This window comes from Medicago sativa, chromosome 7 (genome assembly GCF_051527215.1).
Source record: "Medicago sativa cultivar Bolivia chromosome 7, Bolivia_mono, whole genome shotgun sequence".
NCBI lineage: Eukaryota > Viridiplantae > Streptophyta > Magnoliopsida > Fabales > Fabaceae > Medicago > Medicago sativa.
In genome coordinates, this window is record NC_140755.1 from 34,182,405 (window position 1) to 34,253,703 (window position 71,299).

Below are 71,299 nucleotides of genomic sequence, written 5' to 3' on the forward strand. Positions count from 1 at the left end.
TGGGATTGTTTTTCTTTAAAAGTTTACTATCTCTCTTATCCCTTCTTCCTTGTCTCTCTCCTCTCTTTTCTCCCTCCTCTCTCTCTCCCTTCTCTCTTCGTCTCTCTCTCTCTCTTCTCCCTTCTCTCTCTCCTCTCTTTTCTCCCTTCTCTCTCTCTCTCTCTCTCTCTCTCCCTCTCCCTCCCTTCTCTCTCGTCGCTCTCTCTCCCTCTCTTCTCTCTCGTCGCTCTCTCTCTCCCTCTCTCTCTCTCTCTCTCTCTCTCTCTCCTCTCTTCCCCCCTCTCTCTATCTCTCATATAAATAAAATAAAAAATAAGAGTATGTATTGAAAATATTATGAGAGAGAGTGTGTTTTAATCATTCTCCTTTCTTTTCTCCCTTCTCTCCCTCCTCTCTTCCCCCTCTCTCTATCTCTCATAAAAATAAAATAAAAAATAAGAGTATGTATTACAAATATTATAATAGAGAGTGTGTTTTAATCATTTCTTTTCAATGAGTCCTTAAAATTCATAAAATCTTTTGAAATCTTGTAAATCCATAAAATCTTTTAAAATCCTTTAAAATCCTGTGATTTAAATCCATCGAAATCCAAATTGAAAATCCTAATTGTCTTTTAAAATCATGAAAGTCATTAAAATCCTACAAAATCTTTTAAAATCTTTGAGACTTTTTTAAGCAAAAATTGTCCTTTAAAATCCCAATCCAATACACCCCCCTAATATTACCAAATTGTCCTTTGTTTGTATGTGTATTAAATTTGACTATTCATATTTCAAGACAAGTTAATAGTATTAATTAGGGGTATGTTTAGGAAAAAAGTAATAAATGCATCTAGTAATTTGAAAAGGGGGTTACATTTAGGGACAAAAACAAAATCAAATGAGTGGTTACATTAAGGGACGGAGGGAGTAGTAGGTAGTTCCTATTATCAGCTTAACTGGTAGGGATATTGCATTTTATATGCAAGTGTCCGGGTTCAAACCTGGACACCCCACTTCTCCACAATTAATTTGTGTGAGTTCTAGCCACTAGGCTACTTGACAAAAAAAAAAAGAGTTGTTCCTATTATAGTCCATGTGAGCTTAGCTCACTTGGTGAAGAATAATGCATATTATATGTAGGGGTCGGGGTTCAAATCTCGGACACCCTACTTATTCACCTTAAAGGTGAATTTCTCTGGCCGTTAGACTACTTGACATTAAAAAAAAAAAAAGAGTTGTTCCTATTATATGGATAAAAATCTGTAAAATAATTGAATCAAGTGGGTTGGGAATTTTACTTATATTTCATCAGTTCATAATACTTATCGTTTTTTTAGAAACTAGTAAAAGGCCCGTGCTTTCGCATGGGTCACGTAACATTGCAAAAATTATATAAAAAATAAGTATTTTGTTAATATTGCATAATGTTTATAAATACTTTTCTTCTATATATACAAAAACAAAACTTGTTAAATAGTTGATTCACACCAATTATGATTTTTATTTGCTTATATATGAAAAAAATAAAATTTTATGTAGATATATGAGAAAGTTGATAGGATAAAATTTTGAAACTTGTGACTATTTTCAAAATCAAAATTAATGTAGTGTTTATATTTAATAACTTTTTGTTTTATATGCAAAATATTGTTCAATGTTTGCACCGCACCCGTTGCAGATTTTATGTATTTACTACATAAACAAATTTTTATATTCATATATGAGAAAATGGATATGATAAAATTTTAAAAACTCGTTACTATTTTCAAAATAAAGATTATTCTAGTGTTTCTGTTAAATAAGTTTTTATTTTATGTGTAAACGACTGTTCAAAGTTTGCACCACGCTCGTTGCAGCTTTTAGGTACTTATATCTGCATAAACACATTTTTATATACATATATGACAAAGTCGATATGATAACTCATGACTATTTTTAAAATATCAACATTAATGTAGTGTATCTATTAAATAAAATTTTAGATTATATTTATATTTAAAACATCATTAAATACTTAAACCGCACTCGTTGAAGATTTTATATGCTTATATGTAGAACAATATTTTTATGCACCGATATGTAATAGTAGATATGATACAGTTTTGAAAAATCATGACTATTTTCAAAATATCAACATTATTAAAGGGTTTCTATTAATTTAATCTTTATTTTATATGTGAAACATCGTTCAATGTTTGCATCGATCCCGTTGAAGATTTTAAATATTTATATTTGTAGAAACAAATTTTATATACATATATGAGAAAGTCGATATGATGAAATTTTGAAAACTCATGACTAATTTCAAAATATCAACATTATAATGTAGTGTGTCTATTAAACAAATTTTTATTTTATATTTAAAACACCGTTAAATATTTAAACCACACTCGTTGAACATTTATATACTTATATATACAGAAAAAAAAAATTATGTATCGATATGTGATAGTCGAAATGATAAAATTTTGAAAACTCATAATATCAACATTAATGCATTGTTTGTATTACATTTTTATTTTATATGTACACCAGCGTTCAATGTTTGCACCACCCCCATTGCTGATTTTAAATGTTTATATTTGCATAAGCAAATTTTATATACACATATAAGGAAGTCTATGTGATGAAAAATTTGAAACTCATGACTATTTTCAAAATATCAACATTAATATAGTGTGTCTATTAAATAAATTTTTAATTTATATTTAAAACACTGTTAAATATTTAAACCGCACTCGTTGAAGATTTAACATGCTTTATATATGCAGAAGAAATTTTTTATGTACCGATATATGATGCTCGATATGATAAAATTTTGAAAACTCTTGACCATTTTTCATATATAAACATCAATGTTGAGTTTCTATTAAATATTTTTTTTATTTTATATACAAAACATCATTCAATGTTTGTTGAACAATTATAAAATTAAGGAGATCATGGGTTTAAATAAGAATGCTTATGAAATTTTGTTAGACCTCGATTTTTATATATTGTTAATTGATTCTTAAAAAAATAATATTGTCAGCAGATGAAATCAAATAAATTGCTGATATATCCAAACCGATTTAACATTGATTTGATCTTAGCTTTTGTGGAGAATTGGAACAACATTGAATTAGATATATGTGTGTGGTAGGCATGGCAATGGGGCGGGGTGGGGACGGGTTTTACATTCCCCGTCCCCATACCCGATTCTCATATACTTACCCGTTACCCTACCCATACCCAACGGGGATGGGAAATTGAACCCCATCCCCGTCCCCAACGGGTTCGGGTATCCCCGTCCCCAACGGGTTCGGGTATCCCCGCCCCATCCCCGTCCCCGCATTGAATAAATTTTTTTAGTAAAAAATAGAAGATTTTTTGCAACCCCTAGAGAAATATTGTAATGCATTATCCAACAATATGTCCACTTTAACATTTGTTAGACCGATTGATTTAGTTGCTCCTTTAAATATCAATGGTAGTTTTTATAACACGACAATTATCAAATAAAATAACATGACATATCAACATAAAATAGTTTTATGCATTCGGGATGGGTTTGGGTATGGGTTCGGGGTGGGTACCTATATACCCGTTACCCGTCCCATACCCGTGTTTTGAAATTGGGGAAAACCCAAACTCATACCCAAACCCAGTCAAAACGGGGAAAACCCGTCAAATTGGGTTTGGTTCGGGTGGGTAACCACGAGTATGGGTTTTGTTGCCATGCCTAGTGTGTGGTTATCCACAAGGCTTATGTGTAGCCAAAGAATTTGCTACTATTTTGCTACGTAGTTATGAAATTGGCACTTCAAAATTTAATTTAAAATAGATTATTATTTTAAATTAATTAAATTAAAATTTTTATTTTTTGCAAAATGACGATTTAGCACTTAAATTTAAGAAAAACATGGATTTAGAGAAGGACATTAATGAAATTTTGTTGGACTTCATTTTTTATATATTGTTAGTAGAAATTTTTGTATATTGTTAGTAGATATATATTGTTAGTAGATTACACGTACCAAAAAATTAAATAAATTTTGTTGTTTTTGATGAAATCCTTTGTGTTTTTTTCTATAATACTCTTACTCATTTATTATTTCTATTTTTTATCTCTTTACAATAAATAGATAAGAGTATTAATGACAAACAGATAACTAATGTTTCATTGAAACTTGAAAGTGACAAGTAAAGTGAAACAAAATAATTCTTCAAAAGCGACATGTATTGTAAAACGGATGGAGTATATGTGAAAATAAATTTTTTATGTACATCTATGCTATATGTACTATTGAAAAGACGGGCACTAACGTGCTCGCCTTTTTGCTCTTTTTATTATGCTTACGTTTGAGAATTATGAACGATCTTGTTTTTATTTATGAAATTTTGATTTTGATTAAAACTTAAAATAGAAATGTTTGTTGCTTTCAAGTTATAACAAATCAAACTAACAATGATTATATATTTCATTGACACCAACATTATAAAAAAAATAATTTAAATTCATTTTTTAAAGATACCAACAACAATTTTTATTATAAAAAAAAATTGTTTAAGGGTATAATTCGGACAATGGAAAAGTAAGTAAAAATATATTCATTTAGTTTGTTACACTTTTTAAATGATAAAGGGAAAAAATCTAACGTATATATATTCATATCGTGTTTGTTACATGCATTCTTGGAAAGAAAAAGTCAGCACAAAAGAGCTGAAATGGGTAATTTTCTTTATATACAGTATAGATAAGAAAATAACCTCTCAGTATATTTTGGGCTAACATTTTCTCTTTTAAAAAATGCTCTCAATTTTCAATACAAATAAATAACACATTTAACAAATAGATAAGAATAAATTAAAATATTAAAAAAATGTAACAAACACGATGTGAAATATATGTGTCTAAATTTTTTCTTCCTTTATCATTTAAAAAGTGTAACAAATTAAATGAGTATATTTTCCCTCAAAAATAAGTATATTTATACTTCCTTTTTCGTTATCCCAATTCTACTTTTAAACAATTTTTTCTATAATAAAGATTGTTGTTGGTGTCATTAAAAAAATAGATTATATTTTTTTGTTATATTATTGATGTCATTGATAGATAATAAATATTAGCACCGTTAAATATTTCAATCGCGCTCGTTGAGGATTTCATATGCTTGTATATGTAGGAAAAAATTATGCATCAATATGCAATAGTCGATAATAAAATTTTGAAAACTCTTGATTATTTTCAAAAAATTTTTTTTTTTGATAAGCCAAGAGCAAGATGACATCAAAAAGAATAGTGTCCAACTAAGTTGGTACCCTATTCTAATTTGTTGCCAATTGCTCATATATATTATTAAAAAAAAAAGGAAAAATAACATAAAAACTGGGGGGACATAAAACCTGACCCAGTCAGCAACCCTAACGGGCAAATAAAAGAAAAAATAAAAATCCACAAGGTGGATCCAACCCTAAACAATTCTAACATTAAGCGCGGGTCTAAGTTTGGCGAATGAACCGCTCGTCAACACGAATCAGATCACGTACCAGCAACTCCCTGCAACAACGACAGCAAGCATTGACAACTCTTTCGAGTCCATACAGTCCCATGTCAATTGGTAGGTAGATAACCACCGACTAATGCTTGAAAATGGGGTGAATTCGACCGCCAACACGGTAAGTAGCGAATCCACGTGCACCAACTGATCAGCAAATCAACCATTTCTGGCCTACAACAAGAGATCATACAAGCACAACCGAGGCAAAATTCAACCTTATACCAGTGGAACTTTTGTTTTTATTATGTATGGTGTATGATACTACCGCCAACACGGAAAAGTTCACGAACCATGTAAGCCCCCTGGATAAATCACAGCAAGCATTAAAAGCCCTTTCGAGCCTATCGAACCCCACACGAAGCAACACTGGATCTGGAAAAATAGAAACGGTGCAACCACGACGAGTTTTGGAGCGGAACTTGAACAGCACCACTGTGTACCAATCTTGCAGCGGCGCAGTGAAAGGACCCGCCGTAACAGACGCAAAGATGGTGGTTTAACCCAACCATCAACACGTTTCGGAAACCATACGCAAAACCACCGGAAAGCCGTCGGCAGTTCTCGAATCTCTAATTCTCTGCACCCGAATTCACCAAGACTGGAGAGAAACGGGGTCTAGCCGGCGATGCGGAGGCGTAGCTCGTCGTACCACCAAGATTTGTAGCTACATCGTAAAGGATTTGGAGGGTGAGGGAGGGCGGCGGATCTGAGTGTAAGAGAGAAAGCAAAGGGGTCAGAGAGTAATAATACGATGTAGTAGGAGAGGTGAGTGGTTATGGAGGTTGGCGGCGGCTAGGGTAGCAGGAGAGAGAACAGAGAAAACGTCAGGAAGAAGAGGAATTTTTCTTCAAAATATTAACATTAATATAAAATTTCTATAAATATTTTTATTTTAAATATAAATTTCGTTGAATATTTGCACCGCAATCGTTGCAGATTTTATGCCCTTATATCTCAAAAATCAAATTTTATATCTACTGCTATAGAAAGTTGATATTTAATTTTTAAAAGTAATGATTATTTTAAAAATATCAACATTAATGTAGTGTTATATTGATTTTTTTAAATGAAAATTAGTTTATTTTCTTTGAAGGAAAAATGAAAATTAGTGAAATTAAGAGATTGAAATTGATGAAAATAAACTATTTTTCTATATTTATTGCATAAAATAGTAGAATAAACTTTTTTCTTACATTTATGCCATAATATATTTTTTTTTCTATATTTAAGGGAATTGGATAACAGGGAGAAGAAAAATTAAACAAATTGGTTTTATATTTTGCAAAAACCATTAGGCATTTAAAATCAAGAAAATCATGAATTTTAAAAAAATAATTATGAAATTTTGTTGGGAGTACGATTTTTATACATTGTCGATGTCAATAGATATTTTCAAAATAACAAAAATACTTGTTTTTAGTTTATGTTGTTATTTACTAAAAAAAAATGTTTATGTTGTTATCTTTGAGTCCAATATTCTAAAATTTCTCAAAAAGATTATGGTTTAATTTTGATTTTTATTTTGTTTTATTGAGGGAATTTTGTTTTACTCTTTTTTTTTGTTTGTTTTAGGGAATTTTGTTTTACTCTTATTTCTAAGTCAAATATTTTTTTAGGGAATTTCTAAGGGTGTGTTTGTTTCAAGTTATATTGGTTGATTTCCAGGAATAAAATGCTAGGAATATATATGCCTATGTTTGTTTTAAGTTTACTAAATTTTATTACCAGGTATGTTCTTGGGAATAGAAAAAATTTCCTAAGGAAAAGGGTGGGAATAAAGTTCCCATGGAGATGAGAATAAATTCATAAATAGTTACCTATTATAATCCCTATTTTTATGGTTCCTAGGAATATTATAAAGTTAACTAAACATATTTTTTCTAAATACCTTAGAATAAAATTCTCATCTTTATATTCCATAGAATGTTATTCATAGGAATAAATTTGGTAAACTTGAAACAAAATAAGTCAATTATTTCTAATCTTTTAAAATTTTGATTGAATACCTCAAGATTTTTCTATAACCAAAAAGTCTTTTAAAATCCTTCCAAATCTCAATCCAATACACCCTTCTAGGGGTGGACTGATACATCCGGCCCGTCCGCAGACCGAGTAAACCGTGGTCTTTTTCTGTCTTTTGGGTGTGTCAGTCCGGGGGTCGGGTACAAAAAGTAGAAATATCCGGTTAACAATGGGTCTTACGGATTGGTTCGGTCTGCAACAATGTATCCATTAGTACCCGTCGTATCTAGGGCTGGCAATGAACCGAACCAACTCGAAAATAGTTCGAAACTCGATTCGATAATTAACTCGTTGAACTTGGTTCATGAACCAAATGAGCTGAACTTGAGCGAAAAATTAAGTTCGTTAACTAAATGAGCTGAACATGATTTATGTATAGTTCGGCTCGTTTGGTTCATGAACTAACTCGATTATATATATACCTTAAACTTTACTTTTAATTTTAAAAAAGAAAAATATATATCAACTTTTTCCAAAGTAACTTAAATTTATTCCTTCTTGACTCTTTGACTTTCATTTTAAAAAAATAACTTTAAAATTTAGCATTTAGTATACCATACACCACTTTCCAACGTGCAGAAATTTTCATTAAGATGTTAACATTTAACCTTTACTTTACTCTCATTCCCAAAATATTAATTTACTCTCCTTTCCACTAAGATGGAAAAGATACTCTCATCTCTCTCTCCCTCTGTATTGTTCCAAACCTTTCATCTCCTTTTCTCCAAATTTAGATACTCACCATCTCTTTGTAAATCCTTCAGAATCATCATCTAAATTACTTTTGTAATTATAGGATCAACATTATTTCTTCTTCATTTTATGGTTTCGATCACTCAACTTTATGGATAATTTTTTTTCTCTACCTATAATTTATAATCTACTAATAATTTGTGTTCATTTCATTACTTTCCTCATTTTGTTTTGAATGATCTAGGATAATCGTTGATGTTCGAACAAAAGAGGGCAGAAATAATATTGGTGGAAATAATCAATGGTTCTTGTTGAAATTGAATCCAAGTATAAAATTGATCAATACATGATAATATGGCTTTGTAGAAATCGATATAGGATAATCATATATGTTGGATCAAAAATATGCTTGTTTACTCAAAATGTTGTGCTGGTGTAGAACTTGTTCAGTCAAAGATCTATAAATTTTTATCTTTCTTTGACAAAAAAAAATAACATTTTGAGTTATGTGATTTGAACAAACGAACTGAACCTAACGAGCCGAACCGGACTATTCGTAAACTTTAAACGAGCCGAACTCGAGCTGAAAAAAGAGTTCGTATCGAACTCGAACCGAGTTTCGAGCTGAACCAATCCTTATCGAGTCGAGTCGAGCTCAGATAGGTTCTACTCGACTCATTTCCAACCCTAGTCGTATCCGTCCGAAATTAACAAACAAAAGAACAATAAATAAATATACGTGCTCTGGCTGTTGTTATTATAGCTGTGTAATATACTATGACTTGCTTTTTTTATTGATAAAAAGTTGTGTATCCAGCTGTACCACACAAGTTCTTTTCTTATTTTATTTGTTTTTTTTTGTTCCGTCTCAGTTTGTGCTACAGTCCTCCTTCTTCTTGGTTAGCTACGCTTCGTCTCTCCCTTCTCAACTTTCCAGATCTGCGAAATCTCCACCTTATTTTCTTTCAGCTCTGGAAAACCGTATAAACCGAACCGTTAGAATCACAGCGTTCCATATCTCACGGCTAAAGCTGAAACGCTGAAACGCTTTTGTCTCCAAACCCTTACTTTTCATATCTCAATTACGATGTCATCCCAGCGTTCAATTACATCTGTCGATAGAATCAGCAACCTGCCGGACTCCGTTATCTGCCATATCCTCTCCTTTCTCCCTACCAAAACATCTTTAGCCACAAGCATCCTCTCCAAAAGATGGAACCCTTTGTGGCGTTCAGTCCTTACCCTCTACTTCATCGACAACGAGTTTGCTGACTTCAACACTTTTCGGCTTTTCGTCTACTCAGTCATGCTCACCCGTGACCCCACCTTGCCCATCCGATTGTTCCACCTCAAATATGGTACCTCCCCCGGGTGTGATCCACATGATATCAATCAATTTGTTCCTGTTGCTGTCAATAAAGGAATTGAGAATCTCATCTTAGATTTTACTGGCGCTGATTACGATTTTCTAATTGGATTAGGTCCTACACTTTCCAGTATTTTCAATTGCAAGAACCTTGTCGTTCTTAAGTTGAAGAGACTGTTACTCAATGTTGATCCTCAATTCGATTTTCCACTGCTCAAAACTCTCCATTTAGATAACATTTACCATTTGGGAGATTATAATGAATTTTTTAACAAGATTGTCGAAGGATGTCCCGTTCTAGAGGAATTACGAACAAATGTTCAAGTTCCCTTAACCTTAAGGGTTCCAAATGATATTGATGGAGGAGAGTTTAAATGCTTCTCCAATTTGGTTAGAGCTAACATTTCTAATTGTAATTGGAATATTCCATTTTCTTGGATTTGTAATGCAAAGTTTCTGCGTCTGGAACTGGTATGACTATCATTGCTCTTCACTATAGCTTAAGTTACACGAATTGTTGAACATAATTTGAATGATTTATAATGTTTGTCTTTGTAATTCACGCAGAGGAATGAGCTAAAAGTTCACACTCTTCATAACTTAACTCACATGGAGCTTATATTTGCATCAAATTGGCAGAGGAAATGGAAGTGGCTGGTAGAAGTGCTCGAACATTGTCCTAAGCTTCAAAATCTTACTCTTGATCAGGTTTTACTTATGCCAATGATCATAATTTTTAAAATTGTAGTTTTAACTATATTTTAGGTATTTCTTTTCTGATTTTTGTATGTGGATTTTGATAGCTTTATGGACATGGAAAGGACGAGGATGATTGGAAGAAACCAGAAATTGTTCCAAAATGCATTTCCTCTCAACTTAGAACATGCTCACTTACATCTTATATAGGCAAGAAGTGCGAGCTTCAATTTGCAAAGTATATTATGAAGAATGCAAAAGTAATGCGCATCATGACAATTAGTACTTGGGTGGTTGATATAAATATAAAGCACCAAATGCTACTGAAATTATCTTCATGTCCAAGGGGCTCTCCTGCGTGCAAATTTTCATTTTATTGCGAAGGTTAGGGCATGTGTACATTAGTTACATTAGATTCTAAATACATGCAATAGTAGCATGGGATGGTTTGAAATTCATCAACTCTGTTTTATTAGGTCCTTTATGTCATGTATTTTCAAATATATATTTTGATTATTGCTCCTTCAAACATTTGTGAACTTTCCTTTCTTACTGTTAATTGTTTATGTTTTGAATTATATTGATGCTTATCAAATCATTATCTTGCATTTATTCAAAAATATTGATATGATACATAACCACGACCAACAAAGTGTTTAAATTTTGAATTTGTGTTTCTTAAGTGTTTTAAGGGGGTTGGGTGTTAAAAATTTGAGTGCTTTTAATCTAGATTTATTGGAAAAATTGGTTTGGAGATTGAAGACCAAGAGGAATGAACTGCAGTGCAAATGTTTAACATTCAAATATGGTGAGTTCCAAGGTGAAATTCGAGAGGGAGGTTGAGGGGTATCAGCATGGTGGGGTAATTTGGGAAAGTTGGACAAAGAATGTTGGGGGTTCAAACAAAATTGGTAGGGGAGATACACTTTTTTGGGAGGAAAATTGGGTAGGTAGAGGAGCATGAAGAAATAGAGGTTTAGATTGTTGTTCTCTTTATCTTTGGATATAAAGGCGAGAGTGTTGTACTTTAGAAGGGTGGTAGATGGGAGTTGAGAGAGTCGGTATCTCAGTTACTGGTGGAGATTGAAAGGGGAGATTTAGAGACATTGTTAGATATAGAGTGGTTTGGAAGGACGATTTGTCAGGTTTTTATACTATTAGGTTGGCAAATAAGAGTTTGATGAGGGAGGCAGATGAGCGTTTAGAGCAATTTAACACTTCAGTGTGGCATAATATCATGCTACTGAAAGTGGTTATGTTTGTTTGGCAATTAATTCAACATTAGATTCCAACCAAAGATAACCTTCTTGCGTATGGGATATCGTTGGGAGTGACATTCATTAGTGTATATGAGGGTGGTGAAAATCAGTCAATCAACCATTTATTCTTTGAACGTTTGGTATTTTCAAAGGTTTAGCTAGTCTTAGCAATTTGGTTGGGATTGGAGTATGATGGAAAAATTCAAAACAGTTTACTTAATTTGTCCATTTGCAAAAGAAGAGATCTTAAAAAAATTCAACATAAAGTAATTTCAGTTGAAACTATGGTAGAATGGTCATGGTTTTTTTGGGTGAATTACCATTGCATCTGTGGGTGTGGCTAGAAGTTTAGTTGATCTTTGTGCATAATTCATGATTTCGGTTTCAATAATTTCTGTTGGAGTATGTATCATCACTTAGTGCATAATTCTGCAGTTGGAGTGTTGTCCAGCTAATGTTTTACTGTATTATGGTTTTGAAATGTTTTGTTCTATCTCGACGTGCATTCAATTGTTTCCTGATAAGCCATAGCCTCTTCTCAGTTTCTAATTTGTGTTATATTAAAGTTACCAAGCAATTTTAGTTGGTATTTCAGTTACTGCTAAATTCTTGTAAATCTAATTCAAAATAATCTGCCACAATTTGATGAAACAAGGAACGTAAAGAAACAATCAGGGTGCAATGAATTGGTACTGGTTTCAACTTTCATACATGAAACAAATTGAAAGTAGAAATTACTATTGTTTTTTTTTTCTCTCTCTGACTATGGTGCATTCAAGAGGAAATGGTGAACAATATTCGGATTTGGATCCTCTCATATGTGTATGAGATTTACACGAGAGGATAATGCTTATTCTCCTACCAAACATAAAAAATTTAAATATGTTTCTCTCTTATTTTGAATGATGGAAAATTACACACTAATCTCTCGCGTGTAAATCACACATAAGAGGATCCAAATCCAAAATTTTCTGATCAATCGTCTAGCTAGCATGATATCACATGCATTATAGTTTAGGGTGTTATGTGTTTTTCGTATGATTTTTAACTAAAAATATTTTTTTTGTTATAACAAACTTTGAGAAAATCATGGTTAATTTAGTTAAGTGCAATATGAAAGGCACCTATGCAGATAATTCCTATTGATTGTTTGATGAACCCGATTTCTTCCATGAAAATTGACTTTGTTATTGGGAAGTAAATAATGAGACTTCTAAATTGACTTTACCAAAACCACTATGCACACCAAGCCTTAATCGAAGGAATGTTACCACCAAACTTTAGCAAAGTCCTTTCCAGACAGCATTGCAATAATGCCATAAACGTGTTAACTAGTACGCATAGTGCTAAATTACGGCGGTGGTGTAAATGTTTTAGAGGTCCCCACACAGCATCACAACCACAAGTGCGGAAGCATCGCATCGACCACATTTTGCCATAGTATAATCATCGCGCAAGTAATTTGGTGTCCACAGGTCTTTTGAAATAACATCCATCAAAGTATGATCATTGTGCTAACATGTACTCATTTTAATTTGAAAATTGCAAAATCACGCTTTTAGCAAATGAAGTGGATAGACCAAACCTTGAAAAGATAAAGTGAGAAAGAAAAAAAATTGTTGAAAGAACTATCAAACTTGGTCCTGTTATATATTCATTCAAAAATTTGAGTGAGTTCCTGTGAAACTACTTGAAGTCTCAATTTTAAGAAGACGGCATATCCATTTCATATATCAGTAACATCAAAATAACCAGTACAACTCAAAAAAGAAAATATGCATACAAGATTAATTCAATAGACTTGGAAGTTATATGGTCAGTTCCACCACCTCCCTTCATGCATATTTTGAAAATAATTCTCCATACAACTCATTCAATAGATTATGAAGGCATCTTCATAAAGTGCATATAGTTACCATGGTTTCCTTCCATATTCCTGCTGTGTACTAATGAGGTGAAAAATGCCACTGGAATGAACTTTGATTGTGATCATTTTTCTACATGTTCTCTGAAATCAATAGGTAAGAAAAAACAAGTGAAAATCTAATAGAAATTTCTTCCGTCATTTTTCTTCATATCAAGAACCATGATGACTTTAGTCATCGAACTCATGGAAAAAGACAAGTGAAAATCTAACATGATCTTGCTTATCAACAAAGAAGGTAAGGAAATCTAACATAGAATTCATTATGCTGCAAAAGATAAAAGCTGAAAATAGAATATAATGCAAGATACATAAAACAATAACAAGAACATATGCTGAACATAAAAACAAATGAAAGATAGTGCAAAAGAAATAGATGTGTTTTTTCCCCTTATGGTCTAAATATGAGCAGAAAAGCTTTGGTGACTTTCTGCCTTTCCTAATTTAGGTTCATTACAACCTTGCTTTGATCCATCATATAATGAGTTTAGCAGAATGTTTGCAATGAAACATGGATCACTACAATTCATCACGTGTAAGTTATTTTGGAGAACTATCTCCTTCCTCGTAGCAAGTATTTTTCATCTTTTGATCAACAATCTGCAGTTGCAAAAGTAGATCAAACCTTTTCTACACGTAACTCTTCTATCACTTGTCTTCTGAAGTTGGAGGAGCAGAAGAAGATTCAGGAAAGAGAAAAATATTGGACAAGTTTTAATTCATGGTGCAAAAAGTACTTAATATATTACAATATCTGTTTTTTGGAATGAAATATAGGAACAGGGTGGTTAAGAAGAAAGTAGAGACGGAACAGAAGAAACCATGGTTTACTTTCATGACTAAAAGTGAGATTGATCAACTAAAAGATGGATACAAATGGAGAAAATAAGGACATAAAGCTGTCAAGAATAGTTGATACCCTAGGTAATTATAAACATTTGCATTCAATGGAAGATCCACCAATATGAACCAAGTCAACCAATATAGCTAGCTATTACAGTACTGCACCCATGTTCCCAAGAGAAAGCAAAGTGAAATGAAAGGACTCTAAACTCTATTAAAATCGACTGATAATGATTTTTAGATTCTACACTAGGGATTACACATATGGGGTTTTCAACGGCCCTACTCTCACAAAAACACAACTTCATATCTTGCAGAACAGCTCCCCTATTCACTAGACTGTCTTTTGTTGGTAACCTATTTTAAAACAACTTCCACAACATACAGATATTTTTGGAGGAACATCTTTGTGCCGAACAAACTTATCCTAATTAAAAGGGTTTTGGATGTGCGGCTTCCCCTTTTGAACACCGTATATGCTCCTCACATAGAAAATACTCCTCCAGCAACACCATTCCAGCTCTAGTATTCACGTTCAGCCCCATTGAAACGCTCTTCTTTTATCACTATGCGGCATGTAGCCAACAGACTCATTCTCACAATTAAAAGGTTCTCTTCTCTAGTTCCAATTTCAACTTCTCTCCGCCCTACCCTCTCGTTCCCAACACAAATCCACTACTTTGACCTCTTTTTTCAGTTATGATGAGAAATAATCTCTCAAACCTATCTTTTAGTACCACACCCTCACCAATCCATGGATCTCTCCGAAACAATGTGCCCTGCCCGTGTGTCAATTGCTACAGTTAGACATGCAATTAGGCTCATTCTTTGTAATTATAATATTTAAGATTTTAGACTGCCTACAATCCTTTATTACCTGTAAATACAATACTATCTCAATTAAGAAATTAATTTCTGGTCAAAATTGGTTAAGACACGGATATATGCAATCGGAACGTAATACCAACAGAAAAACGTTATGCTGTTGGTCAAGGTCAACTACACGCATCAAGAAGTCTTCAAAAACATCATTTAGATCCAAGTCCCTTTTTGTATGACAATCAAAACATTAATACACTATCAAAACACAGATAAATAAAGAATCCTTTGAGAATATAACTAATTCGTTTAATCTTTGTCCATGCTTATTAAAAAGAAAAACGAAGGTACATGGCAAAAAAAAAAAATCCTTTTTTTTTACGGAACAATTGCACCCTCCTACCATATGTTTATGCATCAAACCAGAATTTAGCATACAACCACTTACAAAATGTATCAATGTGGATGTGAAGTCAAACAGATAAAAATAAAAATAGGTAAGCAAATAAAAGATTATTTAAGGAACACTTTATCATGACCAATGAATCAGAATTAAGCATAAAACTACTCACAAAATGGATATGAAGTCATAAAGAATAAAACTACTTACTCAGAAAATGGATCAACATGGATATGAAGACTAAAAAAAATAAAAATAAAAAAATAAAAACAGGTAAGCCAGTACTAGATGATTTTAGGAACACTTTTCCTTGACTTAAGCACCAAAGACAAAGTTAATGACAATCAGAGTTCTAGTTCGAACTACCAAATCTAGGAATTGCATGGTAGAACTAGAAGCTAATTAGCTAATTAAATGACAGGAATGATTAGAGTATCTACTACTTACATGGATCATGAAGCATGATAAACTGTGAGTTTGCATGTTGAAGAGGCCCTTGGGAATGAAGATAATTTTCTTCTAATTTTAGGCTGTCCACGGTTCCAGATTTTCATGCTTTGTAAAACACTAGCATTCTTCAAAATATACCTTGCTAGCAGAAGCTCACTTTGTAGGCCTAAGAAATTGAAGAGATTGCAGGTTCGAAGGTGTAATGAAAGGCATTGTGGAACAACATTTGGGTCTACCCAATTTTCTTTTCTATCTTCGTTGCCGTCTATGTCGCCCTGTTAATAATGCACATAAAATAAAATAAATAACATAACAGTGTTCTAAAAGTCCCACACCGGATGAGACAAGGAAGTTTACCAACACATACGCCAATTTTGTAGGGTTGAGTTATACCGAACCCAAATCCTAAGAGTGTGCAATGAAAAAATAAATCAGACACGATCTATAACAAACCTGGTCAATGTCAAGCTTTTGAAGCTTGGGGCAATGCTTGAGAACTTCCACTATGAATTCACAAGTATAATAATCCATACAAATAAGCTCCAATTGGGTCAGATTATGAAATGTAGGAATCAAATCATCAAGGTAATAATACACCTATTTCAAATATGTAGAAACATAAATTGATAGAAATGAAGGTAAAAATCATCGCACACAGAAAATAAAAAGAAAAACCAAATACATTACACATCAATGACATTTTTCTTTTTCCATGCCAACATCAGTAAGTATCATAAACAAACCTCTTTAACTTCGAAGCGCAGAGAAGATACATTGTGAACTACGTTCAACGGAAAATAAGCAGGAAAGGAATCAATATCAGCTGTCGTCAAGTTACTTAAGAAAAAGCTCTTCCACTCATCAGTTAGGGATTCACCATCGGATTCTTCAGAATCATAAGACAGAAAACATGTATGTAAATCCTCAAGATTAGGACATCCCCTTAGAAAGATCATAAAATCTTCAAGTTTAGGTAACGAAATATGTTTCAAATGAAGGGTTCTGAGAGACGGAAGTAGAACAGAAGAAAAACCCTCTTCCACACTGAAACCCGAAAGCTTGAGAACCACAAGAGTTGTGCAATTGAGAATACTGATGGGTAAAGACACCGTAGACACATCGAGATGAAGGTATTCAACTCCACGTTGTAGCACAAAGTTGATCCATTTGGAAACACTGCTATTGGGGTTGTGGCGGTCACGTGGATTAAAAACGTATAGAACCTCGAGACCGAAAGTCTTAATGGGAAGTGCGGGATCTCGGGACAGTAAAACAGAGTAGACAAAGTCGTTAAAGCGAAAATGGGTGCTTTCGTCTGCCCCCATCGTGTTGGTGAAGTGTAGAGTGGTAACTGAGAGCCATAGATACTTCCATCTTTTGGAAAGAATACTTGTGGCAACGGATTGTTTGGTTTCGAGAAAAGAGAGAATGTGGCATAGAATTGGATCTGGTAAAGTGCTTATTATATCTTCCGCCATTCAGATTAGTAGCAGGAAGAGTCGGAAGTGAAAGGGTTGGGGGCATTCAAGGCGTGAAGGAATTTAAGAAGAAAGGAAAAGATGTAAACAAGTGAGGAGACAATACCACTTTTATGTAACAAAAAAAAAAATACATTTTTTTTTTGAAAGGAAAAAGAAAAAAAGACATGACCACTTTTATTTTAGAGTGAATATTTTGGTCTTTATGCACCTTAGTCTCGTAAAGGTTCATTAATGTACATTTTCGTTGTCAATTTAATCTTCGACTTTGATTATAAAATTATAAAATTTTATTTCAAAATGAATGTCATTTACACCTACATTATGTTTCTTACTATTTGTGTAAAAACTTTAAACTACACTCATTTTAAAATTGAGAAATATTACGCTTTCATCCAATGATGTATTTCCACATCATTTAATGTATTTGAAAACACATTATTGTCATATTACTAATTGACGTGGTTACACATCATCGTTGGATTGGATGCATTTGTAAAATGATTTTACATAGTTGAAGTCAAACTCTATTTTTTTTTATCAGTTTTAGACATCTCACTTCACACCGGACAAGTAGGGATGGAAATGGGCTAGGCCGGGCCGGGCTTTGTAAGGCCTAAGCCTGGCCTGCTTCAAAAATTATAGGCCTGAGCCTGGCCTATTACCCGTCATAGGCTTATTTTTAAGGCCTGGCCTGGCCTTTTTAAAGGCCTGATGAAGCCTGAAAGCCTATTTAAAAGCCTATTTTCCACTAAAGTCTAGCAACATTATAAGCCTGCTACTAAATAGGCCAAAACATATGAAGGCCAAAAACACACGAATATGTCTGCTACTAAATAACGAAATCTTACGAATGTCTAATCACACAACTATAGGTGGTACTAAATAACCAAATCATAAGAAGGGTTGAGTTGATAAAAAAATCTTCAACAATATCAATAATGAAACACATATTATATATAAAAAGCTTAATAGGCCGGCCTGACGGGCTTAATTGGCTTTTTTCTAAGCCTTAGCCTGGCCTATTTAAGTAAATAGGCTTTATATAAAGCTTGAGCCTGGCCTTTTTATTAAACGAGCTGGGCCGAGCTAGGCTTTAAATAGGCTAGGCCGTAGGCCCCTGTCGGGCGGCCTGGCCTGTTCCCACCCCTACGGACAAGGATTATCTAAAGTTAGTAAACTGTAAAGTGAGAAAATCAGAGTTCTTATTGTAATAAACTAATTATGATTTGTTAATATGTATCTAATCTTTAATTTGTTAACTAATACTTCCACCGTCCCAAGTTGTATGTCACTTAAGAAAAAAGTTTGTCCTAAATTATATGTCGCTTTACAAAATCATTAAAACAATAATGTTATTTTTCCTATTATATCCGTAACTATTTATTACCCTCTCTTCTTTCAATTCTTAATTTATATTTTTCATATCATTTATTAAGGACAATTTCGTAGAACAACTTATAATATCTTTTTCTCGCACAATATTAATTAATTTCTTAATACGTGTAAAATATCCAAAATGTCATACAATTTGGGACTGAGAGAGTACTTGGAAGTTAATTATTTTAATTAATGGTGGTTTTTGGTGAGGATTAATGGTGGTTTTTGTGGTGGTTAATGGTAGTTTTGGTGGTGGTGGTTGTTGAGGCAAAATCCCTAATTAATTTTAAAGATAATAAACTTTAAATGATTAAAGGATTAAATGGACTTTGATTAATTCCTTGGTATTTAACTTGTGCTCTTGAGTGTTTTACTAAGACAGGAACATGTTTAAATCATACCAAATCAAAGGACATTTAAAATCATGAACTAAATCTGAGTTCAGAAAGTTAGTTCAGAAAGTTGTTCAGAATGTTGATCAGAAAGCTGAACGTTCTGATGAAAACCCAGAAGGGTGTTCATAAGCAAACCCAGATTCATCAAGAACGTGAAGAACATGCTAGTACATTTGACATAAATGAAAGGTCCAGAAAAGTACATTTGCATGGGTCTATCAACAAATAAAGGCATGAACAAGGAATCATGTGTAAAGGATCTTTAATGTTCATCCAAGACTATTAGGATTGATTACATTAAAAGCTAGTCTTACAAATCATCCTAAAGTAAGCACAAATGGAACATTCTGATGGTCAGAATGTTCATGTCTGCGCATGCTTCAACCAATGAACAGTGTAGTTGGTGAAAAGTTAGCAAGCAAAGCAAAAGAGATCTTGCATCAGAGATAACCTGACCTCTGAGCTGGAAACAAGCAGATTTCTTTGAAGCATGGGCCTGAAGCTGCAGATCCACTGCTCTCTCTCCTACACAAAGTCCAAGACAGATTTGGTTTACTTTATCCCACCTTTTCCAGCAAAACTGGATGCATATGGAAAGGCTACTTTTTGGAGGATAAAACTCATACAAATCTCATACCACGTGCTGGGCAAGCCCAGAAATTCATCCAACATTCATCAATGATGAACCCAGATGAAGATCATCATGAATATTCAACATTCTGATGAAGAACACAGCAACATTCTGATGTTCATCCTGGGAACTCAACAACATTCTGATGGTCAGAATGTTCACCCAGATTTTCAAGTAAAAGCTTGTGGGGCCCAGGACACGTGGCATAACACCATTGGTCACCTTACAACGGCTATATGAGCCCAAAAACTCTATAAATAGAGATCAAAGGCTCAGCATTACTTGCACCATTGCAAAGCATACAAGAAAACAACTTAATTTGTTTGAAGCTCTTGCAATTCAATTGATCATCACTGAAGGCTTTCTTCTTACCTTCTTTATAGTGTAAATCAATTTTCTTTCTCCCTCTCTGTTATCTTATTCACAGATAACTTCTTCCTTCCTCTCTTCTTCTGTTTGTCTGATTCACAAACATTCAAACTTCACACAAATTGTAACAAAGTCTCATCTAGCTTTAGGGGTGCTAAAGTGTTAGCTTGAGCAAGAATTGTAAAAGTCTAAGTGGTTAACTTAGCAACAAGGTGCAAGCCTGCTGAGGCTTAGAGAATACAGGTTGTAAGTTTTCAGGTGAACACAGATTGTAAGGTGCAGGATTTGAGAGGCTATCTCAAGCATCATAGTGGAAAAATCTCACAAAAACTATGAGGAGTAGACTAGCCCACATTGGGTGAACTACTATAAATCTCTGTGTGTTCTTTCCTTCTTCCTTATACTCTTTTACTTACTGCAAACACAAACACACACAAACACAGTTACTTTGCTGAAACTGTTTCTTACACTCAGACATCAGAACGTTCTGAAGTCTGTTGTTAACTTAACCATTCCAAGTTTTCTCTTGAGAATATTTTTAAAGTTGCAGGTTAATTTTTAAAGGGTCACAATTCAAACCCCCCTTCCTTGTGACTATTTTATCTACTTCAGTGGTGCTTCTGGTGGCTAGTGGTGGTTATGCTTTTTGTGGGTTTTTCTTCTATGAGTTTGTTGTTGATGGAGTTTTCAAATACATGGATGCTAGACGGTGTGGCTTGTTTAAAGTGCGGTTACATGTGTTTGTGGTAGGTTTGATGGTTATTTTGGGGAAGTTTTTCAACGGTTTCGTACAAGATTTGTTTCTGCTATTGCGCAGACGTTTAGACTTTGGTTTTTGGAGATAACTTATTGGTTTGGTGTCTAGTTTTTATTGGTTTCGAGGGCCTCAGTGGTGAGTGTTTTTGGTTTGTTTGTGGAAGTTTGTATTTGATACATGGGTGTTTGGTGTGATGTTCTGCATATATACGGAACACTTTTCCTTTGTATGTTGCTTTTTAAGTCTCCTAGCCTAGCATTCCTTGTGCTTACTAGGATTCTCTGTGTTTTAAATAAATTTCATTTTATCTTTTTAAAAAAAATTAATTAATGATTAATATTTATAAAATTGTATTATCATTTATAAAAATAAAAAGACTAATACATTTGTTCAAAAAAAAAGACTAATACATCAAATCTTTGAATTATTTTGACATAAAATGTTCATTAATCAAAAATGCTAACCAATGTCCAAGACACTGGTTAAGGAAATCAATATATTTAGAAGAATGCTAACCATTGTCCTTGGAGCATTGGTTAAAGTACTAAAATATGTAAGTTTGCATGGAAAAATGGTGTAATTATTGCTAAGAAAAAAAGTAAAGACTTGTATTTCCAAAACAAAGTTTCTATAAATGGAATCCTTAACCATTGGTCTTAGGGCACTGATTAGCAAGACGGTGTATTTAACTATTAGCATCTCCATTCCATATATAATTATCTTAAAAATAAGTGCAGTGTCGCTTTAATTCCAACAAGCACGAAAGAAATTTCCTTCAAAAAGGGTAAATAAACAAGCATGAAAAAAAATGGTTCGCACAACATAATTTCAAAAGTCAAGTTACATGATTTCACTTCTACCACAATGCCTCTTCATGCATTTTATAAAGAGTCATGCTATTGATGAAAAATCACGAACTCTTCACTAATAGCATCTAGCCGTTTGATCTGATTATTATTGGAAAACATGGATGGTTGGCAAATAAAGAGGTGGAAGAGTATTGGAAAACTAGCTATTTTTATTTGAAAAGTGCCTTTTACACTTCACACAATGCTAAGAAACACCATGGAATGACAAATTCAACCCCAACATCAGTAGTTTTAGACTCAGCCACCTAAATTGACTTGGCCCATCACATCCCATTCTGTTTTAGACGTGCTTAAATGTGGCGGTTGTAAACGGTGCACCTGAACCAAATCAATAACTGAACCTATTTAAAAAACCACACCAATTTCTAGAATAAAACTGAACCGAACTTCAAAACACAATACCTGGTTTGGAATTTCAGATTGTTATGCCTCAAACACTACTAGATCACCTAGTCTGTTTTCCTTTTTGTTTTTATTTTTTATTTTTTTTTTGATGAAAAATCTGACACCAATCATTATTCTCTAACACCTCCAAACACACAATTCCCTTTATTGAGCTTGGAGGCTTGGAGCAATAACTACACCTGCAGGCTTGAAAAACAAAAATGTAGCATGCACAGTTTCTATTTTTCTAAACACCAAACTACTAACACATGGGTGACTGAGTTCGATGACTTTGATGACTTTGTCTCTATCTCTCTGCTAACCAAGAATTCTCTCTCATCAAAATAATTTATTTTAATCAGTCATCTATCATTCTCTATCATATCAAATACATCAAAGTCACTCAAGTATTTCCCGATAACCGGGGTGATAAACATATACACAGAATACAATCATGAGTATCAATTATCACTCAATACAACTACTTGTTATGCTCTTTATCACACATCCGAAGGCAAATTCAAGGCTAAAACTTCCAAGTGTGGACTGTGCATACTCGAAACTGTTTCGTGTCTTGAGAAGAAAATTAAAATCCACTAGAAATAGGGTAAAACTTGTTATCAAGGGTCACATGTAAATTAGTCCACAATGGGCAGATCAACCCATTTGACCACCGTAAAAGTCAGCATTCAGAATCATCAAACTTCGAAATAAGTGCAGCATAACTTTAATTCCAACAAGCATGAAAAAAATTGTTCAGACAAGACAATTTCAAAAGACCTAAAGTTACATGATCTACCTGGAGTTCAGTTCTACCACACCCCTCTTCATGCATTTTATAAAACATTAGTAGCTTACAACTCACAATTATTCATCTCCTGCATACTTGCAAGTGATTATCAAAGCATCTTCATAAAGTGCATATACCTGCCCAGTAATACAGTATGAAACTGGTAGCAAACACCACTGGAACATACCCTTCCAACATGTCAAACTATATGAAATCAACTTTCACCGTGAAAAGTAAGCATGTCATCATTTTTCTCCCTGTTTTCTGAAATCAATAGTAAAAGGAAAAAAGGTAAAAACCTAATTGAAATTTATTCCAACTTGTTCTTTTCTATATCAAGAACCGTTATGATTTCAATCATAGAACTCATCAACTCAGGAAAAATGCATGATCTTCTTGGATTATAAAGACAGGAAATAAAAAATAATATTAACAATTAATGCTATATGGATGGGCTGTTGCAAGTGCAACTTGCACAAACTAGGAAAATACTATTGTAGTATTAGCCCATGTATAAACATAGTACTAATATCATTGCCTTATCTCATTTATAAGTAATAAAAATTATTACCCAAAGTTTAGCCTTCCACCAACTCATTTATACCCCTTCAGTAGGTATCACCACGCGCCATGGCTTTGCCTTTTGCTTGAATTTGAAATTCATATAGCAAGAAGATCAAAGTAGCACAAAATTTTATTTCAAAGGATTCTAAGATACGAGGACAAACCATTTAACACAATGGTGTTTAGGAGTTTTCAACAATAGTTTGGAGAGAAAATAAAATGGGCAAGAGTATCATAGACCATCCAAAACATAAGGTTCTTCATGAGGAGAAGCGTAGGAAATTCTTCCTTTCTCCACGATCTTATTGCTTTTTTATTGCTTTTCCAAAACAAATATTTAGCATTCTGCTATGACTTCATACATGAGCAAAATTCTGAACTAAGCTTTTCTTTCTTCCTAAAGTCCCATAGTAATGCTTTATTCACCGGTAAAACTTTGTAGTACTTGTAAAATTTGAAGTTAGAATTTTATTTGTTAGTTGTAGCAGAAAAACACATGTCAAACAAAACTAGCTACACATCATCCAATATGAACCCATACTTCATCAACCCTGTCCCACCAACAAAACTCAGCCTGAAGCCAATTCTTAACGACATTATAAACAAGCATGGGATAGAGGAGCGCTTGAGTGCCTGCTCTAACAATCAAAAATATCCTCTTACTAACAAACTATTGTCCCTAACAAGTTTCCCTTCAGAATGATGTCTAAGCCCATTAGCTTGTTTGGGCGAGATGAATTGACGTAGGAAGAATTTTCTAGTTTGACCAATGCATGGCAGATACTATCCTCTTCCGTTTGGCAGAAGGGGAGTGCATGGCACTCTGTTTGAAGTTGTTTACAAGAATGAGAAAGAAGTTGAGAGCGGAGTGGTTGTAGTATTGATGCAAATGTATGATAAAATTAGGAGTGGAAAAGGTAACTGCAAACAAATTCTAGTTTTTGTTGGTGATACAATGCTGGCTTATTTGTGTTTAAATGTTACATATATTTGTCAGGTACAAGGGATTAACATGGATATGAAGTCTTTATTTACAAATAAGAAAAAGGAAAGCAATTACTGGATCATTTAAAAATATACCAAGTTAATGATCTCAAAGTTCTAATTCAAAGCACCAAATCTAGCAGTTGCATAGTAGAAGTTAAGTAAACTAGAGGAAGGATAGAGTAAATGCTACTTACATTGAAACGTAAGTTTACACGCTGCAGAGGCCCTTGGGCATGAGGATAATAGACTTTTTATTTCAGGCTGTCCTCTGTTCGAGATTGTCATGGTTTGTAAAACTCTTGCATTCTTCAAAATATACCTTGCTAGCGTAAGCTTACTTTTTAGGCTTATGTTGAGTAGATTGCATGTTCGAAGGTGTAATGAAAGGCAATGCGGAACATTATCCGCAACTATCACATAATCTTCGTCATCTTCATCTGATGTTTCTTCGTCTGGGTCGATCTGTTGATAACGCAAACAAAATAAAATAAAATAAAATAAAATAAAAAACTCAAACTCTAAGAGTGTGATGTGAAAAGATAAGTGAGATATGATCTTTAACAAACCTGATCAACGTCAAACTTTTGAAGCTTAGGACAATGGTTGAGAAGTTCTACCAAGAATTGCCAACCACGACGGAGAGAATGCCAATCACAGTAAGTAGCAAGCACTAGTTGTGTCAAATTATGAAAAATAGGAATTGAATCAATACAGTGACGCACCTAGAATATGCAGAACCATAAACTATTAGAAATAAGGTCAAAAGTTGCATATCAATCACATTTTTTTTTTTTTTTGCATTCTACAGTAAGTAAGAAAGTCATAAACAAACCTGTTCGTCATCAATTACCAAGCGCAGAGACCGTACATATTGAACTGCTTTCAACAGAAGATAAGAACATGAGAAATCAATATCAGCTTTAGTCAAGTTACTTAAACAAAAGCTTTTCGACTCTTCAGAGGTAAGAGATTGGTTGGAAGGCATAGAGTACAAATAAGATGCCAATAAGTCCTCAAGAATTGGGCATCCCCTTATAATTAACATGAAATCTCGATCTTTTGGGATCCAAATATGTTTCAAACGAAGGGTTTTAAGAGAAGGAAGTAGAACAGAAGAAAACCCCACTTGCACAATAAAACCCGAAAGCTTGAGAACCACGAGGGTTCTGCAATTGAGAATATTGATGGGTAAAGACACCGTATACGCATGGAGCTGAAGGTATTCAACTCCACGTTGCAGCACAAGGTTGACCCAATTGGAAACACTGTTACTGGGGGGGGGGTGAGGTAGATTAAAATGGTACACAAGACGGAAAGTCTTAATGGGAAGTGCGGGATCACGGGACAGTAAAACAGAGTACACGAAGTCGTTAAAGCGAAAAAGGGTGCTTTCGTCTGCCCCCATCGTGTTTCTGAAGTACAGAGTGGTGACTGAGAGCCATAGATACTTCCATCTCTTGGAAAGAATACTTGTGGCAACTGATTGTTTGGTTTTGAGAAAAGAAAGAATGTGGCAGAGAATTGGATCTGGTAAAGTGCTTATAATATCTTCCGCCATTGAAATCAGTAGCAGAACAAGAGTCGGAAGTGAAAGGGTATGGGGCAATGTATCCTCTGAGATCCCTAAAATATGCGACCTTTCCCTATTTAAATTTTTTTATATTTTTCATCCCCAACATTTTTTCCGTTTGCAAGTTTGGTCCCTACCGTCAAATTCTTGCTGATTGGGCAAACGGAGAAAGCCACGTAGATACCAGATGGGTGCCACTTGGATATAGTTAATGACATGGCAAATTTTTTTTTAGAGAAACATTATATTATTATTTTTGTAGGAAAAAGAAATAGAAATAAAAAATCTTAAGGGGTGTATTGAATTAAGATATCGAAGAATTTTAAAAGACTTTTTAAAATCTTGAGGTATTCAATCAAGATTTTAAAAGATTAGAAATAATTCCGGTGATATTCAATTAAGATTTTCAGAATTTTTTAAAGAGTCTAACAAAATTCAGTGGTATTCAATCAAGATTTTTCACAACTTAAAAATTGTCTCTAGGTATTCAAAAGTCTATAGATTTCAATGAAATATTTGGTTTAATGGATTTTGTGAGACATTTTAGTTAAAAATTTAAAAACTAACAATCTCATACAAAGACCTGAGATTTCTTAAGATTGTTTTTTCTCCTGAATCCTGATATATACTCATCAACGTGTCTTACCGTTGATACCTCCCCTCCTTCATGTTTTTATTTCTCTTTGAGCATCATTGTTTAAGTTTGTTTTCTTTTGCCTTTTCCAGATTTTTTTTTTTTATTCTCGTCGATTTTTGGTTGTTGTCGTTGATCACATTCTTTTTTTTTTTTTGTTGGTACACGTCGTTGATCACATTCTTTTTCTTTTTTTTTTATTTGTACTTAGATCATGTTTATTCTTTTTTTCATCAATAAGTTTTTTTTTAAGGAATAAGTTTGATTTAATTAAATAATTATTATTATTATTTTTATTATTATAGTCAATCTCATAAAATCTTAGGAATTCTCATCAAGTAATACATTCTGTTACAAACTTTTAAAATCTTCAAGATTTTTTTGCCAAAATAGTCTTTTAAAATCTCAATCCATTCCTTTTCCTAAAAACCCTTAATATCCTGCAACCCATATTCCAATCTTCATAATCTTTATTCTACAAACTCATCCAACAACATTCTGTAAACAAAAAACAAAAATTGATGAAACCAAATTTGATGAAGCCATAATTTCTCTCAACAAACCTATCATTCAAAACTAAACAGAATTAAATCAAAGAGGAGGAAAATTTGATGAATAAAAATTACATCTCAACGAAGAAGATGATGAAAGTTTAGATTTCTGTCAAATGGGATGTAGGAATTTAAGAGCACAAGTCCTTAATTCTAACCCTTCCCTCAAATTCTTATGGTGATTGATGAGTTCTTGTCGATTTCGTCAACCCCTTTTTCCAATTCGACAACCCCAAATCACCACCAGTGAAAGCATCATCATCACATCCATCGTCGCCAGAGACATAGCTTTTCTTCTCCAACCTAACAACAATTTCGCCACTGATACACAATCGTCGCAGAGAGAGAGGATTTCGAAGGAAGTGAAGTGATAGTGGATGTTGATTACTGGTGAGTATGGAGGAGTGTGGATGTTGTTGTTTTTCTTGTAATTCTACGGCGTGGATCGAAACGCAGTAGCTTCCTTGGATTCTCGTATGGACGAGAACAAAGAAGATTGAAGATCTGGTTCTTGTAAGCCTGTGAATAAGCTAGATCTCTAGCACCTAGTCTGTTTTCCATTTTGTTTTTATTTTTTTTTATGAAAAATCTGACACAAATCTTTATTCTCCAACACCTCCAAACACATAATCCCCCTTATTGATCTTGGAGGCTTGGATCAATAACTACACCTGCAGGCTTGAAAAACAAAAATGTAGCATGCACAATTTCTGTTTTTCCAAGCACCGAACTACTAACATTTGGGTGACTTTGAGTTCCATTCCATGATTTTGATGACTTTGTCTTTATCTCTCTCCTAACCAAAAATTCTCTCTTATCAAAATAATTTATTTTAATCAATCATCTATCACTCTCTCATCTAAAATACAATAAAGTCACCAAAATACAAAATTACTTACGTATTTCCCTATAAACGGGGTGCTAAACATATACATATATACACACAATACAATCATGAGTATCAATTATCACTCAATACAACTACTTGTTATGCTCTTTATCACACGTCCGAAGGCAAATTCAAGGCTAAAACTTCCAAGTGTGGACTGTGCATTATCGAAACTGTTTCGTGTCTTGAGAAGAAAATTAAAATCCACTAGAAATAGGGTAAAACTTGTTATCAAGGGTCACATGTACATTAGTCCACAATGGGAAAATTAACCCATTTAACCACTGTAAAAGTCCGCATTCTCTAAAGTAGTAAATAAGTTAAACTTAAAGATGAGAGAATCATCAAACTTGGTCTTGTTTTCATTCAGAATTTCGGTGAAGCCATCGAATTTAAGCAGATGACGTACAATATATTTAACTATTAGCATCTCCATTTCATATTATCATTAACTTCAAAATAAGTGCAGCATCACTTTAATTCCAACAAAGCATGAAAAAAATTGTTCATACAAGACATTTTCAAAAGACCTAAAGTAGCTTACAACTCTCAGTTATTCATCTCCTCCATACTTACAAGTGATTCATCTCCTTCATAAAGTACATATGCTTACCATATCCAAAAATACAATCTCCCTACAATGGTTTCCTTCCATACATCTGCGGAGTAATACAGTATGAAACTGGTAGCAAACACCACTGGAACACACCCTTCCAACATGTCATAAACTATATGAAATCAACTTTCACCGTGAAAAGTAAGCATGTCATCATCATTTTTCTCCCAGTTTTCTGAAATCAATAGTAAACGGAAAAAAAAAAAAGTAAAAACCTAATAGAAATTTCTTCCAACTTGTTCTTTTCTATATCAAGAATCATTATGATTTCAATCATAGAACTCATCAACTCAAGGAAAAATGCATGATCTTCTTGTTTTATAAAGACAGGAGATCAAAAAAAAAATATTAACAAATTAATGCTATCGATTGGCTGTTGCAAGTGCAACTTGCACAAACCAGGAAAATACTACTGTATCATTAGCCCAAGTATAAACATAGTGCTAATATCATTGCCTTATCTAATCTCTAGCTGATAAAAATTATTACCCAAAGTTTAGCTCTCCACCGACTCATTTATACGCCTTCAGTAGGTCTCACCATGTGCCACGGCTTTGCCTTTTGCCTGAATTAGAAATTCCTTTAGCAAGAAGATCAAAAGCAGTACAAAATTTTATTTCAAAGGATTTCTAAAATACGAGGACAAACCATTTATCACAATGGTGTATAGGAGTTTTCAACAATAGTTGGGAGAGAAAATAAAATGAGCAAGAGTATCATAGATCATCCATGGTGTGGATATAGCCAATAAAATTAAATCATTTTACAAGTTTTATACATATGAATAAACAATAGAACCAAATTTGCAACAAAATTAGTATCATACATGCACAAAATTCAAGCAGAAAAACACACAAGTTATACAAAACTAGCTACAACTAACAAATAAAAATCTAACTTAAAATTTTACAAGTACTACAAAGTTTTACCGGTGCATAAAGCATTACTATGGACTTCAGGAAGAAAGAAAAGCTTAGTTCAGAATTTTGCTCATGTATGAAATCATAACAGAATGCTAAATATTTGTTTTGAAAAAGTAATAAAAAAGCAGCAAGAGCTTGGAGAAAGGAAGAATTTCATGTGCTTCTCCTCATGAAAAAACTTTAAGTTATGCTTAACTTTAGCACTCTCTTCTCTTTCCATTTTCATATCAGATGTGAGTGTGCATCACTGGTTCTTATATACCCTACCGCATGACAATTGCTATGTTTTAATCAATGAGCTTTTCCCCAATCACAAGTGTTTAGGCAACTTATCTGTCCAGTAAACAACATCCTATAACTACTGACTCCTTGTGCAGTCCTATACGTCTAATGATTTGTTTTAGAAGGCTATATAAATACACACGCACACACGCACACACACACACGCACACACAACGGAAAAAGACTGAGAGTACAAGAAAAAGAATACAAGGAATACTCGAATCCGAAAACAAGCGAACTAAAAACGACAGCAAAAACAAACAAAACACGCTGGAACCAACTCACCCCTAAAATACAACCAACCCAAACACCACCAAAGAACCAGAAAAAAGCCGAAACCGCTCAAAGCCAGTGACTCCAGAGGCACCCCTCCACCGATGAGAGCCACAAGGGAGGAGCAAACCACTAGGACCACACATATATGTCTCATGATTATTTACTTCAGTTTTCTTTTTCAAATATTTATATTAGTTTGTCTTCTATAGCATCTTTTTTAAAACTTTTACCAAATTTAAATCCTACATCTGAAGCACATCACTACATCAGCATGGCTTAATCATCCAAAGAGAAATTACTTTCAATTCTATAGCTATTAACTAGTTTTCTAAACTAACACAAGTTGGCTTTGGCAGTTGTTGGTCAATAGTGAACCCCTAAACCTTATTAAAAAATGAAAAGAAACCCTCTGCTTATAGGAAACCATTGAAATCAAAATAAAAACATATAAATTGTAATCAAAATAGATCGCATATATTTATTTTTATCATATAACCATTTTAATTTCCAGTCACAACTGATGCATTATCACTCAATGCTCAAAACACCTTTATTTGCATTGTATTCAGGTGGCAACATGTTTTATCAATACATCCACAAAATGGAAGAGGGTTAAATTTGCAGCAGGCATATTCAATCAATGGTATAAGTAACAATAACATTCAATTGAAAGCGGTCTTCCCTCTATATTATGCAGACAATATCACACATGTTCATACAAGGATGCATTCACTGGATAAGGAGGCATGGATGCATGATAACAAATGTAATAATCATGCATCCACTTGCAAAAAAAAGAACAAAAAACAAGAGCAAATTAGCAGCTCAACATCATCCAATATGAAACCATAGTTCACCAACCCGATCCCACCATCCAAACTCCGCCCGAAACCAATTCTTAACGACATTATAAACAAGTGTGGGACAGAGGAACGCTTGAGTGCCTGCTCTAACAACCAAAAATATCCTCTTACTAACTAACTATTGTCCCTAACAAGTTTCCCTTCAGAATGATGTCTAAGCCCATTAGCTTGTTTGGGCGAGATGAATTGATGTAGGAAGAATTTTCTAGTCTCACCAATGCATCGCAAAAACCATCCTCTTTGTTTGGCAGAAGGGGAATGCATGGCAGTCTGTTTGAAGTTGTACACAAGAATGAGCAAGAAGTTTGGCAGAAGGGGAATGCATGACAAAATTAGGAGTGGAAAAAGTGACTGCAAAGAAGTTCTAGTTTTTGTTAGTGATACAGAGCTGTCTTATTTGTGTTTAAATGTTGCATATATTTGTCAGGTACAAGGGGATTGACAGAGCTGTTTAAATGGAGCATTGGAATGTAAGAATTATAGCAGCTGCAGAAAAAAAAATTTAGGAGTACATAATCTTGTGATTTTATTTGTGGTCTCTGAATTAAATCTGAAGTGACTGGAGGGAACAATAATGCAGCTGGCATACTATGCTTCAAGTTATGCATACCTCAACTATGAATATGCTTAATTTAGCAGGTTGTGCTGTTATGGGGTTATGATCTACGAGGTAAAGGAGCAACATGTCCTGTCATAGAAATATGTTTAATTTTAGACGCTTTGTAGCATAGAGGATAGAAGACGCAGGATGTATATCTGGAGTTAAGGACTATAATATGACATTGTTCGGTGTTGAAAATGACAGATAAATATAACTACTTATTTAAAACATGTTTCTATATAAAAGAATAAAGAAGGTACATGGCAAACATATGACACTAATTTACAATTGTCACACACAAACTCTATGCTTATGTATCAAGTTAGAATTTAGCGTAGAACCATAGTAGTTAATAGCGGATAGCGGCGCGTAGCGGCCGACCCCAAAAATGCTATAGCGGGATAGCGCCCAGCGCTATGACCGCTATTTCATAACTTTTAGGACAAATTATATAAATAATACTACAAATTATAAACAAACATATATCTAATATAAAATTAAATATACCATTCAAATCTCATGACACATTCATAAATCACACAAAGTTACAAACCACCTAAATCTTATGAAAGGTTTTACTCAAAATCATTCAAAGTTACAAACCACCAAAATTCAAAACATTACGAAAGCTTTCAAGTCTCCAACATAATATCAAAATTCAAAAGTCTTAACCAAAATTCAAAACATTAAATCCTAAAGAGAATCTTGTATTCAAAACATTATTAGGGTTTGACGAAAATGACAAAAATACCCTTGTTTTTTTTTTAAAACCAAGGAGAATCTTGTATTTTCACGTAAAATGAAATAGTGGTGCAAGACTGCAAAACCGCAGTGTTGCGGCCGCTATTGCGCCGCTATCTCATAACGCTACGCCATGGCTTATTGCATAGCGGTCCGGTACCGCACCGCACCGCGCGGCCGCTATTGGCCGCTATAGCGCCGCTATTAACTACTCTGCGTAGAACTACTAATAAAATGGATTAACGTGGATATAAAGTCTTTACAAATAAAAATAGGAAAGCAATTACTGGATCATTTAAGAATATACAAATTTAATGACATTAAAATTCTAATTCAAAGCACCAAGTCTAGCAGTTGCATCGTAGAAGTTAAGTAAACTACAGGAAGAATAGAGCAGTTGCTACTTACATTGAAACTTAAGTTTACACGTTGCAGAGGCCCTTGGGCATGAAGATAATAGACTTTTTATTTTAGGCTGTCCTCTTTTCCAGATTTTCATGGTTTGTAAAACTCTTGCATTCTTCAAAATATACCTTGCTAGCATTAGCTTACCTTGTAGGCTTAAGTTGAGTAGATTGCATGTTCGAAGGTGTAATGAAAGACATTGCGGAACATTATCCGCAACTATCACATCATCTTCGTCATAGATTATGTTAAATGTTTCTTGTTCTGTGTCGGTCTGTTGATAATGCACACAAAATAAAATAAAAAACTCAAACTCTAAGCTAAGAGTGTGATGTGAAAAGATAAGTGAAATATGATCTTTAACAAACCTGATCAACGTCAAACTTTTGAAGCTTAGGACAATGGTTGAGAAGTTCTACCAAGAACTGCCAACCACAACAGAGAGAATGCCAATCACAGTAAGAAGTAAGCACTAGTTGGGTCAAATTATGAAAAGTAGGAATTGAATCAATACAGTCTTCCACCTAGAATATGCAGAACCATAAACTATTAGAAATAAGGTAAAAAAATTGCATATCAATCACATCTTTTAGCATTCCACGGTAAGTAAGTAAGTCACAAACAAACCTGATTGATTTCCAAGCGCATATATCGTACATATTGAACTGCTTTCAACAGAAAATGAGAACAAGTGTAATCAATATCAGCTTTAGTCAAGTTACTTAAACAAAAGCTTTTCCACTCTCCAGAGGTAAGAGATTGGTTGCCAAAAAAGTACAAATTAGATGCGAATAAATCCTCAAGAATTGGGCATCCCCTTATAATTAACATGAAATCTCGAACTTTTGTAAACCCAGTCCGTTGCAAATGAAGGGTTTTGAGAGAAGGAAGTAGAACAGAAGAAAAACCCTCTTTCACAAAGAAACGAGAAAGCTTGAGAACCACGAGGGTTCTGCAATTGAGAATATTGATGGGTAAAGTCATTGTAGACACACAGAGATGAAGGTATTCAACTCCACGTTGTAGCACAAAGTTGACCCAATTGGAAACACTGTTACTGCGGCGGGGATGTAGATCAGAAAGATATGCAACCTCAAGACGGAAAGTCTTAATGGGAAGTGCGGGATCTCGAGAGAGCAAAACAGAGTAGACGGAGTCGTTAAAGCGAAAATAGGTGCTTTCGTCTAACACTGTCTCGTTGGTGAAGTACAGAGTGGTGACTGATAGCCATAGATACTTCCATCTCTTAGAAAGAATACTTGTGGCAACGGATTGTTTGGTTTCGAGAAATGAGAGAATATGGCAGAGAATCGGATCTGGTAAAGTGCTTATTATATCTTCCGCCATTGAAATTAGTAGCAGTACAAGAGCCGGAAGTGTAAGGGTAGGGGGCAATGAATAAGCGTGAAGGTATTTGAGAAGAACGGAAAAGATGAATAAGGCTCTATTTGGCAAGACCAGAAAGTTAGTTTACAGCTTATAGCGGATAGCTGCTCGTGTGACAAAAAAAACTTTCATTTTTAATTACCTTCATTGATTTATCTAAATTACAATTCTGCCACTTTATAATGGGGGGGTGAGGTAGATTAAAATGGTACACAAGACGGAAAGTCTTGATGGGAAGTGCGGGATCTCGGGACAGTAAAACAGAGTAGACGGAGTCGTTAAAGCGAAAATAGGTGCTTATTATATCTTCCGCCATTGAAATTAGTAGCAGTACAAGAGTCGGAAGTGTAAGGGTAGGCGGCAATGAATAAGCGTGAAGGTATTTGAGAAGAACTGAAAAGATGAATAGGCTCTCTTTGGCAAGACCAGAAAGTTAGTTTACAGCTTATAGCGGATAGCTGGGACCAAAAAAAACTCAGTTTTGTAATGGTTTTTCACCACAAGCTTATAGCTTATTCTGCCCCTTTATAAGTTGTTTTTTTTTTTTGTGGTGGCGGGGGTTTGAACCCCGGACCTTACATATATTAATGCATTTCAACTGAGCTAAGCTCACGAGGACCCTTTATAAGTTTTTTTTCCGGTGATAAGTTGTTTAATATTAAGTTTATATATTTTGTTTTCACTAACATTTTTTATTTTATTTTTGTTACTACATGTTACGTTTATATTTTTTTTAGGGAATGTTTCGTTTATATATACTAGCGGAAAGACGGCACTATTGTGTCTGTCTGTCCGCTCTTTCTACTGCGCTAACGCATGTGATTATTTTATTATGTTTGTTTGTATAATTTTGATTAAAAATTTAAAATATTAATGGAAATTACTGATATATTGATTTATAAACAAAATATTGTCAATGCATATAACAAAATTATTTTTGAACTCAACATATTTTAGTTTGCATGCATATAAAATTAAGATAAAATAATGATCATTTATTGTTTATTCTATTGATAATTAGTAACATCATAACATAAATGTATAAATGACATGTTATGTCAAAGAAACATTGTTATGATTGCGATAAAAGAATATCTTTAAAAACTACATCTTTCGTGAAGTCTTCATCTTCTCCTTCTATTTTCCCTTCTTTAATTAGAACTTTTGTTGAATTTTGAGAAACTCCTTGTCGCGTCATTTTTCAGAGATCAATGCTATTTGATTAGCTTTTGACTCACTTGATTTATTTCACAACTGAACATTTAATTTTTAAAGAAAAGGGGAAAAAGTTCAAACACCCCATTTTTGAAAAGATTTAGGGTTCGGGGGTTAGTTACATAAAGGGAAGGTGTTAGCACCCTTTATGTCCGTAGTACTCTACGGGAACCTCTTGGTTTTATTTAATTAGTATGCTATAACTTGCTTATTTTTGAAAAAAAGAAAGGAATTTAAAATAGAAAAAGGGAAGACCTAATTATCTACATTTTATTGATTTGGAAGGACAAATCTCTTGCCTACGTACCCGTGAGGGATCAAAATCACGTAGTTCATGGTAAAAATTGACGTTTGATTGGTTGAGTGTTTTTTAATGTTTTTGAAAAAGGTTTTAAAATGAAAGAAAGCCAAAGTGGCAAAAGAGATTTGTTTGTGTTTTTTAATATTAAAGAAAATGGACTCAAAATAAATTAGATTGTTTGATATTTGATTAAGAAGGAAAATAAAAAAAGACGGTCACTTGTCTTATGCATGTCTTATGGGGGAGATGACTGTGACTTTGGATGATGTCGCATGTCTTATGCATGTCCCGATTGAAGGGCGGATGTTGGGCCACCGGAAGAAGATGCTGAGACATGAGGGAGAGGCACTACTGATGACTCACTTGGGTGCGTCGAGGTCGCAGGCAGAGAAAATCTGCAATACTGAGTATGGTGGATACATTAGTTATCCTAAGCTGAGGGAGTTTTATACGACGCACCTTGGTAGAGCCAACCTTTTGGCGGATACACAGGATCCAGAGGAGCTGGAGGAGTTGGAGAGGGTTAGGACTTATTGTGTGAAGTCCTACCTTCTATACTTGGTTGGATGCCTGTTGTTTGGGGATAGAAGCAACAAGCGCATCCAGTTGATTTATTTGACGGCTATGGCGGACGGCTACGCGGGGATGCGTGCTTATTCATGGGGAGGGATGGCACTTGCATACCTGTACGATGAGTTAGCTCAGGCTTGTTTGCCCGGAGACAGGCAGCTTGGGGGAAGCGTGACACTGCTCACTGTAAGTAAAAATTAAATTTAAATTTAATTTTTTTTGTTAACTATTATTATTTTGTTATATTTTGTTATATTTTTTCGTTAACTTTAATTTTTTTGTTAACTATTATTATTTTGTTATATTTTGTTATATTTTTTCGTTAACTTTAATTTTTTTGTTAACTATTATTATTTTGTTATATTTTGTTATATTTTTTCGTTAACTTTAATTTTTTTTGTTAACTATTATTATTTTGTTATATTTTGTTATATTTTTTTTGTTAATTGTAAATTTTATTTTTTTAGTTAACTTTAATTTATTTATATGTGATTTGTATGGTTTATGCAGGCATGGTTTTTGTCGCACTTCCCTAAGTTTTACACTGTTGATCCAAACCCGGACTACATTGAAAATTTACCGGTTGCGGCGAGGTGGACTCTTCAGAAGGGTCATGGAGAGGGGGCCACGTATCGGTCATTGCTTGATCGCATTACGTTTGATGACGTATGCTGGAGGCCGTACGAAGGGCACATGGAGTTCCAGCCTTTCGAGGAGGTATTTTGGTATTCTGGTTGGATCATGTGCGGCGACCGTAGGGTGTACCGTCACCTGCCGGAGAGGGTATTGAGGCAGTACGGACACGTCCAGTCCGTACCTAGACCTCCGACGGATGTTCCAGCGCTGACACCGGCTGAGATTGTGCAGGCCTTCACGGACTTCCGCACTCACACGCTTAAGGCGGATGATTGGGGTGAGCAGGCAGGAGAGCAACCATGGCGTATGGCAGAGGGCTATGTACGATGGTACACGCTTATGTCTCACCCTCAGATTTTGCCACTTCTTCCGGGAGATGTTCCGAGGCCTCCAAACGAGGAGCAGATCGTTGCAGAGCAGTGGGAGCGGTACGAGGCGAGAAGCTCCCCTGACACCTATGACATGGTTAGCGGCGCTGTTGCCCATGCTGATGAGTTTTTGGGTCAGGAGGTGATGAGCATGACCCCTCAGCAGTTGTATGCGGCCTTGCAGGATGTTAGGCAGCAGATCGCGCCGATCATTACCAGGAGGAGAGCCCAGAGACCGAGGAGGAGACACCAGCAGCACCAGCATGACCAGGACCAGCAGTAGGATTAGGACTGCTTCTATTTTTAGGATTTATTTTTAGGACTTTGGTGTATTTTCATGACATTTGGCCGTTTTGTTAGTGCAGTACATTTGTTGTTACTTTGTTTGGATGACATTTTTTTATGACAATTGCTCGTTTCCGTATTATATTTTCAATTTCAGTTATGTATGTAATTTGATTTGACTAGCTTTATGGTTTGGCATCGAAACAATGTGTTTACAATGTGTAAAAACACATGTAACAGGTTCTGCCTTCAACAGGTTCTGCAAATACTGGCTTCAGGATTACTCGGCAGTTAACTGCCGAGGAAAAGATGAAACCGGCGGTAGTTAACTGCCGAGGTTTTCCTTGGTTCTACACTGCCGAGGTTTTCCTCGGTACTAAACTACCGAAGTTTGTTTTTTAATTTTTTTTTTTGATTTATTTTGTTTACTTAGAATTTTGTTAGAAAATTATTAGAAATTCTTTAAAAATTATTTTATGTTATTTAAAATATTGCGATAGAGTGAATTCGAATAAATATTGCGATAGCGTGAATTCGAATAAATATTACAATAAATATTGCGATACAGATTTCGTTACATTACATAAATGGGGCATTCCAACTACAACAACTGTCTTACCTCTGAAATGGGGTAAATTCAAACTTGCCAAACGGCGAGGACTCAAGCATTTCGCTCGCTATTCATGCTTTCCTTTGAAAAGAATAAATTTTTGTCAGGCTTGATTTAGATGAAGGTATTCAAGTGCCACCGAAATGAGGTCCATTCCTTGACACCTAATACCTTCATCTAAACCATCCTAACAAGAATTTAATCTTTTCAAAGGAAAAACATGAATAGCGAGCGAAATGCTTGAGTCCTCGCTGTTTGGCAAGTTTGAATTACCCCATTTCAGAGGTGAGACAAATGTTGTAGCTTGAATGCACCTTACCCTAACTAATGACGATCTTCTGGTGGAATCAAGCTGTTGATGATATCTTCAGTTGATCTCAGCAACGTCACCCGCATATCGATCCACTGGAACTTGGTGTGCTCCCAAAACATGCTCGTCACGTTTTCGTCGTTCTTTAACTCCACCCAAGTGAATGATACGCTCCCCTCGTCGAGCTTTGGACGTTTATACAAAATATTTTGCACCCTCCTTGTGTCTCTGGGGTTGACTCCTTGGTAGAATTCATTCAGTTGACCCTTGAGACCTCTTAACGCTACATCAAGGCACCGAACCTTCAACCTATGAGTTTCTCCGCCGTTGAATGTTGCATGAACGTCGATCCATCCAGCCATTGTTTCAAATCTACACACATAGAAATTTAAAAGAATCAATGAAAAACTCATTCAAACATTGCAAATTATACATAAACTCTAAAAATCATAAATTAAAAAAAAAAATTAACGTAAAATATAGCAAAATTATTCAAATTATATTTACTCTTAAAATAAATCATATAGTCTTACTAAAATAAAATAAAAAATATAAAACACCAAATTAAAAAATAACCCTAAAATTTTTAAAATATAACATAATCATCATGCAAACATTTTAACAAAATTAATCAACTAACATCTAATCTAAAAATGATTTATAACATGTAAATCTAATTAAAAACTAAAATAAAAAATTAATTTAAAACACCAAATTAAAATATAACCAATAAACTTTAAACTATAACATAAACATCATACAAACATTTTACTCTAAAAATGAATTATACTATGTAAATCTACTCAAAAACTAAAATAAAATAAATATACTCAAAAACTAAAAAATAAAAACATTTATAACAACTAAAATTTAAGTTAATAGCATTATAATTACTTACTTGTGATTTTGTTGAATAAATTTGGTTGGATTTGGTTGGGTTTTTTAGAGAGATTTGTGAGAGAGATTTGAGAAAAAAAATTTGAAGATGTGATGAATAATGGAGATGAGAGAGCTTCTGCCAGACTTGTAGCAGAAAACTTCGGCAGTTAACTACCGATGAATTCCTCGGCAGTTAACTGCAGCCGGATTTTTAATTCCTCGGCAGTTAACTGCCGAGGGGGCAAAAACGTATTTTACATGTGTGTCCCGGCCTTCTCTAATGTGTCAACAGCAATTTTCATCTTCAATAATCTTCTGCAACAAGCATTCTCTCCAAAAGATGGAATCCGTTGTGGCTCTCAGTTCTCACTCTCGACTTTGACATCTTTGACTTTGCAGATTTCAACATTTTTCGACATTTTGTCTACTCCATCATGCTCTCCAGAAACATCCCGTCTCAAATGTGGCGGATCTTCTGGCTTCAACCCACATGATGTCAATAGATTTATTGATGCTGCTGTGCAACGTGGAATTCAGAATCTCAACCTTGACATATGTTTCTTTAAGTTACCTACATGTGTTTTCAGTTGCAGTAACCTCACTGTTCTTAAGTTGATGTCGCTAAAATTACATCATTCGTCCGATGTCAATTTTCCCTTGCTCAAAACACTTCATTTGGATTCAATCTCTTTTCTATCATCTGGTGCTCATAGGTTTTTTAAAAGGCTTCTCTATGGGTGTCCTATTTTAGAAGATTTGAATGCAAGTTTATTCCTTATTTGTTCTCTGGATGGAGAGTTTAATGGCTTACACAAATTAGTGAGAGCAAATATTGATTTAATTTGTAACATGCCGTTTGCTTGGGTTCGTAATGCAAAGTTTCTATGCACAAAACTGGTATGAATCCCAATGGCTCATCCCTAATAACATAATGTTAAAAACAAATTGGGTTGGTTTCTGTTTTTTTTTTTTGTCCAAAATTTTGGTTGATTTTTAATGTTTGCTTTTGCAACATATGTAGAGGCGCGCATACGACTACCAGGTTCCCACCTTTCCTAATTTGACTCACATGGAGATTGTATTTCAATTGAGATATGATTGGCTTGGGAAGTGGAAGTGGTTGACAGAAATGCTCCAAAATTGTCCTAACCTTCAAAATCTTACCATTCATGAGGTCTTATTTGTTGATGTTAAATGCTGATAATTTTTTTTTTTAATATACTTCCATCATTTTGATTACTTTTTTCTAAAAAATTTGTTTGTTGTTTGATAGGATTCTAGTTATGAGAATGAAATTGACGATGACGATTGGATGGATCCACCAATTGTTCCAGAATGTCTTTCAACTCAGCTCAAAACATGCTCGCTTATAGCTTTTAAAGGCATGAAGTGTGAGCTAAAGTTTGTAGAGTACATTTTGAAGAGTGCAAAAACACTGCACACCATGAAAATTTGTGTATCACCAGTGGATTTGAATACAAAGCTCCAGATGCTAGTGAAATTATCTCTGTTTCAAAGAGGATCTACTACGTGTAGACTCTCATTTGATTGAGAAAGGTTAGGGCATATCTACTTTAGTTTCTACTTCTGTTATATTAGATTGTAGATTCTTGATATGCATTAGTAGCATTGAATGATTTTAAATACATGAAATCTACTGCCTCAAGAAAAAAAAAATACATGAAATCTATTTCATTAGTCCTCTATGTCATATATTTTCAAATATATATTGATTCTAGCTCCCACCAACCTTTGTGAAATTTCCATTGTTACCGATAATTGTTTGTATTGAGTTATATTGATGTTTATCTCTGTCTGGCAGTTGTTCACTAAAATATTGATATAATGTATAGCCACTCAAGGGCATATGTTGTGCATCACATGCATGGCTAAAGATTAACCGTGTGGTTCTATGGCTCTATGCTAATGCTATAACAATATTTTGTCGTTTGACAAAATCAAGGTTTGCAGTTGGCACGTGTGTATTTAACTTGTACGATGATCATGTTTATTGTGGACTTGTTAACAATAACTTGTACGATGGACATGAGTAATGAATGTCATAATTTGGAAAATGGGTAGTATGATCTTACCTCTTAGAATTTTATCTTTAGTAACATGTTAATTTTTTTAAAACTAAATACATTTACTTGCCTCACTAATTTAACCATGGCCTGCGGAAATCGAGGCTTGGTTGATGTCTCTTAAGTTTTGTTCATGTTTGATTGATTGGTGTTTGAGATAACATGGTTGCTAGCTATCTGACATCATTGTGATTAATACCTTGTGTGTTTTGTTTCAAATTGATGATTGCAACTAGAGTTCTTTTAGGATTAGATATATAATATAAGATGTAGAATTCAAATATTTGATTTAATAGGTGCCTAGGCATCCAATTAAGGAATCAAATTAAGTTGTTCATTAAGCTTATCAAGGATTTTGGGTACCTCTGGATTTTTTTGCATAATTATGCAGAAAAATAAGTTTAAACAAGTTTGTTTTTAGCTTAAGCACATGGAGAGTTTATAAAATTTTGAAGGAAGCAAAAGTATTAAATAAAATAGGGTCTTGAATCTTGATAGTGAAGGTTAAAACTAATTAAAATATGGAATTGTGATTATTCAACACCACCATGCCAAATCAAGTTTTTCTGCAGATAACAAATAGGCTACAACTAAAAGTGATTACGAGAAAAATGTCCTGCCAATTTCAATTTATAGAGTATCGAGTGAGGAATTTATGGGTTGAAAGGCACAAGATGCTTGATCCTCACCCTCTAGTTTTTGAACAGTTACTAAGAACAAACTTTGGACGTTAAAAATACTCTCAAGAGGTCACATGAAAGTGGTCCTTAATATTGTGCATAAGGGACCAAGAGGTCACATGGTTATTTGTTTGAACTATCTTCATTTGCAAAAAGTGTCAAAACTAAAATTGAATAGAGCAGACCATGCATGTATACAGGGAGCTCCCATTTTCTGTGTAAATAGTAACGTAGGTAGCTACAATTAACGTATGTGTATGTTGTTTCATGTGCTGGCCTTATCTTAGCAGTTAAATGGGTGTTCGATTTATTATTACTTTAAACATCTTCAATATACCATGTTCAGTCTGATCAATTCACTGCACATTCCTGATTGTAGACACATTTTATTTGCTTTCTATGTTCAAACTGGTGTGGGTCATGGATCCAATTCCGACATTTCCGCTTTTAATTCGGCTCAAATACTACGTTAAGTGGTCTTATATCTCACTGTTAAAAGCTATCTCACAAGATGAGAGTGTTCAATGATATCTATGAAAAGCTAAAAACAGGCATGTGTTCATATGTATGTTAGGACGTTGCCTATAATGCTTTAGAAGTTTATATGCATTATTACTTGGATTTGATGCATTATTACTTCTGAGGGATGATTTTGTTCTGATCTTGAACTGACAAAGAGGGAAATGGAGCATGGTGATTGAAGTTTCTTGTAATCTTGATGACTGATCATGGTCTCATAAGAAACTGAATGAATTATATCAGTCATCATGCTAGCATGAGCTTCATTATATTATCTGTTTTGTATATACTTGAAATTTGAAATTATACAACGTGGATACTTTGCTATGCTTTTAGCATATTGTGGTTTCTGCTTTTTGTTATTATTTTCATGATAGGGTTTAATTTTTTTTGGACAATTTCACATTGTAGAAATGATCTAATAATTATGAAATTTCCAATGTGTGAATGCTTGCTGGTACCAGATTATGCCACATAAATTTTTCTTTCTTGAAATAGTCTAATCTAGTGTCTATGGTTGAAACAGTTTGTTGGGTTAATTTTGTTTATGTACTTTGTTGTCTAAACCTATCTTGATATGAATGACATTATTTTATTTTCTTGTGGAGTTTTTTTTTTTTAATCAAATTTTCTTTTGGAGTTTAGTTCCAAATGAAGTTATTGTTTTTGCTTGACAACAAATCTTTGTATTAGATTATATTGAATATATCGGTATATCCATTCTGTGCTATCAAATGAAAAACAATAATTACAAGAATAGGGTTCTATTTCATCAAACCAACACATCTTTTCTATATTAGCATTTCCCCTGAAATAGCAAAGTACTAGTAGAAACATGCAGGACAAATTATAAGGATGCATATTGATTCATGTAAACTATTATCAAGAAGCAAAAATGCATGTGGAAATTAAAAATTAAAACTTGTTTTTGACGTGGATGTGATTGGTTTTGAATTGGCAGCCTGCTGTGTGCAAAATCGCCTCAGAAAAATGTTGGTGATCACCTTGCTGCTCATATGCTAGTTCCGTCATACGCTGCTGTATTTTAATTGTTGATTACAGTTCAGATTGGGTGTAACTCTGTTTCTACTAGTATGTGGTGTGGGCATAATCATTTTGTTATCTGCTTCCTTGGTTGTAATATGTTGCAAAATCTACTTTCCTTTTATTAGTATATAGTATAGTAGCCTAAATGGAAGCAACTTTTGGCTTCAGTTTAAGTTTTATGTCCTATGAAGATTCAATAGTAGAAGCTAATTTGTAACTTGTAAGAATATGTTAGATTGACTAATATAACTTGTACCATTCAACTAAGCACATTTTCTTTATGTATTTTTAATACCTGCAATAGCATTATAAATTTTCTTTTCAATTTCTTCTCAAATGAAGTTCATTCTTTTCTTTACCAATATAAAAGAAAAGAGCATGGTCTCAAGCTGTCAATTTATTGAAGGACATGCATCCAAGGTTTTCATTCCTTGTTTTTGGATAGACAAATGTTAATCTTTCACTGAATTTTGAACCTTGGCGCTTACAAGTATTATATATGATATGTAACTGATACGACAATATGTCATTCATTGAAAACTATAGATTATGATATGCTTAAGATTCAAGGCTCCAACGAGTTGATATTGAAAATTGATTGTATGATTTGAACATGATCAAGATAGTGCTTGAAAATAGAGCTAGATTTCATTTTAAGGGTTTTCTTAGTCTATCTCTGTAATGCATCAATTTATAATAACGATCATCAAAAGACCCAATGACGGATGCAAGTTAATTGGGGGGCAACTTGATGTCATGAATATTTTTAATAATTCTTTTAAATTCAACTTTATGTTCAAATTACAATTAGATGTTATTTAAAAAAAAAATCAATGTTATATTTTTCAAGGTACTGTCATGTTTGTCTTTGCTCATAAGCTACTGTTAGTGTAGAACTTAAAATGTAAGCCATTTTATTTAGAAAAATAATATTTGAAAAACTATTTAGTGATAATATTTGAAAAACTATTTAGTGACATCTCTCTCATCTTTTTATTTAAGCACGGACATTACTTGGAGAAGAGGGTTTACAAAAAGATAGTAATAATGCAATTATTATTAGATTTGTATTACACAATGGATGGATGAACTTCATCCCACGTATTGATGATAATGAGTAATAGTACAAATGAAGAAGTTGCTTATAATTTGACTGCCTAAATTTTGTTACATTTTTTTTGTGAGAAATAAAGTTATAGCATTTCATTCATCAATATGTGTTCAATACAATATGGTATTTCTACCACTATTTGGGAACTAGCTGATAACAAGGCCACTTTTGCTAAGTTGTGAGCAACCTCGTTTGCTTGTCTCCGCACAAACTCGACACGTGAGTTTACATAAAAATTGCTACAGAGAGATTTACAATGTTCAATGATATTCCCAAATTCAGTGACATCACAATTTAGGGAATTAAAGCCATCAACCACTCTCTTTGCATCCAACTCAAAATCCACAGGTCCTAAGCTTAAATTATGCACCCAATCCAAAGCAAACAAGAGTCCTAAAGCTTCACCAATGTGCACTTCACAAATGGGACTGAAACATACTTGTTTAGCCAGAACAAACGTGCCATTTTCATCCCTGATACACATTCCTATTCCAACCATACTTGAAACCTCAGAAAAAGATGCATCAATATTACATTTAAATCGACCTGGACTTGGCTTCACCCATTTGACATTATGCACTCGTTGTTGATGGGTAGATGAAACTCCCCGAATAAGTTTTGCTGAGTTCCAGTCCTGCAACATAGTCTTTGCACGATCAAAAACAAAAACCTGCGCATCAACCACTTCATTCCATATTTTGTTGTTACGCTGCTTCCAAATACTCCATAAAATACAACAAAACATAGCTGCCTCTTCACTTGCCAACACCTGTAAGGAGTTAAATATAACCCCTTCTGCACTTTGCTGATGATTGAAGAAATTGCTAACAGCAGGGAAGCCGTTCCACATTTTCCAAATAGTCATGCTGTTAGAGCATTGAAACAGAAGGTGCAGACTGTCTTCTTCATTCAAACTACATAAAGCACAACTAGTTGTGCAGTTCACACCTTTGTCACGAAGTCTGCTACGTGTGGGAAGGCAATTTCTGCAAATGCGCCAAATTAGATTTTTTATTTTAGGTGGCACTTTGAGCTTCCATACTAAATCCCAAGAACCTTGCACTTTAAAATGTGAAGTGTCTAACAATTCGTTCATACATAAACGATAAGCACTTCGAACGGAATATTCACCGTTGTTTTCCTTCTTCCATATCAGCCTATCTTCATGTACTGAAGGATATAAAGGTGTGTTGATAATGTGCTCCACAACCTGGTTATTGAAAACTGAATGCAGAAAAGGCAGATTCCAAGACTTATGGTTCGGTAAAATACAATCTGAAACACGCAGGTTAGCTAGTGTGGACGCAACATCCTCAAGAGGGTATAAAGTAACATTATCCTTCATCCAATAATTATTCCAGACCGGGATAGATGTACCATTACCAATTTTCCACCTACTACCGGCTTTGAGAATGAATTTAGAGTTGCATATACTCCTCCAAACAAAACTTGGGTTATGCCCTATGGTTGCTTCCAGAAAATTACACCGGGGAAAGTATCTTGCTTTGTAAATTTTAGCAATAAGAGTATCAGGATTTGTCAAAATCCTCCACCCTTGCTTGCCTAACATTGCCAGATTGAAAGTTCCAAGACTTTTGAAGCTCATACCTCCATCATTTTTATGCATTGCTAATTTATCCCAAGACATCCAGTGTATTCCTCGCTTGTTCGAACCAGAATGACCCCACCAAAAAGAATTCATCGTCTTTTCAATTTCATCACACAAAGATGACGGAAGAGTGAATAAGCTCATAAAATAAGTTGGAATAGATTGCAGTACAGATTTAATCAAAACTTCTCTCCCTGCCTTAGACAGACATTTACTACTCCAAGAATTTATTTTCTTCCAAACACGGTCTTTGAAAAAATTGAAGGTTGCTTTCTTGCTCCAACCTATCATGGAAGGAAGGCCTAAATATTTACCTGTGCCCAAAACAGCTTTTACACCAAGTATATGAGCAATGTTGTTATGATCAGCAGTTGGAACATTCCGACTACAAAATATTTCAGACTTTTGAAGGTTGATAGCTTGACCTGATGCCTTCTCATAAACAGATAAAATATCCCTCATTTTCAAAGCTTGCCTCTGAGTTGCACAAAAAAATAAGAAGCAGTCATCTGCGAAGAGGAGATGTGAAATGATAGGCGCATTGTTGCAGATTTTAACCCCATTAATATCACCTCTACCTTCTGCTTTTCGAATGAGAGCAGACAACCCTTCTGCACAAATAATAAACAAGTACGGTGACAAAGGGTCACCTTGCCGTAAGCCTCTGCTAGGAATAATAGGACCAGTAACATTACCATTGACAAGAACAGAATAGTCAACGGTTTCCACACACAACATAATCCATGTAACCCATTGTTGAGAGAAACCCATCTTTTTCATTACCTCCCGAAGATAGTTCCACTCAATTCTGTCATATGCTTTGCTAATATCTAGTTTCAGAGCCACTTCTCCAACGTTACCCTTGACTTTCGATTTCATATGATGTATTATTTCTATAGCAGCCATAGCATTATCCAAAATAGATCTTCCCGGTACAAAAGCAGATTGAGTGACAGATATGCATTTATCCAACACATTCTTCAACCTGTTAGCTAGAACCTTTGCTACTATTTTATAAATCACGTTGCATAAAGCTATCGGTCTCCAGTCTTTCATAGTTGTCTGAGAATCTCCTTTTGGGATGAGGGCAATATTTGTGGAATTTAAAGTCGAAGGGAAAATACCTGACGTTAGCCAACTACAACACTGATTAAACAACTCGTCGCCGCAAGTTGGCCAAAACTTTTGAAAGAATCCCGGATTAAAACCGTCTGGGCCCGGACACTTGTCAGGTTTCATTGAGAAAACCGCAGTTTTGAACTCTTCGATAACAAAAGGTGCAGCAAGTAAATTATTATCTTCCACTGTAATAGATTCACGAATTGCTTCGATAACAGGGGCTGTATCACTAACTTGGGGCAGTTAGTAAAATAATTTTTTGCCACATCACAAAGCTTTGCTTCCTCTGTCATTCGAACATTATCGTCATCCAACAAGGACATGATTCTATTCACCTTTCTTCTTGAAGATGCTGCAGCATGAAAGAACTTGGTGTTAAGGTCGCCATCCCGCATCCAGTGAGTTTTAGCTCTTTGTCTCCAAAAAGCATCTTCCTGGATTAACAACCTGTTCATACGATTTCTCAAGCTTTTGAAACAATCAATGTTGTCGCTATCGACCTGAACACGCATACGCTCAAGTTGTTTACGACAATCATTAATGTCTCGCTTAAGATGCTGAAAATTATTTCTGCTCCAACTAGTTAGATCCGCAGCACACAGTTCAAGCTTTGTAGAAATAGGAAAATTACCATATGATGACCACTTGTTATTAACAAAAGTTTTGAATTCTGGATCGACCAACCAAGCATTTTCAAACTTGAAGCGTGAATGATTACGGTGTTGTCGCAGGCCTGGTTCACAAAGCAGCATGATTGGATAATGATCTGACGAAGGTGCTGGCAAATTTTCCAAGATCGCATTGGGGAATTGTCCCTGCCATGAGTCAGAAGCAAGAGCACGATCCAATCTTTCTTCCACAGCCCTATCAGTACCAAGGCATTTGAACCAAGTATATAAATACCCTTCAGTATAGACATCAGACAAACCTGCATCAATGACTGCATTTCGGAAACCATTGATAAGCCAGTTAGCTATTTCATTCTTCCCCTTCTTTTCATTTGGTGAAAGAATATCATTAAAGTCGCCTAAGATACACCAAGGTAAATTTGAAGCATTTGCAAGTTGTCTAAGGAAATTCCAAGCCTCTCGTCTACGCCCATGGGAGGGAAAGTCATAGTAACCAGTCACACGCCATTTGCCTTTACTTACATCTACAATTTCAGCATCTATGTGATTGTTGGAATAATTAGAAATAGAACAATTAACAGTTGACTTCCAATATAAAGCAAGACCACCACTACGCCCTTGGCGCTCAACAGAAAAACAGCAATCATAACCCAGAACATATTTTAATTCCTCAGTTTTATTAGTACTTTAAGCTAGGAATTGTACGCGGGCTCCCTAATCCCCTACAATTCCAACTAATTATTTTCATGGCTGTTGGCGGGGCTGGTTTTCAGCCTCCGCCATTACAATATTTTCAGAAAACAAAGGATTGTTTTGGACTGAGGTAAAATTGCCTCCCGCACCATCACCTTCATTCACTCGCATTAGCATTATTAGCCTGAGGTAAAATTGCCTCCCGCACCATCACCTTCATTCACTCGCATTAGCAATATTTTCAGAAAACAAAGGATTGTTTTGGACTGAGGTAACCTGCTCACTCGCATCCCCAGCAATATTACCAGCAACCTGAGTAGTATTTGGCCTAGTACGTTTTTTATATTTAATAATAGGCACATCTTCCATCTTTCCTTTTCCTTTTTCATTACTTGGCACTTCTTCTCTGCTGTCAGCATTAGCATTATTAGCCCCCTCTCTTATAACAAGTGGACCTGCCACCATTGGTCTTGTAGGCATCATCCTTTCTTTCTTCTTAGCATATACCATACGCCCTGCATCAGATGTTTCTCCTATGATTGCAGCATTATTACTGTCAGCGCCACAAATGCTTAGGATCTGTTGTCCCACCCTTTGATTGCAGCCAGTCATTAAAGGGGACCCATCAGTACATAAATTATTACCTGTCAGCACCTGCTCCATTTGTTGACCACCAGCAGTTATTCCTGCATTGATTTCTGTAACAGTCCCATGAGAATTGTTGTTACTTCCACTAGTTGACCCTAAACCATTGACCAGCCTCCTATTTGTTACATAAAAATGCAAAGAAATGAACTAGGTTTCATTTATATTTTAGTAACGGTATAATATGTTTAGTCTATCTAAATATACCAAATTTCATTTTTAGTCTCTTATTTTTCCCCCAAAAATTCAAGTTGCATGTTTCAATATACTTTTTAAATGGAGATAATGTATTTTACATTGGGTTTTAATTTTAGCCCTAATCATAAATGTGAGTAAGGAGAGATAATATCAGTAAAATGAAGAGTGAAGTTAGCATTGGTTCGGTTCATTGGATCTCAAAATAAAAAATAGAGAACCAAACCAAACTATATCGGTTTAGGTTGGTTTGACTTGATTTTGAACCAAACCAGGTCTAATATTTTTTCGGTTTGGTTCGGTTTAGATTTTTTTAGTTTTGTCAAGTTTGTCCGAACCACTTACACCCTATGCAAGATGATGATTGGTTCTTATTGTACGAAAGTGTAAAATTATTTTACACCATCACTGCATAACCTTTGAACTCTTTTATTTATTTATTTATTTAGCATAAAATTATATTACACATTCACCTATTGATGTATTGTCACATTATTTAATATATTTAAGGAGAATGCTAATGAGTGCCCTTGGGGCATTGGTTAGAGTACTAAAATAAGTAACTTTGCAATAAAAAGTTGTGTAATCATTGCTAAGAGAAAAGTAAAAGCTTGCATTTCTAAGATAAAATTTCTATGGGAAATGTTAACCAGTGCCCCCAGGGGGCTTTGGTTAGGGAAACCAAATATAGTAATATTACATTGGAACTTGTGCATTCAAGGTCTTAAAAGTATAAAAAGTGTCATTTTTAATTTAAAATTTTCTCTTTTAACTTCCTTAACCAGTGCCCTGGTTAACATGACCCAATTTCTATTAATGGATTCCTTAACCATTTCCCTCAGAGCATCGGTTAGGAAAACCCTATATTTAAAAACACATAAATTGTTAATGGAACTTGTTAATGAGTGATATGGGCACTCTTTAAACATTCTAAATTAAGTCACTGTTCTTTAAAAATGTCAAATTTTTCAATTTTCAATACACTTTAATACATAAACTTTTACTAGTGTCCACATTCAAAGTCTTTATCTTAACACATTTAAAGTCCTTAACTAGTGCTCACATTTCCTTCTTTTTTTTTTTTTTGTCAAGTAATCTAGTGAATATAATTCACATTTTTCAAAGTGAATAAATAGAGTGTCCTGAGTTCGAACCCCGACCCCTGTATATAATAATGCATGTCCTTACCAGCCAAGTAGGGGTTATGCTCACGGGCAGGACCACATTTCCCTTTAGTGATTAGCGTCACTACACAATCAAAATTATACTCAATTTTTGAGTTTAGACACCACGTCACACCACACATCACCCACAAAACCGTGAAGACATGGTTGAAACGCTTCTACTCCCAAATTCTAGCACACATGATTAAGCAGTACCTCTCCCCTCTACGCAAACCATTTGTCTTCTGCTCAAACCCTTACCTCTAATCCTTTCCACGCTCATATCATCCATTTCTAATTTTCTACAATTATTACTTGCTCCTTCTCCCCCTCTCTGCAGAAACATTGATTGAACCCTGCTTTGATTCTCATTCTCACCATCTGAAATGTCTTCTCAACATTCAATTCCAAATTTGGACAGAATCAGCGCACTACCAGACTCCATTATCTGCCACATTCTCTCATTTCTCTTTTAAAGTTGATAGTAATTAATGTACCTTATTGGGAGAATTCAGTCTAAATAATGAATTAAAATAACATAAAAAATGAATGTAACTTAATTGCTAAGATATTTTATTTTGACTGGATTGTTAGATATTGAATAATCCTTTTAAAAAGATATTAAATATAGTCAACACCCTCTAAGATTATTAAAATCTAAAGAAAAATATACAATAAGTGAGTAGCTCACAACTAGTAATGAATATATATTGAACACTCGCAGAAAGAACCCAAGTAAATTTCAAATTCCGACATGTTCTCTAACAAGACAGAGGTATGAAAATTTGCCCTTCTAAAATTTATGTAAGTTTCATGCCTTGTTTCTTAGTACTTATCTTTTTGTTTTTTTTTTCTTGTTTTTGATTGAGTTTAATTTTAATTTTTGTATAATACTAGTATAAAGTTTAACATCATCAAAAAATTACAACCAATTATATGCTTAACTTTAAAAATAGTTTTTTTAAGCAAAAAAAAAAAAAAAAAAAGCCTCGTAGAGGATCAGTCACCCCCATACTTAAGAAATAGTTAGAATCAAAGGCAGTAGTTTTTTTTTTATTTTTTTTTATGATCATACGGTAAAGATTGATTAACAATATAAAAAATATCTTTAATTATGTATATACGAACTAAATCCTCATTAAATTAGTGATGAATTTTTTTTTTTTTAATTTAAATCTTACAAAAAAATGCTTGCAAAGTTGTCATAAGAAACGCAATTTCTCATCTCTCCAATTTAATATTTTTTCCATATTACTAAATTTTAGACTATAAAATATAATGACCATATATTACTCATGCATCACATAGATCTTGGAAATGTGATGAATGAACAACATATGATTATTAGATTTTATAGACTGAAATTTTGTAATACGGACAAAAATATTAAATTGGAGACATGAGAGATTGCATTTCTTATCACAACTTTGCAAACTTTTTTTTTTTGTATAAGATTGGAATTATAGAGACATTTTTCCCTCACTACATTAATAAGGATGTAATTCATAATATATACTTGAAAATATTCTTCATACTATCAATTAATCTTTGCCGTTTGATCATAAAAAAATATGTTAAACATAAAAAATAAAAAAAATAAAAAAGTACAGGATGAATGATCCTCTGTGAGCCTACTTTTTTTTTGTTTATTTTTTTTTAAAATTCACATATATAATTGATTGTAATTTAATGACGATATAAACATTTTATATTAACGGTATATATAAATTAAACTGAATAACAATAAAATTATAATAAACAAAACAATGAAATAAGTACTGTGTGACGAGGCATGACAATAGATGTACTTCAGAAGAGAAAGATTTTATACCTTTGTCTTGTTAACACACTATATGAATTCTTTTGACATATTTCATACTTGAGATGTTAGCATAGTGGTAAGAAACTAAAGTTGTAACTTCCAGTTTTTGTGACGAGCAGATTGATAATTTTTCCCATTTTTCAAAAAAGTAAATACTGATATGTATGGTGAGAACGGTTGAGTGGCAACAGCGGCAGGAAATGCTATAGTGTGACGGTAACGGCTTTCAGTACAGCGGCGATGAGTCTTCACGGTGGAACGAAAGGTGCATGCAAGTTAGTAATGTAACTGAGAAAAAGTGTGTGGAAAGTGTTGGTGAAAAGTGAATCGTACCTTGAGGGTGAAGCAAGTTCACCCTTATGCGGCGTGTGAATAAGACGGAGGAGGACACGTGTAGGGTGATCCTTACGTGGAGGCGCGCTTCTGTGTGGCACGATATGTAACAACCCGATTTTCGTTAGATTTATTATAATTAATTTTTATATGTGCTTGTATGTGATTAATTGCCTCTGTGTGTATTTTGGTTGGGATTAGTGGAATTTGGTGTTAGAAGGGTATTTTAGTCATTTTGGACTCGAGGGCATTTTGGTCATTTGTAAGCAAGGGTAAATTAGCAATTTCATTGTGAGGATTATTTGTAGTGTTTTAAGTGGGAATCATATTTTCACTAAGATACTAGTCGGTTAGAGTAATTAACTAAGGCCCGTTAACTATTCGTTATTTTTAACCCTAAGTGAGTAGAAACTTTGAGAATTAGTTATTGAGAACTTTGATTTCATTAAGACATTTGAGGGTTGAGCCCATTTGTGTAGAGCCTATATAAACTCTAGTCTTTAGAGGTGTTGAGATATTGAAAAGTTGTGACTGTATAGTTTTAACTTCACTATTTATTGTATTGATTGTATTGATTAATCTTCTTTATTAATTAGGGGTTAACTAGGAGACTCCTACCCATATAAATGTACATTCTCCCCACATAATATGATATAGTAAAACATATTTTCAGTCTTAAGATGGTATCCAGAGCATGGTTCTGAAATCCTAGTTTTGTTTTTGGGTTCAGTCGCTGTCAAGGCTAGCCCTATATTTTTATTATATTTTCTTTTCTCAATTCAGTCATTCGGTGTTCAAAGGGAACCGTCCTGGTTTTTGTTTCGTGTTGTTTAATGGGGATCCAACCAGTTTCCTCTTCAGCCACATTGGCTCATTTCAACAATTCTACGGTGTGCCTATCTCACTCTACTAGATCATGGGTTTTAGATTCTGGTGCTTCTGATCATGTTGTTGGTGATCCCTCTCTTATCTCTAATTTGTCACCTCCTAAGATACCTCACAACATTACTGTTGCTAATGGTTCTAAGGCACAAGTTACTGGTATTGGTCAAGCTTCTCCTCTGCCATCTCTATCCTTGAATTATGTGTTATTCGTACCTGGAAGTCCTTTTAATTTGATCTCAATCAGTAAACTTACTCAATCTCTCAATTGTTCTATAACATTTTCTTCCGACTCTTTCCTTATACAAGACCGAAGTACGGGAAAGACAATTGGAACATGATCTCAATCACAGGGTCTCTATTATCTCCATTCTCATCCATCCACCATTTGTGGTGTTTCTGCATCTCCAGATATCATTCATCGTCGTTTGGGTCATCCAAGTTTGGATAAGTTAAAGGTATTAGTTCCTCACCTTTCACATTTAAAATCATTGGATTGTGAATCATGTCAGCTTGGCAAACATGTCAGAGTATCTTTTCCAAGTCGTGTCAATAAAAGATCAATGTCTCCCTTTGATATCATCCATTCTGATGTTTGGGGTCCTAGTCGTGTGTCGTCCACTTTGGGATACAAATATTATGTCACTTTCATTGATGATTTCTCTAGATGCACCTGGATCACCTTATTGAAGGATCGTTCAGAATTATTTGGTGCCTTTCAAACGTTTTGTTCAGAGATAAAGACCCAATTTGGTAAAACAATTCGAATTTTACGGAGTGACAATGCAAAAGAATATTTTTCTACATCATTCAACTCCTTCTTGGCTTCTCATGGTATTATACATCAGTCCAGCTGTCCTCACACACCGCAACAAAATGGTGTCGCTGAAAGAAAACATCGTCATTTGGTTGACACAGCTCGAACTTTATTGATCAACGCTCATGCACCTTCCAGATTTTGGGGTGATGCCATTCTCACTGCCTGTTATTTGATAAACCGCATGCCATCATCGGTATTGGGTAATGAAATTCCATACTCACTTTTGTTTCCTAAGGATCCTCTGTACGCTGTCCCTCTTCGTGTGTTTGGATCTACGTGTTTTGTACATGATCTCTCTCCTGGCCGTGATAAATTGTCTGCTCGAGCTGTCAAATGTGTGTTTTTGGGATATTCTAAAACCCAAAAGGGGTATCGTTGTTATTCTCCATCTGCGCGTCGTTTTTATGTTTCAGCAGATGTTACTTTCTTTGAGGATAAACCATTCTTTGCTTCACCCACTACATCTGGTTCTACAACTTCTACATCTGATGTTACTACTTCCCAGGTGATGCCCATTCCTCTATTTGAGCCATTTGTCTCTACTCAAAATCCTCCACAGTCACAAGGTAACGATGAGTTCCGTCGATATGGTATTACTTATGAGCGTCGACATGTTGAAGCTCCAGAAACAGCTCCTATTGATTCCAATAATTCAAGTCCCAAGACCCCTGCTACTAATTCTAGTGATTCAGATATTGTTCCAGTATCTTCTCCTGCTGCGGTTCCACTTGAGCGTCCTATTGACTTACCTATTGCTCTTCGTAAAGATAAAAGGTCTACCGCTAATCCTCATCCTATTTATAATTTTTTGAGCTACCACCGATTGTCTCCTTCCTACTTGGCTTTTGTTTCTGCTCTTTCAACTGTCTCAATTCCTAAGACACTTCATGAAGCATTATCTCATCCAGGGTGGAAACAGGCCATGATTGATGAGATGATTGCGTTAGAATCAAACCAAACTTGGGAGCTTGTTCCACCTCCTCTTGGAAAATCTATTGTTGGTTGCAGGTGGGTGTTTAATGTCAAAGTGGGACCTGATGGACAGGTTGATCGATTAAAGGCTCGGTTAGTGGCAAAAGGTTATACTCAAGTTTATGGTCAGGATTATAGTGATACTTTCTCCCCAGTTGCGAAGATGACATCTGTTCGCCTCTTTATAGCTATGGCTGCCATGAGACGTTGGCCCCTGTTTCAGTTGGATATCAAAAATGCTTTCTTGCATGGTGACTTGGAAAAAGAGATTTATATGGAGCAACCTCCTGGGTTTGTTGCTCAAGGGGGGCATGGTTTGGTATGCAAATTGAAAAAGTCCTTGTATGGATTGAAACAATCGCCTCGAGCATGGTTTGGTCGATTCAGCAAAGTTCTACAACAGTTTGGGATGACCCGTTGCGAATCAGATCATTCTGTTTTTCTTAAATGCTCAACATCAAATAAATATATATACCTTGTGGTTTATGTTGATGATATTGTAATTACCGGTGATGATTACGAAGGTATCAAGGCATTAAAACAACATCTATTTCAAAACTTTCAGACTAAGGACTTAGGTCCTCTTCGTTACTTTCTCGGGATTGAAGTGGCTCAATCAAATTCTGGTATTGCTATCTCTCAGAGGAAGTATGCCCTTGATATTTTGGAGGAAACAGGTCTTATAGATTGTAAACCAGTTGATACTCCTATGGATCCTAATGTAAAGCTTCTTCCTAACCAGGGGGAGCCTTATTATGATCCAGGCAGATACTGAAGACTAGTGGGAAAATTGAATTATCTCACCTTGACCAGACCGGACATATCTTTTCCAGTTAGCATCGTAAGTCAGTTTCTTAACTCTCCTTGTGTCAATCATTGGAATGCAGTTGTTCGAATTCTTAAGTATATCAAAAGAGCACCCGGAAAAGGACTTGTTTTCACTGATAGAGGCCACACAAATATTGTTGGGTATTCAGATGCCGATTGGGCAGGAGATGCAAGTGATAGACGGTCTACTTCTGGTTATTGCATTTTTGTGGGCGGAAATCTGATTTCATGGAAGAGCAAAAAGGAGACTGTTGTCGCCCGATCGAGTACAGAAGCCGAGTATCGAGCTATGGCTCATACTACATGTGAGCTTGTGTGGTTGAAACATTTACTGCAAGAATTACATTTTTGTGAGGTTGGTTAAATGGAACTTGTATGTGATAATCAATCAGCTTTACACCTCTCCTCCAATCCAGTTTTTCACGAGAGGACAAAGCATATTGAAGTTGACTGTCACTTTCTTAGAGAGAAGATTATCACCGGAATCATCAGAACCTCATTTGTCAATTCCAAGGATCAACTTGCTGATATCTTTACTAAATCTCTACGGAGTCCTCGGATAACTTACATATGTGACAAGATGGATGCATATGATGTATACGCACCACCTTGAGGGGGAGTGTTGAGATATTGAAAAGTTGTGACTGTATAGTTTTAACTTCACTATTTATTGTATTGATTGTATTGATTAATCTTCTTTATTAATTAGGGGTTAACTAGGAGACTCCTACCCATATAAATGTACATTCTCCCCACATAATATGATATAGTAAAACATATTTTCAGTCTTAAGAAGAGGAATTAGGGTTTTACACACATATTCACAAAAATTTTGTAAGAGGTAGAGAGAGAAAGAGCAAGAACTAGGGTTAGAGAGAAGAGCTTGGAGAGCAAGAAGAGGGTAGTGATTCAAGGAGTAAAAGTGAAACTAAGGCTAGGTTTGTGCTCAATTGAGGTAAAGGGGATAGTGTTCATTCATAATTTAAGCTAGAATCTCTTTTTCTACTTAATTTCATAAGTGCTTATTTTGTGAGTTGAGATTTTGTGAAATTAAATGATAAATTTCGTGTTCCTTTTTCATGTAGAATTATGGGTGTGATAAGCTTCATGAATTTGTGGTGTTATTATCTCAAACTTCAAGGTTGTTTTTGTTGTTGAGTTGTTTTCATGATTTTTTATTATTTGAGTTAAATTCATGAATTGGATCATGCTTGGTGTTGAAACTGTTGGAACAAAATGTGTTTAACAATGAACCTTAAAGAGTTTTGATGATAACAAGGTATTAAAAATTATCAATTGGACTAGCTAATATTTGTTCAAGTGTACAGGACCATAGTTTAAAATTTACATCATCTAAAGGTTCTGAAGAACAAAAAGAGAGCTAAGGAATCAAGAAACGAAAGCTTGAAAGCATCTGAAGAGTGCATCTGAAGACAAAAGTGCTCCTGAAGAATGATGACGTTATCAGAAGCTGAAAGTCATCAGAAGCAGAAACTCATTAGAAGCTGAAGTTCGTCAGAAGCGGATAGTTCAGAAGCGATCTCATCAGAAGCTGAAGCTCATCAGAAGCTGATTTTCACCACAAGCTGAAGATTCAAGGATCAACACTTCAAAAGCTGTCTATTGGATTCGAAAACACTGTAGAAGACTAGTGGAACTTTGCAACGGTCATTTTGGTGAAGATTTGAAGGCTTTGGAAGCTTATCTTCGAAAAGCGTTGACATTGTACTTTGTACGAACTGTACAACCACCTTCTCCACTACTCTGTTTTGTGTCCACGCTACAAGACAAGAAAACAACTCCAGAATAACAGCTATTCCTGCAAAGATGTTCCTTCACAATGGGAATGGATTTCAAATTGGTTCTTCATAGGACAACAGCCAAATCAGGCAAAAGATCATTGGTGAAAGATCAAGCTTCAACAATGACTCTTTGATGTGCTAGCAATTTCACAACGTCTCTTTCACACCTCTATATAAAGGAGTGAAGTCTTAGAGATTTGGCAATGCTGAACGAAAGACTCTCAACATTTTTACAAGTGCCAAACCTCTGCTGAAATTGTTCTGCATTCACTTAGAATTTCTGTTTCTCAAAGTTCTCATCTTAGAAATTCTTAAGTCTTAGAGTCTGTATCTGATTGTATTGAGAGCACCTCTGATTGTATATCAAGTGTTCAACCTCAAACATTATTCTTTGTAATCTTGTTTGTTTAGAAGTCTCTTGCAGTTGTGCTTGAGCATAAAAGTCTCTTGCAGTTGTGCTTGAGCATAGAAGTCTCTTGATTGTGTTCTTGAGCATAGGAAGACTCTTACAAAGTGTGCTTGAGCAAAAGGAAGTCTCTTGCTGTGTGCTTGAGCAATTGTAATCAGATATTACATTCTAGTGAACTCTCCTTGGAAGTGCAAAGGGGATAGGACTACTTCCGGTTTGTGGAAGGAACATGTATAATTGCTTTGTGTCTTTCTTCTTCTCTCTCTCTGTTTTTATCCGTTGCGTTCAGATTCTGTTTATCACTTCAGAAGCTGTCTCACTTAGCTTCTGATCAGTGTGTTCAGTTTTTTTTGGAGAAACGAAGAATTTTTCAAAACACAATTCAACCTCCTTCTTGTGTTTTTCTCACCTTCAATTGGTATCTAGAGCCTTGGTCTGTTGTCTTAACACTTAACAGCGTAACAGTAAAAGATCTGAGAAAAACATGTCTGGTAATTCTCCTATTCCTATTCCTGGTCAGACTAGCTATAATAATGTCTCACATGATTATAGTGACAGTAAGAAATCCAGTGTTGGAAAGATTCCAAAGTTCAATGGAGATGCTGAAGAATTTTCTTGGTGGAAAACCAACTTCTATAGTTATATCATGAGTTTAGATGAAGAACTATGGGATATACTAGAAGAAGGTGTTGGTGACTTGGTTCTTGATGAAGAAGGAGCTGCTGTTGATAGAAAGAAACATATTCCTGAGTTGAAGAAACTCTACAAGGAGCATCATATTATCAGAGGAGCTCTTGTCACTACTATACCTAAAGCAGAGTACATGAAGATGAGTGACAAATCCACTGCTAAATCTATGTTTGCTTATCTCTGTTCAAACTATGAAGGCAGCAAGAAGGTCAAAGAAGCAAAGGCTCTCATGCTTGTACATCAGTATGAGTTATTCAAGATGAAGGACGATGAAACTATTGAGGAGATGTACTCAAGGTTTCAAACCTTAGTCTCTGGTCTACAAATTCTAAAGAAGAGTTATGTTGCTTCTGACCATGTGAGCAAGATACTCAGAAGCTTGCCTGCCAGATGGAGACCAAAGGTGACTGCCATTGAGGAAGCTAAAGATTTAAACACTTTAAGTGTTGAAGATCTTGTTAGTTCTCTCAAAGTTCATGAGTTAAGTCTTAATGAACATGAGTCTACTAAGAAGAGTAAATCAATAGCTCTTCCATCCAAAGGCAAGTCATCAAAAGCTCTCAAAGTAGTTGAATCTGAAGAAGAAGAACCATCTGGTTCAAACTCTGAAGAAGATGCTACTGAGATGGCTATGCTCTCCAACAGACTACAGTATCTGGCAAGGAAGAATAGAAAGTTTCTGACCAAGAGGAGTAGTTTCAGAAGCTCAAAGAAAGAAGATCAGAAGGGATGCTTCAACTGTAAGAAGCCTGGACATTTCATTGCTGAATGCCCTGATCTTCAGAAGGAGAAGTCAAAGGACAAGTCAAAGAAGTCAACATTCAAACCAAGCAAATTCAAGAAGCAGATTAAGCAGAGTTTAATGGCAACCTGGGATGATTTGGGAAGTGAATCTGGATCTGATAAAGAGGAAGCTGATGAAGGTGCAAAGATAGTTGTTGGGCTAGTAGCTACAGCAACTTCAGAAGCTGGATCAGAATCAGATTCTGAAGATGAAAACGAGGTATATTCTAAAATTCCCAGAGATGAACTTGTTGAGTCACTTAAAGAACTTCTTACACATTTTGAAGTAAGAACCAATAAGTTGAAGGATTTAAAAGAAAAATATGCTGATTTAGTAAAACAGCAAAAATCAACTCTATTGGATCTGAAAGCTTCTGAAGAAGGACTTAGGGGCTTTGATTTCATTTGTAAAACTTATGAAGACAAGCTCAGGTTCTTATGTCAGAAGCTACAAGATAAGTGTAATGAAAAACCTTTAAGCAACCATGAAATTGCTCTTGAAGATTTTATCATGTCTGGCATTGACAGAAGCAAAGTGGCTTCAATGATTTACAGCATTTACAGAAACAGTGGCAGAGGGATTGGTTTTTTAGGAGGGAAACCTAATGAAATCAGTCTCAAAGCATGTTGTGAATGCATCAGGGAAGTATTGAAAACCTTCTTTATACCTGAAGGTGCTGAGTTGGAAACTGTTGTTCAATCAGAACTTGAAGCTTCTAGCTCTAAGGCTAAGATTACTTCAAAGCCAAAGAACTCTAAGCCAAAGGCTATGATCAACTCTGATTCCAAGACTTCAAAGATCAGGATCCTGAAGAGATCAGAACCTGTTCCTCAGAGTCTGGTGAAACCAAAATCTGAGGTTCTGAAGTCTAAGTTTCAGAAGAAGACAGTTACTGCTTCTGAAGTACCAAAACTAATGGTGATGGTTAATCAGAAGCAACCCAACCTACAGCACAAGGTACAAGAAGTGAAGAGTAAAGCCTTAAGTACTAACCTTCGAGGACCCATAGGACAATGGGTACCTAAATCTAAAATTGTCAATGATGCAGGTATGTCTAAGAGCAAAAGAGAAACAAAAATCATGGTACCTAGACAGCGGTTGCTCAAGACATATGACAGGAGAGAAATCCATGTTCCTCAGCCTAACAATGAAAGAGGGAGGAAATGTGAAGTTTGGAGACAAACAATCTGGCAAGATCATAGGTACAAGAACTATTGGTAATTCCTTTACCTCAATTAATAATGTATGGTTGGTAGATGGTTTTGAACATAACCTTTTGAGCATTAGTCAATTTTGTGACAATGGTTATGATGTGTTATTTGAGAAAGCCAACTGTATTGTAATCAACAAGGAAGACAAATCCATTGTGTTCAAGGGAAAGAGGGTAGAAAATGTCTACAAAATCAATTTTTCTGAACCGGCTGACCAGAAGGTGATTTGCCTTCTGTCAGTGAATGATAACAAATGGATGTGGCACAGAAGGTTGCAACATGCTAACTGGAGATTAATCTCTAAGCTTAGTAAGTTACAACTTGTCAAAGGCCTACCAGACATTGACTATCATTCAGATGCACTTTGTGGTGCATGCCAGAGAGGGAAAATTGTGAAATCATCTTTTAAATCTAAAGACATTGTTTCAACCTCCAGACCCTTAGAACTACTCCATATTGATTTATTTGGACCAATCAGTACTGCATCCTTATATGGAAGTAAATATGGATTAGTCATTGTTGATGATTACAACATATGGACTTGGGTAAAATTCCTGAAGAGTAAAGATGTTGCTTGTGATGTATTCAATAGTTTCTGCAGTCAAATACAATCTGAAAAAGAATCAAAGATTTTGAAAGTCAGAAGTGATCATGGTGGAGGGTTTGAAAACGAGCCATTTGAAGCTTTTTGTGAAAAACATGGAATTGTTCATGAATTCTCTTCTCCTAGAACTCCACAACAAAATGGTGTTGTAGAAAGAAAGAATAAAACTTTACAAGAAATGGCCAGAACCATGATCCATGAAAACAATTTAGCAAAACATTTTTGGGCAGAAGCAGTGAATACATCATGTTATGTCCAGAACAGGATCTATATCAGACCTATTTTGGAGAAAACAGCATATGAACTCTTTAAAGGAAGAAAACCCAATATCTCTTACTTTCATCAATTTGGATGTACATGTTACATTCTGAATAACAAGCTCTACCTAAAGAAATTTGATGCCAAGGCCCAAAGAGGAATCTTCTTAGGTTACTCTGAAAGGTCAAAGGCATACAGAGTGTATAATTCAGAAACACTTTCTGTTGAAGAATCTATGCACGTTAAATTTGATGACAAAAAGCTTGAAGATAAAACTTCAAAGCAAGGTGAAAGTTTTGCAGAGATACAGGTTCCTGAAGGTACTCTAGAACCTGATCAGATAGCTGAATCTGAAGACAGTCCAGAAGCTGAACCCACATCAGAAGCACATGATGAAGTTGCACTTGATGAAGCACAAGATGGCTCACATCAAGAAGATCCTCCCAGAAACACATTCAAGCACAAGTCTTCACATCCTGAGGAGCTAATCATTGGAAACAAAGACAGTCCAAGAAGAACAAGATCATACTTCAGACAGGAAGATTCAATGATTGGACTGATCTCAATGATTGAACCTACAACGGTTGATGAAGCACTTTCAGATGATGGATGGATCTTAGCTATGCAAGAAGAGTTAAATCAATTTCAAAGAAATGATGTGTGGGATCTGGTACCCAAACCTCAGCACAAGAACATTATTGGAACAAAATGGGTATTCAGAAACAAGTTGAATGAGCAAGGAGAAGTAACAAGAAACAAAGCAAGACTTGTTGCACAAGGTTATAGTCAACAAGAAGGCATTGATTATACTGAAACATTTGCTCCGATTGCAAGATTGGAAGCAATCAGGTTACTTCTTTCCTATGCAGTTAATCATGGCATAATATTATATCAAATGGATGTCAAGAGTGCATTTCTTAATGGTGTCATAGAAGAAGAAGTGTATGTCAAACAGCCTCCTGGTTTTGAGGATATTAAATTTCCTGATCATGTTTTTAAACTGAAGAAATCACTATATGGCTTGAAACATGCTCCCAGAGCTTGGTATGATAAACTAAGTAATTTCTTAATCAGAAATGATTTTAAAAGAGGTCAGGTTGACACAACACTCTTCAGAAGGACTCTTGAGAAAGATATTCTTGTTGTGCAAATATATGTTGATGATATAATATTTGGTTCTACTAATGCATCTCTTTGCAAGGAATTCTAAGTTAATGCAGGATGAATTTAAAATGAGCATGATGGGAGAGCTGAAGTTCTTCCTGGACATTCAAATCAATCAATATAAAGATGGAGTCTATGTTCATCAATCAAAGTATACAAAGGAGCTTCTGAAGAAGTTCAAGCTTGAAGATTGTAAAGTGATGAACACTCCAATGCATCCTACGTGCACCTTAAGCAAAGAAGATGAAGGAGCTAAAGTAGATCAGAAGCTGTACAGAGGTATGATTGGTTCTTTGTTATACCTCACTGCATCTAGGCTAGATATTCTATTCAGTGTATGCTTGTGTGCAAGATTTCAATCAGATCCTAGAGAATCTCATTTGACTACTGTCAAGAGAATCTTCAAGTATTTGAAGGGAACAACTAATCTTGGACTCCTTTATAGGAAATCCTTAGATTATAAGCTAATTGGATTCTGTGATGCTGATTATGCTGGTGATAGGATTGAAAGAAAGTCAACCAGTGGTAATTGTCAATTTGTGGGTGATAATCTTATATCTTGGGCTAGCAAAAGACAAACAACTATTGCTATGTCTACAGCAGAAGCAGAATACATTTCAGCTGCAAGTTGTTGTACACAACTACTTTGGATGAAACATCAGTTGGAAGACTATCAGATAATTGCTAACAGTATTCCCATTTATTGTGATAATACTGCTGCTATTTGTTTGTCTAAAAATCCAATTTTGCATTCAAGAGCTAAGCATATTGAAATCAAACACCATTTTATGAGAGACTATGTTCAAAAAGGAATTTTAAATATACAATTCATTGATACTGAGAATCAATGGGCTGATATATTTACTAAGCCTTTAACTGTTGAAAGATTTGATTTTATAAAGAAAAATTTGAACATGCACTTTGTGTCTGATTAAAAGATTGCTTGCTCCTGAATAGGATTTTAGGTTCTGAAGTCAGTTCAGAAGCTGTGGTCCATCAGAAGCTCCTTGTTGAGGTTCTGAGGAAAATACGCTTCTGATGATGACGTCAGCATCTAAAGTCCAGAAGCTGGATTTTATGCTTCTGAATAGTAGAGTTAGTGGAAACGTTGGAAGTTACTTTTTATGGTAACTTCTGGCCCACTAACTTGGTAGTTACTCTGAGAACTTCTGACGTGGCCTGTCTGTATTGGTGTATAACTTAAAAGGGAAATGATGATTTAATAGATTTGAAAGTACTTTCACGCGCCCCCAATGTCATTAATGTTATGTTTGTTTGTTTCTTTTACTGAATTGCAATCGTTTTTACTCATAACACATTGTCAATTCACACACTACTCACCTCACAACAAACACTTTGCTCTCAAACCTGTTCTTGTGAAGTAAGCGCAATCCTCAAACCTAGAACCCTAAATCATCATCATCATTTAATGGCATCATCAAGCTCACAACTAGACGTTCCAGAATCTACATCCAGCATGCAACAACAGCAACCATAAAGGGCTGCATATCTGATGGGTGGATATACCATGAAGCTTAAAGAACACCAGTTGAGTGTACAGGTTGAAAATCCGGTTGATTTCACATCTCTTCTGCATCACGGGTGTAACATCAAGGGTTTTTACAATACTCAAGGCTGGCATGAGTACTTTAGGATGCTGAATGGTCCTTCGTACAAAGCCTTGGTAAGGCATTTCTGGGTAAGGGCATCTATCTTTGATAAATAGGCACCAGAAGAAGAGGAAAAGAATGTGATCCTATGTTATCCAGAACTTGCTGGGAAAACAAGGGAAGAAATGATGCTGGAACCTTTTAAGGGAACTGAAATCAGGTCAACAGTGATGGGAGTTCCCATAAAAATCACTCAGGAGGTGATTGCTTCAGTAATTGGTGTAGAAGCGTCTGGAAAATACTCTGGAATAGAGATTTCTTATTCAAAAGAAAGCTTCTGGGATGACAAAGTCTACATGACTCTCTTCAACTCAATAACACCACAGGCGTATGCTGACTTGGATATGGAAAAGAAGATACTCCTGAAAATCCAATATGAGAACTTGCTACCAAAAGGCGGTGGAAATGACAAACCCTCTTTGGCTCAAAAAGTCTTCGCTTATTATCTTATCAAAGGGGAGAAAATCAACTTACCAAAGTATATCTTCAAATTCATGGAGAATCAACTTTGGAGAAGTCAGAACAAGAACAGATTCTGGGTACCTTATGGAAGACTACTCTCTGAAATTTTCCATCAAGGAGGAGTAATTGCTGCACTCAGTGCAACAAGGTTCTACACTGATAAAATGCTGGATACAGTGGTTGGCAAAGTGATCAATGGAAGAACATTGAAAAGCATGAACCTAATTCAGGAGTTCACACCTCTGGAGTCAGATATCAGTGAATCCATGGTTGTCTCGCAACTGAATGCTGATTTCCCTCCAATCTGTAAGAAGGATTCCCTTGCAGTTCAAATGGCACTTCTTAGTGATCATTTTTCAACAACAGGTGAGTTTATTGGTTTAGAAGAAGTTCCTGAGGAGATGCCAGGAAGTAAGCTACCTGTTGAGGGAAGCAGGAAGAGTAAGAGAAAGAAAGTGTCAGAAGAAGAGTACTTGGAAGTGGAGAATTCTTCCAAGAAGAAGAAAACTTCTGACAAGCTGAAAATTGGTGGGTCTGGATTATCATCAATTGAGAAAGAAGTTCAGGATCTGGACACTAATGTGGTCCTAAAGAGAAAGACCAGAAGTGGCAAAGTTGCTGCTTCTGAGACTATAACAGCTCCTGAACATCCTCCAGTACCTAAGAAGAAGAGGAAACCTGCAATTAGGAAGATAATGGAATCTCCCTATGTGATTGAAGAAGTAGAAGGTGTGGAAGCCTCAACTGATCTGGTTACAAGGGAATTGAAGAAGAAAAAGGAGGAAGAAGCTGCTGCTCGGGCTCTTCAGAAGGCCTTTTTGCTATCAAAAGAGATTGAAGTTCCTGCATCTAGCTTTGTGAGTAAAGATGTTGTTGCTGTTGCTGCAGAAGCCATTCAAGTTGCTAAGGATCTTCAAAATCAAGTCACCTCAGAAGCAGAGGATTTTTTGTTGTTTGCAAACAGTGCTGAAGGTATTCAGAAGGACTCGGATGTTAAGCCAGCAGAAGTAGTCAATGTATCCTCAGCTTCCTCATCCTTACCCTTATCATCAACCTTATCATCATCTTCTGATTCTAATGATGATAAATCCTTAGAACAACGCTACCCAAAACTAGTAAAAAGTCATCCCACATCAACCAAAACTCACAAAAAGTCCTCTCAGACTAGCTCCTATGAGCCTGTTGGTCATATAATTGATCAAAAGATAGATGACATGGCTGAGAAAAGAAACTAATTCATTGATAGAATTCTCCTCCATCATCCTCAACCTCTAAACATCAAACCCCTAAACATGATTTCACCTGAAGAGGTTAATGTCAACTCAGAAAAAGCCTCTGAAATGGCTTCTGAAGCAGCTGCTTCTGAAAAAGTCATTTCAGAAAGCCCCCAACAACAACAACCTGAACCACAAAAGACCCCCTCACCACAAAAACAACCACCTAGCACACAATCTGAACCACATTTGGCCCCCTCAACCAGCCCAAAACAAACTGTTCCTGAACCTACTGTTCTTGAACATATCATACCCGAACCAGTTGCTCCTGAACAACCTGTTCTTGAGCCAACTCAGTCATCTACCATTCCTTTACCAGTACAAATAGTCAAGGTAACCCACTATGCTGGTGTGTCTGATATGGACTTCAACTCTGAGGATGATCAAAATGATCATGCCTCTGATATGTTTATAGACATTAACTCTGACCAATCATCCTCATCAACCCAACTTGATCAGAACCTCACCATTCCAGAGTCTGAACCTGTTCAAGACCTTTCCCTTAGTGCTTCTGACCAACCCTCAGACCTAGAAATCCTTGAACAACCACCCCAAGACATCTTGGAATCTGAATACATTGAATCTGAGCTACTCAAGATCAATTCAGAGATGCAAGATCGGGTTCAGCTTAGAAGAATGATTGATCTTCCAATTGCTTATGAGGAAGAATGGGCATCCTTGAAGAGAAGAGCTTCTGACCTGTTAGAAGCTGTGAGCAACAAATGCATAAGGGTCAAAGCTGCTACTATTAGGAGATTCTTTAAGAATTCTCAATCAGCTAGACGAGTCAGAGGTCCCAAGCTGTATCTGACAAATGAGCTCTTATACTCAGAAGCAGACTACAAGACAAGGGAAGCTAGAATGTTCAAGATGCTGAAGCAGAAACTGGCCAAGCAACAGAAGGAATCAAAGGCAAGGGAAGATGCTCTTCTTCAGAGGCAACTAGCTCTTGAAGAATTGGTGAAGAAGCAAGCTGAACAAATGGAAAGAATGATGAACATGATGCAACAACAACAACCCAAACCTTAGTTGCACACCCTAGTTGATAGTTTTTGTTGTTTTATGTTTTGCTTCTGAACATCTTTTGTCCTGCATCTCTTACTGGTTCTGAATATTATTGAATTGCATAAGTCTGTTCTGATGCATATTGCTTTGTTATTTTGTTCTAATATTTATACGTTGCTCTGATTTACTTCATTATTTTTGCTCTGATTATACTGTGATAAGATTATAGGTTCTGATTATAGTTATACTCTCTTCATATTTGAGTTTTTCTCTATATCTTTTTGTCTTTAATGCTTATTTTCTTTTTGCTAATGACAAAAGGGGGAGTATATGTGATAGTATTTAAAGGCTCTGAGCCCCATTAATGATATTTGAAAATTATTTTGAAAAACTTCTATCATTTTTTACCTGAAAGGTATAAGCTATGAACGAAAGAAGGAGTATCAAATTTCAAATAAAATTAAATGGGCCATTTTTCTTATCTATAATCTACTCTAAAGATTTCTTTTTAAGCTCTGATATTATTATGCGCTAAAATGAATTTAATTAACCTGAATAGAACTTAGGGGGGGCTTACAAACCTCACCTTAAAGACTATCAGACTCAGGGGGAGTTAGAGCTTACAAACCTCAGACTCTGAGCTTACAAACCTCAGAACCCCAAAGTCAACTCGTTAATTAGATTAACAACAATTGATCTAATTTTAAATACTATTGTTTGTCATCATCAAAAAGAGGGAGATTGTTGGAACAAAATGTGTTTAACAATGAACCTTAAAAGTTTTGATGATAATAAGGTATTAAAAATTATCAATTGGACTAGCTAATATTTGTTCAAGTGTACAAGACCATAGTTTAAAATTTACATCATATAAAGGTTCTGAAGAACAAAAAGAGAGCTAAGGAATCAAGAAAAGAAAGCTTGAAAGCATCTGAAGAGAAGCATCTGAAGACAAAAGTGCTCCTGAAGAATGATGACGTTATCAGAAGCTGAAAGTCATCAGAAGCAGAAAGTCATCAGAAGCTGAAGTTCTTCAGAAGCGGATAGTTCAGAAGCGATCTCATCAGAAGCTGATTTTCACCACAAGCTGAGGATTCAAGGATCAACACTTCAAAAGCTGTCTATTGGATTCGAAAACACTGCAGAAGACTAGTGGAACTTTGCAACGGTCATTTTGGTGAAGATTTGAAGACTTTGGAAGCTTATCTTCAAAAAGCCTTGACATTGTACTTTGTACGAACTGTACAACCACCTTCTCCACTACTCTGTTTTGTGTCCACGCTACAAGACAAGAAAACAGCTCCAGAATAACAGCTATGCCTGCAAAGATGTTCCTTCACAATGGGAATGGATTTCAAATTGGTTCTTCATAGGACAACAACCAAATCAGGCAAAAGATCATTGGTGAAAGATCAAGCTTCAAAAACAACTCTTTGATGTGCTGGTAATTTCACAACGTCTCTTTCACACCTCTATATAAAGGAGTGAAGTCTTAGAGATTTGGCAATGATGAACGAAAGACTCTCAACATTTTTACAAGTGCCAAACCTCTGCTGAAATTGTTCTGCATTCACTTAGAATTTCTGTTTCTCAAAGTTCTCATCTTAGAAATTCTTAAGTCTTAGAGTCTGTATCTGATTGTATTGAGAGCACCTCTGATTGTATATCAAGTGTTCAACCTCAAACATTATTCTTTGTAATCTTGTTTGTTTAGAAGTCTCTTGCAGTTGTGCTTGAGCATAGAAGTCTCTTGCAGTTGTGCTTGAGCATAGAAGTCTCTTGATTGTGTTCTTGATCATAGGAAGACTCTTGCAAAGTGTGCTTGAGCAAAAGGAAGTTTCTTGCTGTGTGCTTGAGCAATTGTAATCAGATATTACATTCTAGTGAACTCTCCTTGGAAGTGCAAGGGGGACAGGACTATTTCCGGTTTGTGAAAGGAACCTATATAATTGCTTTGTGTCTTTCTTCTTCTCTCTCTATTTTTATCCGCTGCGTTCAGATTCTGTTTATCACTTCAGAAGCTATCTCACTTAGCTTCTGATCAGTGTGTTCAGTTTTTTTTTTGGAGAAACGAAGAATTTTTCAAAACACAATTCAACCCCCCCTTCTTGTGTTTTTCTCACCTTCAGAAACATGTTTGAATTCACTTCATTTATGTTTAATTGTCAATGTGTTTTGAATTGGTGTGGTTGTTTTGAAGTTTGAATGAGAAATGAGAAAAATGGTGGTTTTTGGTGAAAATGAACTAGATGATGATTTGAGATGAATTAGTGTTTTAATCCGATGTTTGTTGTGGTTTTGAATGCCTTTTTATGTTTGTAATCAAGTGTATAAGTGTTGGGGTCGAATTTGGGGTCAAGGGGATCAAAATTGGGGGTTTTTGGGTTGAAAATGGTGAATTCCCGAGAGGGAAAACCAAGAACAGGGTGACTGTTGTAACGACCGTTTCGATTATTTAATTATTTTAATGAGTTTTAGAATATACTTATATGATTAGTGTGATTTATAAGATTTATGTGATTTATATGATTTTAGAGAAATTTATGAGACATTGTGACTTATTTTATTGTTTAATAAAATAAGATTCAAAAATAAAATAAATATTAAGTTGTGGGGTTATTTTGTGTAGAAATATATTTGTTATTTGATGTAGAAATATATTTGTTATTTTGTGTGGAAATATATATGTTATCTGGTGTAGAAATATATTTATTAGTAGCCCCTATTGTATATATTTAGTGGGAGAATATATTTAGTGGAAGAATATATTTAGCGGAGAAATATAATTATTAGAATAAGTAGATTTGGGGGCTGAAATAGAAAGAAGAGAGTTATTGGGCCTAATTAGATTTAAGAAAAGAAATTAGTATTATAAATAGAGGAGATATTAGGTTGAAAGACTAACATATGCAAAAAAAAAAAAAAAAAAAAACAAGGATTTGGAGAAAACAAGGTTTAGAGAGAAGAGAACAAGAGGAGAGAAGAACCAAGAGAATGGCTGCTAATCGATAATTCTAAGGTAAGGGTGAGACTATCTTTCACTAATATTAGGTCTGTGAATCATTAGATTACATCTAACATGCTTTAGGATGAGTTTGTAGGGGGGAGTCTCTATTCACCGTAAGAGTTGCATGATCATATGGGTAGTGAAGGGTTGTTAATTTTCATTGTTTTCTAACTTTGTTAAATTCGTGTTGTTTGATATTGATGTAAATATATATTTGATTTGTCGAGTTATTTAGATTATAGTTTGTTGAATTATTTATTTGGGATTTATGTTTGTTTCTCTGAACTTAATTGATAAATT

At 35.0% G+C, this 71,299-nt stretch overlaps 6 protein-coding genes across 13 annotated transcripts; 2 read left to right on the plus strand and 4 right to left on the minus strand.

The window, feature by feature from the left end:
* Positions 1–9,062: 9,062 nt before the first annotated feature.
* LOC146905833 (FBD-associated F-box protein At5g56370-like) lies at positions 9,063–10,827 on the plus strand. The gene is made up of 3 exons (XM_085729745.1): positions 9,063–10,073; positions 10,170–10,310; positions 10,406–10,827. The coding sequence occupies exons 1-3, from the start codon at positions 9,324–9,326 to the stop codon at positions 10,685–10,687; spliced, it is 1,173 nt and encodes a 390-aa protein (XP_085585871.1). The 5' UTR covers positions 9,063–9,323; the 3' UTR covers positions 10,688–10,827.
* Positions 10,828–13,259: 2,432 nt separating this feature from the next.
* Positions 13,260–17,557, minus strand: LOC146905834 (FBD-associated F-box protein At4g10400-like). 2 transcript variants are annotated; one of them, XM_085729746.1, is made up of 4 exons: positions 16,737–17,555; positions 16,447–16,590; positions 15,991–16,268; positions 13,260–13,565 (listed from the first exon to the last, which is right to left on the minus strand). In XM_085729746.1, the coding sequence occupies exons 1-3, from the start codon at positions 17,469–17,471 to the stop codon at positions 15,996–15,998; spliced, it is 1,152 nt and encodes a 383-aa protein (XP_085585872.1). In that variant the 5' UTR covers positions 17,472–17,555; the 3' UTR covers positions 13,260–13,565; positions 15,991–15,995. The 2 variants fall into 2 exon arrangements, with proteins under 2 accessions (XP_085585872.1, XP_085585873.1); XM_085729747.1 differs by lacking the exon at positions 16,447–16,590 and having other exon boundaries at positions 16,737–17,557.
* Positions 17,558–22,960: 5,403 nt separating this feature from the next.
* On the minus strand, positions 22,961–26,194 carry LOC146905836 (F-box/FBD/LRR-repeat protein At4g26340-like). Of its 2 annotated transcripts, none has more exons than XM_085729752.1 (4): positions 25,448–26,194; positions 25,164–25,319; positions 24,792–25,059; positions 22,961–23,310 (listed from the first exon to the last, which is right to left on the minus strand). In XM_085729752.1, coding segments are annotated over exons 1-4 (1,134 nt in total). In that variant the 5' UTR covers positions 26,156–26,194; the 3' UTR covers positions 22,961–23,308. The 2 variants fall into 2 exon arrangements, with proteins under 2 accessions (XP_085585878.1, XP_085585877.1); XM_085729751.1 differs by having other exon boundaries at positions 25,430–26,194.
* LOC146905835 (F-box/FBD/LRR-repeat protein At1g51370-like) lies at positions 22,961–34,729 on the minus strand. 6 transcript variants are annotated; one of them, XR_015020351.1, is made up of 6 exons: positions 33,576–34,715; positions 33,317–33,472; positions 32,952–33,222; positions 29,347–29,422; positions 28,772–29,032; positions 22,961–23,036 (listed from the first exon to the last, which is right to left on the minus strand). XR_015020351.1 is itself a non-coding variant. In XM_085729749.1 (5 exons), the coding sequence occupies exons 1-4, from the start codon at positions 34,293–34,295 to the stop codon at positions 29,394–29,396; spliced, it is 1,176 nt and encodes a 391-aa protein (XP_085585875.1). In that variant the 5' UTR covers positions 34,296–34,718; the 3' UTR covers positions 22,961–23,310; positions 29,347–29,393. The 6 variants fall into 6 exon arrangements, 3 of the variants coding, with proteins under 3 accessions (XP_085585875.1, XP_085585874.1, XP_085585876.1); XR_015020352.1 differs by lacking the exon at positions 28,772–29,032 and having other exon boundaries at positions 22,961–23,309; positions 29,318–29,422; positions 33,576–34,719; XM_085729749.1 differs by lacking the exon at positions 28,772–29,032 and having other exon boundaries at positions 22,961–23,310; positions 33,576–34,718.
* Positions 34,730–39,751: 5,022 nt separating this feature from the next.
* Positions 39,752–44,163, plus strand: LOC146905837 (FBD-associated F-box protein At5g56370-like). Its single transcript, XM_085729753.1, has 4 exons — positions 39,752–40,405; positions 40,530–40,682; positions 40,782–41,065; positions 43,753–44,163. Exons 1-3 carry the CDS (start codon positions 39,767–39,769, stop codon positions 41,058–41,060), a joined length of 1,071 nt encoding a protein of 356 aa, XP_085585879.1. The 5' UTR covers positions 39,752–39,766; the 3' UTR covers positions 41,061–41,065; positions 43,753–44,163.
* Positions 44,164–45,031: 868 nt separating this feature from the next.
* On the minus strand, positions 45,032–51,294 carry LOC146905838 (uncharacterized). Its single transcript, XM_085728653.1, has 5 exons — positions 51,219–51,294; positions 51,028–51,087; positions 49,276–49,742; positions 47,949–48,930; positions 45,032–47,862 (listed from the first exon to the last, which is right to left on the minus strand). The coding sequence occupies exons 1-5, from the start codon at positions 51,292–51,294 to the stop codon at positions 45,032–45,034; spliced, it is 4,416 nt and encodes a 1,471-aa protein (XP_085584779.1).
* Positions 51,295–71,299: the final 20,005 nt, after the last annotated feature.

Coding starts and splice junctions, on each gene's coding strand:
- LOC146905834 (XM_085729746.1), bottom strand. CDS start 17,471: ATGGCGGAAGATATAATAAGCACTTTACCAGATCCAATTCTATGCCAC. Junction 16,591..16,736: donor TGCGCTTCGAAGTTAAAGAG/GTTTGTTTATGA, acceptor TATTTGAAATAG/GTGTATTATTACCTTGATGA. Junction 16,269..16,446: donor AAAAGCTTGACATTGACCAG/GTTTGTTATAGA, acceptor CATTATTAACAG/GGCGACATAGACGGCAACGA.
- LOC146905835 (XM_085729749.1), bottom strand. CDS start 34,295: ATGGCGGAAGATATAATAAGCACTTTACCAGATCCGATTCTCTGCCAT. Junction 33,223..33,316: donor AAAAGTTTGACGTTGATCAG/GTTTGTTAAAGA, acceptor CATTATCAACAG/ACCGACACAGAACAAGAAAC. Junction 29,423..32,951: donor GTGTAAACTTAAGTTTCAAT/GTAAGTAGCAAC, acceptor TTTCTAATTCAG/GCAAAAGGCAAAGCCGTGGC.
- LOC146905837 (XM_085729753.1), top strand. CDS start 39,767: ATGTGTGTCCCGGCCTTCTCTAATGTGTCAACAGCAATTTTCATCTTC. Junction 40,406..40,529: donor AGTTTCTATGCACAAAACTG/GTATGAATCCCA, acceptor CAACATATGTAG/AGGCGCGCATACGACTACCA. Junction 40,683..40,781: donor AAAATCTTACCATTCATGAG/GTCTTATTTGTT, acceptor GTTGTTTGATAG/GATTCTAGTTATGAGAATGA.
- LOC146905838 (XM_085728653.1), bottom strand. CDS start 51,294: ATGGATGATATGAGCGTGGAAAGGATTAGAGGTAAGGGTTTGAGCAGA. Junction 48,931..49,275: donor CTGGGGATGCGAGTGAGCAG/GTTACCTCAGTC, acceptor TTTTCTGTTGAG/CGCCAAGGGCGTAGTGGTGG. Junction 47,863..47,948: donor GACAGAGGAAGCAAAGCTTT/GTGATGTGGCAA, acceptor AATCTATTACAG/TGGAAGATAATAATTTACTT.
- LOC146905833 (XM_085729745.1), top strand. CDS start 9,324: ATGTCATCCCAGCGTTCAATTACATCTGTCGATAGAATCAGCAACCTG. Junction 10,074..10,169: donor AGTTTCTGCGTCTGGAACTG/GTATGACTATCA, acceptor TAATTCACGCAG/AGGAATGAGCTAAAAGTTCA. Junction 10,311..10,405: donor AAAATCTTACTCTTGATCAG/GTTTTACTTATG, acceptor GGATTTTGATAG/CTTTATGGACATGGAAAGGA.
- LOC146905836 (XM_085729751.1), bottom strand. CDS start 26,155: ATGGCGGAAGATATTATAAGCACTTTACCAGATCCAATTCTCTGCCAC. Junction 25,320..25,429: donor TGGTAATTGATGACGAACAG/GTTTGTTTATGA, acceptor TGCATATTCTAG/GTGCGTCACTGTATTGATTC. Junction 25,060..25,163: donor AAAAGTTTGACGTTGATCAG/GTTTGTTAAAGA, acceptor CGTTATCAACAG/ATCGACCCAGACGAAGAAAC.